The sequence below is a fragment of the Syngnathus scovelli genome, chromosome 20 (genome assembly GCF_024217435.2).
Source record: "Syngnathus scovelli strain Florida chromosome 20, RoL_Ssco_1.2, whole genome shotgun sequence".
In the NCBI taxonomy this organism is placed as follows: domain Eukaryota; kingdom Metazoa; phylum Chordata; class Actinopteri; order Syngnathiformes; family Syngnathidae; genus Syngnathus; species Syngnathus scovelli.
In genome coordinates this window covers 793,298-864,997 of record NC_090866.1, presented here as the reverse complement: position 1 = coordinate 864,997, position 71,700 = coordinate 793,298, and the positions used below count along the sequence as shown (strand labels likewise).

Sequence of the window (71,700 nt, the reverse complement as noted above, 5' to 3'; positions counted from 1 at the left end):
TGTTGTTTGCAACTCTCGTAGTCAATTGTAGTGCCTATTGTAGTGCAAATAGGAGTGTTTGCGGGAAGAGTTAGAACACTTCCTAATGATTCCCTCTAACCAAAGACTACTTATGATAGGGGCTTTCCCATTTATTGCCTCCTGGTTTAAAAGATATTGTCTTACCCATGCCTTCTTTCTCCTCACACGCTCGCACCCACACAGGGTGTGCGCACACACACACACACACACATCTGCACGCACACATACACGAAACGGCATACAAAGTTCAGACGAACGACAACAGACTCACAATTTTACAGAGATTACGCACAAACACAGAACACTCAGACAAAGGGATTCTAATCCATCTCTCATGTAGCTTCTTTTGATAGAATCTCCTATCGGTAACTGTATAGCAGACGTTTTAGCATATAATCCCATACTGCTCCCTCGCTTCTACTTTTTCATGTCGGTGCAGTCGTAGGTGGCCCCTATTGCAGTCATTGTCTTGTTAACTGTCGCCTTGTGACTCCTATGCATGATTGTGTGAATGTCAAAAATTGAACGTACCTAACTTTCTGACCATCCAACCTCCACTGTGGTACAAAAAACCTTACTATTGTATTGAGTAGGTACATTGAGCAACCTAGCTTCCTCCTGACTGCCAAATGTCCTGTTCTAAAATTTATATAACTCGACCTCTACGTCTTAAGCTTGATGAGCCAAAATATAAGATCTTGCTCTTGTTTCCTACCGTTTTAGCCTATTTGTTTTATCCAAATCCGTTCAATCTCTTATTATAATGCTTTTCTCTGTAGCCATACATATTTTTCAAATTTTTATTTATTTATTTATCAAATCTCCTCAGTTCTGTAAAACTCAGTGCACAATGAACCTCCCTTCCACTTTGAACCAAGCTTCACCAAATTTGGTAACGCCGTAGCAAGGAGTGCGATTTGGTTGTCGGACACTCCAAGTCCATATCCTTTTGCCGCACTTCACCCTCTCAAGTTGGTGTTCTTTTGTTGTTGCTTCAGAGAGAGCCCATCCATCACTCTTGAATCAGTCCATTGTTCAAATGAGTAAATTTTTATCATCGTGAGTTCCTCCGCTTTTCACTGTCTTTTCTCGTCCCCGAGGATGTTGTCTGTCCTCCGGAGTGTACTTGTCCCCCGCCAAGCACAACAGCAGTCTTTTCTTGTCCTTAGCCAAAGGTCAAAGGTGGTTCAGAGCCAGGCACCATTTTGTAGTTGTTCACGGCTGCAGGCGAAGTCTCGGATTGGGTTTCAGGGACCCTGACACTGAGAATGACAGGCTGGGACATCAAACTTGTAAGACTATCTCCAAATGTAGCTGCTTCCATCAATTTGCTGGTAACGTTTGTTTACCAAACTTCAAATTCTTCTAATAACAGCGGTCTCGTTTTTATATCGTGAATCCTGCAACTCATCCTATTTTTGAGCTACATTTTATCTATAGTTCCAATTTAATCGGACAGTATGTTCTCTTCAGTATCATTATTGAAAATCAACTCATCGAGGTCTGCGTTCCACATCAAGCCCTGATCTGTATGTCTTGACCTCTCGCATGTTATTGTCATGCTTGCTCAAAAATGGGACTTAGAGTATGGTGCTGTGAATTATCAATCACCCCAATGAAATTGTATCCCACCTCGTAGTTCTTATCGTTCTGATGTTCCTGTTAGCCTGCAATTGTCCAAATCAAAAATGTTTTCTTTTAACTGTCTTTCTTTTGAACCTCTAAATCTCTCGTGTTGCGAACCTATCAACACCAGAACAAAAAAATTACCACAGTATAACACCAAATGTATTCGAAAATTCATTGTCATAAAGTCTTGTATTATTACTATCTTCCACTATCTGTCCTACTCACTCCCTCCTTTTGAGGCTTGGCAACGCCCATGCCTCACACCTTGACAAACTTTTTGGGAGAATGCGTTCTTTCCTACATACGATTCCATCATCATTTAATTTGACTTTCTATCCAAAACGCTTCTCAATTTCTCAGTTCACACATCTTCTACATGTGTTACTGGTTCTCCAGTTTTTTTTCTAGTTAATTATCAATCCAAAAGCTTCTGTTTCTTTCTAACATTCAACCGGCTCAAAATCACTCTTTCATCAAAGTCGCTCTACTAATTTTCCATAGTAGTCGCCAACGACTTCAACCATTCAACCTTTCATTCAGGCAATCATTAATCAATGCTCATCATATGCATCTCACACAGTCTCCAAAAAGGAGTCTTCCTATCACATTGGTCCCAATTCATCCAAGCTCACCACACAACATTCATATATCATTTTCAACTCAGGTTTCCTGGTAGAACAATCCACCAATTCTGTAATTGTAAGTAATCAGAATTTTTTCTTTGTTTTTAAATTTGAAGAACTCAAACTCTCAGATTTAGCTTGCATTTAGAATTATGTATAATCTTATAACACAACTAATCAATTATTCCTATTAAATGTAGCATTGCAAAATCTTAAATTCACAATTTAGCTTCTTCCAACTCCTGAAAGCATGTTCTGTCATTTTTTTTTCTTTTTCGAATTCCTCATGTGGGTTCGACACTTAACATGCACTAGTGTGGATTGGTTTCTGCTCGCAAACAGATTTCTCTCTTTTCCTCTCATTTTTATCTGTCAAAATTGTTTCTGTTCTGCGGTGTAAATTGAATAGACAACAGTCTAGCAAATTTCTTTATACTAAAAGTTTAGCCAATCTTCATCAATTTGGGACTTTAACTTTAACTTTAACACATACGCACACACATGCACAGCTCTCGCGTGCGGAAGGTAGGTCTCAGCAACAATGATTCATCACAGGCTGGCCATTTCCTGTGGTCGATCATGAGCTGGTCCCTCCCATGCACACGAGGACAGCACATTCTAATTTTATTCATTTATCTTCTAGAAGCAAGTTGCATTTCTTTACCACTTGATTTGCATATTTTAACTTTAGTGTAACACAAATTGATCTCTAGTCATTTGTAATTTGCCACCTTACTATTATTATTATTATTATTATTATTATTATTATTATTATTATTATTATTATTATTATTATTAAACTCCTCTTGCCCCTCGCTTGAGCCGCGGCTTGAGCTGCGGCCTTGCACCTGCTCACAGGGGCCTTATTGTCTTGGTCTGACAAACACTTATGACCTCATCAGTTTTCATCTTTCTAGCTTTTGTCTCTTGAATTCGTTCTCATCTCTTTGTGAAGATCTCACCCACACTCTAGCACTTCTACCACTTCAGCATGTATTGCATACAATTAAGAAATCTACTTGCCATGAACTTCTCATCTCAAAGAAGAGCAGAGCAAGAGATTTACCGTTCTTATTTCCCATCTTAATTTTAGTAGTTTAAGGTTTTACAATTTTTTTTCAATTTTTTTTTCTTTGAGGATCCTCAATGCAGGTTTAAATTGACCTTTCAACATATTACTAGCCTGTTTTATTGCCGTGGATCAACGCTAGAACTGCTTTTTAGTCAATTTATCCTACCAGTCACACACTCAATCACACAAACTCCAGCGCTTTTTTTTTAGGCCTCATAGCTCGGACAAACCAAAGCCGTACCTCATAGCTCGGACAAACCAAAGCCGTATCTCATAGCTGGGACAAACCAAAGCCGTATCTCATAGCTCGGACAAACCAAAGCCGTATCTCTCGTGCACCTTTTTTACGCGTTTAACAAACAACAACACAATCACACAACTTCAGGCCTTTAACTTACTTGCCCCCTTGGTTCGTTGCACTGCCGGGTCCCGTCAATCCACCTCTGTCAGACGAAGGCAGACCTAAGATGCTGGCCCAGCGAAGAATTCTCTTCCCAGGACTTTCTTCTCCAGGTCCTCCTAATGGACGCTGGCTTGTCGACAATGCAGCACGTCCTCCTTTGTCAGCCAGATAGCGGGTATGATGGATCCCGGGTTTCAGCACCAAAATGTTAGATATTTGCTCACTCCAACTTATTTTGCAAGAACCACACGGGAGACAAGTAAGTCCTTTTAGACACCTGCAGGTGGAGAGTCCATTCGTCGCTGTGCGTACAGCGATGTTCGAATAGAGCTCTGAACTCTCCTTCCTGCAAGAGGATATATATTAAGAGAAACAGAGTGTGGGTATGAGTGGGCTGAATAGAAAGCCCTTGTCCTCTAGTCTAAATGTCTCAGGGGATGTTTTACGATCTTGTGATAAGGAGGACAAGGTAAGGTATTTATTACTTGTTGCATTCCAACATAATCCTATGATAAGGATACTCTGTAAAACCCTAACAGGGACCCTGACACTGAGAATGACAGGCTGGGACATCAAACTTGTAAGACTATCTCCAAATGTAGCTGCTTCCATCAATTTGCTGGTAACGTTTGTTTACCAAACTTCAAATTCTTCTAATAACAGCGGTCTCGTTTTTATATTGTAAATCCTGCAACTCATCCTATTTTTGAGCTACATTTTATCAAGAGTTCCAATTTAATCGGACAGTATGTTGTCTTCAGTATCATTATTGAAAATCAACTCATCGAGGTCTGCGTTCCACATCAAGCCCTGATATATGTCTTTACCTCTTAAATGTTATTACCTGTGTCATGCTTGCTCAAAAATGTGACTTAGAATATGGTGCTGTAAGTTCTCAATCTCCCCAATGAAATTGGATCCCACCTCGTAGTTCTTATCGTTCTCATGTTCCTGTTAGCCTGCAATTGTCCAAATCAAAAATGTTTTCTTTTAACTGTCTTTCTTTTGAACCTCTAAATCTCTCGTGTTGCTAACCTATCTACACCAGAAAACCATTTAAAAAAGGGTCTTAAAGAAAGGACCAACAGATTACTCCCAATACGGATCTCCTCATTATTTACGAGAAAGCACTCCTTTCCTCACTTGGGTGGGCGCACACGGGGCTGCTGGACAATCTATGACCCCACAGTCAGCCTCCCCAACTCTACACGGTGCATATCTTGTCAGTTGTTAATGGAAACCAGATGTGTCTCGTGCCAATTAGTCTACGTTCATGGACCAAGGCCCAAACAATTCCTCACGAACCTGACCCAAAACATGACCTGGTCACACTTACGCTTACTAGTGAGATATACATTGCATGATACCAGAACAAAAAACTTACCACAGTATAACACCAAATGTATTCGAAAATTCATTGTCATAAAGTGTTGTAATATTACTATCTTCCACTATCTGTCCTACTCACTCCCTCCTTCTGATGCTTGGCAACGCCCATGCCTCACACCTTGACAAACTTTCTGGGAGAATGTGTTCTTTACTACATACGATTCCATCATCATTTAATTTGACTTTCTTTCCAAAACGCTTCTTAATTTCTCAGTTCACACATCTTCTACATGTGTTACTGGTTCTCCAGTTTTTTCTCTAGTTAATTATCAATCCAAAAGCTACGTTTTCTTTTTAGCATTCAACCTGCTCAAAATCACTCTGTCATCAAAGTCGCTCTACTAATTTCCCATAGTAATCGCCAACGACTTCAACCATTCAACTTTTCATTCAGGCAATCATTCATCAATGCTCATCATATGCATCTCACACAGTCTCCAAAAAGGACTTATACTATCACATTGGTCCCAATTCATCCAAGCTCACCACACAACATTCATATATCATTTTCAACTCAAGTTTCCTGGTAGAACAAGCCACCAATTCAAAAAAACTTAACTAAAACAAACAACTGGCAAATTAATCTGAATTTTTTCTTTGTTTTTAAATTTGAAGAACTCAATCTCTCAGATTTAGCTTGCATTTAGAATTTTGTATAATCTTATAACACAACCAATCAATTATTCCTATTAAATGAAGCATTGCAAAATCTTAAATTCACAATTTAGCTTCTTCTAATTCCTGAAAGCATGTTCTGTCGTTTTTTTTTGTTGTTTTTTTTCCTTTGAGGATCCTCAATGCAGGTTTAAATTGACCTTTCAACAAATTACTAGCCTGTTTTATTGCCGTGGATCAATGCTAGAACTGCCATTTAGTCAGTTTATCCTACCAGTCACACACTCAATCACACAAACTCCAGCGCTTTTTTAGGCCTATCCAGGGATGGGTGTAAAACCCTCCCAAACAGCTTTGGAAAAACGGACAAAAGAAAAAATCTACGCCCTTCTTCAATTAAGAAAAAGAAGCTGTTTTTCTTAGTCCGTTTCTTCCACTGGGACTTGAACCCAAGCTGTTCTTTGGCTTGGAAAAACATACAAAGAAAAATCTACACCCTTCTTTGATTAACAAAAAAGAAGCTCTGTGTTTCTTAGCACGTTCCTTCCACTGGGACTCTAACCCAAGCCAGATCCCTCAGCTCGGAAGAACAGACAAAGAAGAATCTACGCACCTCTTCGATGAACAAAAAAGAAGCTCTGCTTTTCTTAGCCTGTTCATTCCACTGGGACTTGAACCCAAGATGGCTCTCGTGCACCTCTACATTTTACGCGTTTCACAACAACACAATCACACAACTTCAGGCCTTTAACTTACTTATCCCCTGGTTCGTTGCACTGCCGGGTCCCGTCAATCCACCTCTGTCAGACGAAGGCAGACCTAAGATGCTGGCCCAGCGAAGAATTCTCTTCCCAGGACTTTCTTCTCCAGGTCCTCCTAATGGACGCTGGCTTGTCGACAATGCAGCACGTCCTTCTTCATCAGACAGATAGCGGGTATGAGGGATCCCGGGTTTCGGCACCAAAATGTTAAAGATTCGCTCACTGCAGGTGGAGAGTCCATTCGTCGCTGTGCGTACAGCGATGTTCGAATGGAGGTCTGAACTCTCCACCCTGCAAGGGCATATTTATTAAGAGAAACAGAGTGGGGGTATGAGTAGGCTGAATAGAAAGCCCTTGTCCTCTAGTCAAAACATATCAGGGGATGTTTTACGACCTTGTGGAGGATGGGACAAGGTAGGTTATTTATTACCGGTTGCATTCCAACATAATCATACGATAAGGATAATCTGAAAAACCCTAACAAATACTATAGCTAAAACGGCCTGTTGCGTTTTGTTCAAGATGTCCATCGTTAAGCAAGGAAAACAAAAATGTGCAGTAACAGTTTTTGTAACAGATGTTAGGTTGTTTAATGGCAGTCAGTGCACAAGGCACTTCAGCAGATGAAACAACGTCACACTCCAGATCAGAAGGCTTTATACTGACCAAAAGCAGGAACTTGGAAGGGAATGGGAGGGAAGGATAAGGTGTGTTCTGTTATCACCTGAATGTCCTGTTATTTACTGAATGTTTTGTGACTATGTGTCATGGAACTTAACTGAGCTCTGTGTGCCGTGCCTGTGCTCACTGCCTATGTGTAAGTGAAAGTCACAAAGCTCTGTGTGCTGTGTCTGTGCTCTGATTGAGCAACTATGTTTGGGTAAATTATTTACACATTGATTGATATGATGAAGTATATATGTTTTGTCAAACGCACCTCTTTCTATAAGGTGCCCCCGGCTACCCGGTAACGGGTTTGTCTTAGCCGGGTTCGGAGAAAGTAATGCGTGGTCAAAGCGGAAACATCTGCTGAAGGACAGCAGGTGTACGAGCGGGGGAAAATTGTCCAAACCCTATACAGCGTGGGAAAACTGACCAAATTCTATAGGGCGTGGGAAACTAGGCGGTCTTACCCTATAGAGAGGATATAGGTACCAGACAAGTCTATAAAAAGTCCTGCAGAGGCAGCTACGAGGCTTTTCCCCCCAAAGAGCGCTCATACGTGAAGAAGCCACAAGGAGTTTCAAGATTTTTTCCAGAGTCCCGGGATCTTTGTGTGAGACGCAGGATCGCTGGTCTGAAATTAACTTGGATTTACTCCAAAGAATTGAACTGGACAACTTTACAGGAGAAACTAGGTGAGAGAAAACGACTTTTATGTATTTTAGCGAGAGTGGGGAATAGTCATCGGGCCACCGGCTCCCTCGAGGCCAGCCTGTTTCTCTAATTTGGATTTTAGAAGTAAGATCGGATTGATCACTCGACTTTGCTTCCACCAAAAATAGCACGCAGCTGGTGTCTACCTTTTCCCTCTTTCATGAACTGTGTTTTGCAATCGAATTGTTCTGGGATTGAATTATTTTATTAACACGGGTATCAGTGAGTGAAATTGTTCGGTTTCTGGAGTAATTGAGATTTGTAATTCTATTTCATGTTTCTTCAATAAATGTGTTTTGTATATTATTTACTTCGTTGTGCGCTGATTTGTACTGAATGTGCAATCGATGGTTTGGGGTTGATTTGACGATTTGATTAATGTACGAGGGTTTATTATGGTATAACATAGGACCGTAATAAATAAAAGTAACATCAGACAATTTTAGAGAATTGAATAACTTTCGTAGTTATTTGAGACACGAGTGAATTTCAATCCGTTTGAAAGTTTGCTTCGTCTGAATAAATTAACGGAAGTGTTTAAATCGGATTATTGGGTTGGTGTAGAACTGAAAGTAATTTAATTATTTGAAGGGCGCAGGCCCGTTTCCCCTTTTGACGGGCCGCGTAAAAAGTAACTCCGAACATATTAGAGAATTAAATAACTTTCGTAGATATTTAAGGGAAGAGTGAATTTCGTTAAAAGTGAATTCGTTTGAAAATTTACTTCCTCTAAATAAAATAACGACGATGGTTAAAATGGATTATTAGAGTTGGTGAAGGATAAAAGTATTTTGATTGCCCGTCGGGCGCGGCCCAGTTCCTAAATTTGTCGGGCCGCGTCAAAAGTTAAACAGGACACGATCGAAAAATAGACTTGCCTTCCAAATTAATTACGGGGCAAATCTAAATACAGTAAGACATTTTTATTCGTTTTAAGAAAGTTGTTACTCTATTTAAAGCAATCAAGTGGGGTGAAGCACTCCGACAGTTAAGTGCAAAATCTACATATAAGGAGTTAGAATTAATAATATAAAGTGCATTAATTTTCTTCTTAAATGCTATTATTGTCACACTTTTATTAATTCAATTCTCTTTCGAATAAAAAAGTTGGTCGGCTCGCTGCATGAGCGACCAAGTGGAACGGACCCATATCAACATTTACTTCGGCAAAACTAGTGCTTGGGTGCGCTATACAAACGAATCCCTGAGGTCTTAACAAAGACATCTAAAAATATCCGTAACATAATAAGAACTTCAAACATTAGCGGGGAGCCATCAATATGATGCGGTCACTTCGAAGTCTTGCCTCGAATTGAGTTACTCGGCTCGAGCTTCGGGTGACTTGAGAGGGATTGGCGTCGTACAGAAATTAGATTGATTCCGGTGGAGTTAATTTAACTCGGGTGGTTAGATTACGGACGAATCTCCGAACCCGGCTAAGACAAACCCGTGACCGGGTAGCCGGGGGCACCTTATGGAAAGAGGTGCATTTGACACATCTTATCAGCGTGATTGGGGTGCAATGACTTCATAAGTGCCACCTTAATTTATTTGGCTTCATACTGTCCGCTTCATACATTGTAAGGTACAGTAAACACACCGGTGTCTTTCCTCGTCTCCCATCGTAGTCACACTGAAGCCGAGCGCTACGTACGCTTCGTCATAGTATTGCCTTGCCTTAGCTTTCGTGTGACTCTCAATTCTCGTATCTCCGTCTCTTTCTGCCGTTTTTTTCAACCCTCTTAAATATTTTTCCATGGTGTCCCACTGCACTTTTTATCACCTGCTTTGTGCTGTGAGTGCTTATGTTCCAAGCACTCTACGTGCGCTCTACACTGTCGAGCAGTGGTCACCAACATGGTGCCCACGGGCACCAGGTCGCCCGTGAGGACCGCATGAGTCGCCCGCAGGACTGCTCTAAAATGATCTCAAATAGCAACACTTGTCAGTGAACTGCATCTATTTATTTTACAATCAAACCTCGGTTTTCGAACGTCCCGGTTCTCGAACAAATCGGAATTCGAAAAAAAAAAAATTGAGATTCTTTTGCTTCGGTTGTCGAAAAAAATTCGGAGGTCGAACCTCGCGAGATGAGCCGGGAGGACCCGAGAAAACTCGACCGTGTGGCCCGGATGCCGACTGACTTCGTTGTTATTGTATTTTCGTTACTTTGAGTAATATATAACCCCTAATCATGCCTCCAAAGAAAGCAAGTGGGAGCGGTAAAGCCATCCTAAAACACAAAGACGCTCTTAAAGCAACGCGACAGCGAGCGCCTGGCGCGCTGCGGTTGCGCGATTGGACCAAATTAAGCTCCCTGCGCACTGAGGTCCACTTAAATTTTGGAAAGTCCATCAGAACTTCAAAAATATTTTCTAAATTTCAGCGACGGCTCTGTCACATTATTGCAACAAGCGCGGTGCAGTTGCGCGGTGGGCGACGCTCTACGGTTGCGCCTTCGGCGGTGCGTTGCAGTTGCGCGATCAGACAAATATGCGCAAATGAAAAAATGCTTTAAACAAAGGCGTGGGTTTTTGTCTTGAAACGAAATTTATTTTTTTCCATTATTTTTGATGGGAAAAATAGATTCGGAATTTGACCGATTCGCTATTCGAACCGCCTTCTGGAACGGATTGTTGTCAAAAACCAAGGTTTGACTGTATTTTTGCTATTCTTGTTAAAATCACACTTACATGTGAACTGGAAATGACAATAATAACACATGGTGAAAGCCAAATTGAACAAATTGGCTATTTCAGAAGTGTGCTTCAAACTGGTAGCCCTTTGCCATAATCAGTACCCAGGAAGTAGCTCTCGGTTTAAGAAAGGCTGGTGACCCCTGCGCTAGGCCAACGAGCCACGTAGTAAATTAGCTGACTCCGTTACATTCCGATTGGTAGCGAATATGACATGGACCTGAGGACTGCATTTTAGTGATTAATGAATTCAGATTGATATAGCCAGTTTGGGCGTGTCCTTTCAGGATCATAATTTTGTGTCTACCGCTGCCTCGTGGAAGACAGGCCTAAAAAAAGATGGGAACACTTGCGGGAGTTTCACCAAGATGAATTTGGACGAACTTTATGAAATAATGTTGATGTTAAAACATAGGTGGACGTGTCTGGAAGTCTGTGTTCAACAGAAGGCTGTTTGGCAACAGTGAACAACGGACAAATTCAGCAAGGTAATTTACTTACGCCATGACCCAGATTCGTTCCGGTGATGCTACGGCCACAACGCTATACGATCATGACCAATATGCAATCGCATACAATACGTTTAGGGTCTTTTCTTTAGGATCTTCAGCCAAGACACCCAGGCAGACCATGAAAGAATGTTGATGTTAAAATGTTGGTGGAACTATTCAACTGTGCAGATCCGATGATCCCAAAGATTTGGGGTGAGACAACATTGAAAAAACGTTTTTCTTTGTTTACAGTGTCACTTATTTTGTGGCTTACCTTTTCTTCATTACACAGCCAAAGTATCGTATCATTTTACCTTGCGGCATATACTACACCGTACATACCATATCATGTCGCCTATTCAACTCATGCATGAGATGCGATGGCTGAGATATTTAGGCGATGGGTTGCTACTCCATTGTGCTCTCCACTCATCATTTCATATCACATCCTCGTCGGATTTTCACAAGCTTCACATCCATTGTATCTTGGCACAACGTACGTAACATGACTTGTCAACACAAGATGAGGTGGCTGAGAGGTTAAGGTGATGGATTGCTAATCCATTGTGCTCTGCACGCATGGGTTCAAATCCCATTCTCATCGAAGGTTTGCTTTAAATTGTTTTGGAGTGGTACAACTGTTTTCCAACATCCCGGTTCTCGAACAAATCGTTATTTGAACAAAAAATTCCGGAATTTTTTGCTTCGGATGTGGGACAAAATTCGGTTGTCGAACCTCGCGAGATGAACCGAGAGGACCCGCATGCCAAGATTCAAGATTCAAGAGTTTTTTATTCGCCATGTTTGAGCGTGCCAAACAAGGAATTTGACTTCGGTAAATCACAGCCTCTGTTCAACATTTGGATGACTAACAACAACACTCAGGACATGTGAAGAACGAAAGATATTCTCAAACACCAACTGATCTTAAACTCCCAAGAGGGCAAGGAAAAACTCAAAACTCCAGCTAGGGGAAATGAGAAACCTTGAGAAGAGACCACCGATGGGAGGGTCCCTCATCTAGGATGACCAGGCTGCAATGGATGCAGAGAGGACACATAGTACAAACAGTGTAGACAAAAAAAGTGTGGCAAGCGGGATGTTATTGCACAGTAATGACTCTGAGACTCTAAGAGTGGTGTGAGTTCATCAGAGCGACAGCCTGGGGGAAGAAGCTGTCTCTGTGTCTGCTGGTTTTAGTGTACAGAGCTCTATAACGGCGTCCGGAGGGGAGTAGTTCAAACAGGCTGCAACCTGGGTGCGAAGGGTCTGTTGAGATGTTACTTGCACGTTTCCTGGTCCTGGACAGGTACAAGTCTTGGATAGATGGGAGGTTGATTCCAATTATCTTTTCTGCAGAATTGACTCAGTTTGTTATTAACGTATTTGCTGGTGTATAAGTCGACTCGGTGAATAAGTCGACCCCCTAAAATTCGACGGAAATTTACGATTTTATGATATATCCTTTGTATAAGTCGAGCTCAATTGTTGCATTATATTAAACTTCAAAATTCAATCAGAAATATGCGAAATTTATTGACGAAATGTGTTCAAATTTGCGAGTTTGTAGCGAGCGATCTATACGCCATTTTAAATTTACTTCATGACCCTGTGATTTTACGCGCCGAGAGAGACTAACAACAATGAACACTCTTAGAAACTGGTTTATTTTTAGTTAAGAAACAACAAATTATAATTATAAAGTGATTGCCGGTACATCGAGTTCAAAATTCGTCTTCATCGTCGCTATTTCCGAAAAGCTCGTTCCATTCGTTTTCGTTTAGTTTGTCGTCATAAAGGGCATCTTCTTGGTCTTCTCTATCCTCAGTTTCCTCCTCCTCCTCCCAGATAAGGTCGTCTTCTGTCCCATCGAGAGCGTTTGGCGAATATTTTCTAAGTGCCAACGGCTCTTGCGCCATAAAGAGTTCGCCTCGGCTGGTTCCCCATGTCGGCCAGAACAAGTGAAAATTCGGCCTCTTCCCCTGGAAGTCTGGCCAAGTTTGGCAAATATTTTCAAAGTGCGAACGACTCAACCGCCTTAAAGTGTCCGCCTCGGCTGGTTCCCCGTGTCGGCCACCACAAGTGAAAATTTGGCCTCTTCCCCTGCAAGTCCGGCCAAGTTTGGCGAATATTTTCAAAGTGCGAACGACTCAACCGCCGTAAAGTGTCCGTCTCGGCTGGTCCCCCGTGTCGGCCACCACAAGTGAAAATTCGGCCTCTTCCCCTGGAAGTCCGGCCAAGTTTGGCGAATATTTTCTAAGTGCCAACGACTCAACCGCCGTAAAGTGTCCGCCTCGGCTGGTTCCCCATGTCGGCCACCACAAGTGAAAATTCGGCCTCTTCCCCTGGAAGTCTGGCCAAGTTTGGCAAATATTTTCAAAGTGCGAACGACTCAACCGCCGTAAAGTGTCCGCCTCGGCTGGTTCCCTGTGTCGGCCACCACAAGTGAAAATTCGGCCTCTTCCCCTGCAAGTCCGGCCAAGTTTGGCGAATATTTTCTAAGTGCCAACGACTCAACCGCCGTAATGTGTCCGCCTCGGCTGGTTCCTCCGGTCGGCCAGAACAAGTGAAAATTCGGTCTCTTCCCCTGGAAGTCTGGCCAAGTTTGCCGAATATTTTCAAAGTGCCAATGACATTCATTTAGACATGGCGATTGAATGTTTACGTACCGGTAGTTATTGTCGTTGCTTGACGCGCGATGACTCGCACATTCGCTCAATACCCAGTACTTCCCCCTAGCAGTCATCGTCGCTGCCTGGCTTTCGATGTCCATTATTGAGGTGAGAATATTTGAAATTGTTGCTGAGGATGCGTGTTAATGCAACAAACGCTTTATAATGATTCAGTTTCTCGCTGTTTGATGAGCCTGACGGACGCACACCCACGCACAATGAGATGCATGAGAAACGGCCTTGGTTACCATCACATTTGAAGTGATGAATACGAAGTTAAATTTTATGACTCGGTGTATAAGTCGAGGTCGATTTTTTTCAGTCGATTTTGGATCGAAAAAGGTCGACTAATACACCGGCAAATACGGTACATTCTCGTTACTCTGAGGATTGCATCAACTCTAATCATGCCTCCAAAGGAAGCAAGTGGGAGCAGTAAAAACATCCCAAAACACAAAGACGCTCCTAAAGCAATGCGACAGTGAGCGCCCGGTGAGTTGCAGTTGCGCGATCCGACCAAATTAAGCTCCCTGCGCACTGAGGTCCACTTAAATTTTGGAAAGTACATCAGGACTTTCAAACTATATTCTAAATTTTAGTGACAGCTCTGTCACAATAATGCGACCATCAGTTGTGCAGTCGGCGACACGCTGCAGTTACGTGATCGGACAAAAATGTGCGAATGAAAAAATGCTTAAAAAGGGCGTTTTTTTTTTTTTCTTGGAATGGATTTTTGTTTTTTTCATTATTTGTAATGAGAGAACATGATTCGGAATTCGAACGATTCACTTCTCGAACAGCCTTCTGGAACGGATTGTGCTCGAAAACCAAGGCTCCCCTGTATCTGTAATCTGGTTTGTATTTGACTCAATATAGTAATATTTATATTCTTTGGCGGCTCGTTGGTGAATTGGTTAGCATATCCGCTTCACAGTTAAGAAAGTGCGGGTTCGATTCCACCAACGGCTGTTGCGTGTTGATGATGTCCGTTGTTGGGTCAGGAAAACTAAGATGTGGGGTAACGGTTGGTTCTTTATTGGCAAATCTTGGGTTGTTTAATGGCGGTCAGTACACATGGAACTTCAGCAGATGTAACTCACCCCCATCTCCAGGTCAGAAGGTTTTATACTGTCCGGAAAAGGCGGGAAAGCGTCACCTGATCATTTGGTATCGATGTGTATTGGAGAGTCACTGCTGTGTGTGTGTGTGTGTGTGTGTGTGTGTGTGTGTGTGTGTGTGTGTGTGTGTGTGTGTGTGTGTGTGTGTGTTTGTGTGTGTATTTGTGTGCGTGTATGCGTGTACGTGTGTGTACGTGTGTGTATGTGTATGCGTATGTGTGTGTCGTTGTAAGGCGGACGTAGTTGAGAGCGTGGGCGTGGATTGTATATATAAAACACGCGCCCTATGATGCGGTGCGCCCTATGTGTGTTAAACCCAGTCATGGCACACATAACTGAGACTGCGCCTTTCATTACGGTGCACGTTTTAATCGTGAAAATGCGGTAACTCGTCAGCGTTGGTTTACTGCAATTTGACGACAAACCGCAAAACTATTGGGCATGGAAAGTATCATTTATTGGCGCAACTAAAGACTTAAATTTATCAGAAACAGAGGAGTTCGACCTACTAACAAGGTGGCTAGGTCCAAGATCTGCAGAACAGACAAAAAGGGTTCATGCACTACCCGCTGGAGGCGTAAAGATGATTTGGGAACGGTTTGAAGAGTGTCACCGTTTCTCAGAAGCAATTGAGGACACACTGCTAAACAAAATAGAGGAGTTTCCAAGGCTAACAAACAAAGATACGAGCCAGCTAAGAGACATCTTGTAGGAGCTATTGTGGGAGCTAAGTCAGATGATTGATTGATTGATTGATTGATTGATTGATTGATTGATTCTTTCGTTCATTGGTTGATTCATTGATTGATTCATTGATTGATTCATTGATTGATTGATTCATTCATTGATTCATTGAAACTTTATAGATCCCGGGGGTGGGGATATTCAGGCCCCAGCAATATTCATACCACAGAGCGGGTATATAAAAGACACAAAGATGACATGAGCGCAACTCAATAGGCTCCTATAAGGCTGCCACACAACGGCGCCACAAAGAAAGCCAGTAAGTGCGAAAGTTAAAAGCCATCAAAGCAAAGCAACAAGACAAAGGAAAAAAAATAACAGCGGCTGTTAGGTTCAGATTCAGCAAAAGGATCAGCAGACAAAACCAGTGAGACAGAATGTTGAGTCTTTTCTCGCGAGGAGTGCATCCAGACTTACAGCAATCCAAAATACACTAAAGGTCTTGTTTACACTCCTCTCTTTTTATTTAGGAATGCCCTACCTACAATGTGAGACTAGCCCCTGATAGGTGGGGGGGAAAGCGTGGGCTTTGTCTCATGAGAGAAGAAACGAGATTCTATGTGAAACTAGAAGTCGCAGACAGGATCCCATGAGAAACGAAAAGTGTGCAAGGACAAAATACAATGGGAAACAAAGTAGTCATGTGAAAAGAGTGCATAGACAAAATGACATGTGCAGACATCAACAACTTTCTTGGAGAAGGTCAGGAAGCTCCAGACAGCATCGTTTGACTTGTTGTGGACTGGGTGATGTCTGCAAGAAGAAACAGCAAGCATTCTGCGCAATAACTTTATTAATAAGTACTCATTAGGGAACGCATGATAACATATATATACAATTTATCTAACAATTCCCCCCTGTCTTATCATAAGTACCCGGAGAACAACCCATCACCCATATGGCCACTTCAAAACGATTTTCAGCCAAGGGATCACATTTCGCAAGAACTAACTTACACTCAGGAGGAAACTGAGTCATAATCGGCAAAGCTAGGGTCAAGAAACAAACCGGACAGGTTTACCACAATAGAGTCGCCGACCGGGTCGTCACTAGAGAAGGAACCCGCGTCGATCGAAAGGTCATCCCTTTGGAGCAATGGGAAAGTCTCAGCTGGTGGAGAGATAGCAGTTGTAATTAGTCTGTTAATTAGGGATCGGAGACAAGGGATGCAACAACATCCACACAAGGTCAAAATGGCAGAGAAAACGGCTATGGAGATGTCATGTAACATGGGGGTAGAGATGGTGCAAATGGTAGAATATGCATTGTTCACAGGAATAAATTGGCAGAGCTGAAATTCCAAATTTGTCCAAAAGATGGCGCCAGACCAAAACGTGAGACCAAAAGAGGGGCCAGAATAAGCTGAACCGGTTAAAATAGATATAAAAAAGGAACACGGTGTCAGAGTGTGAGTCACGCATGGAAGCACAAATGTGATTTTTATTTATTTTTTTATTTCCTTGCTTGGCTAAAAATTTATTCTGTAACCGCTTTAAGCAATATTATTTGTCAATTCGATCAAGAGACCCGTCACTATGAGAATAGGGGCGTGACATAAATTGTTTGGAGAAGCACAAATGTGATTTTTATTTTTTTATTTCTTTGCTTGGCTAAAAATGTATTCTGTAACCGTAAATTCTGTAAATGTATTAAGCAATATTATTTGTCAATTCGATCAAGAAACCCGTCACTATGAGAATAGTGGCGTGACTTAAATTGTTTAGAAAAGTAGGTCAAGGGTTTGGATTTTTATTTCAGAGTTAATTGAAGCGTAACTTTAAAAAGTTATTTTCATGTAACAGAAAGAGAAGAAAAGGGGAAGTGAAAGGTTTTACCACTAGCTGTGCATTTGGTGGAAAGTACTGCGTGGTCAGGGCGGAAACAGCTGCTGAAGGCCACAGATAACCAAGCGTGGGGAAACTGGCCAGTTCCCTCTATGGGCGTGGGAAAACTGGCCAGTTCCCTCTATAGGCGTGAGAAAGCTTGCCAGTCCCTTCTATATGCGTGGGAAAACTGGGCAGTCTTACCCTATAGGGAAAGTACAGGAGAAAAGAAAGGGGATGGGGGGGACGGAGAGGTCTATAAAAGGTCCTGCAGGAGCAGCTTCAGGGCTTTTTCCCCCAAAAGAGCGCTCATACGTGAAGAGGCCCGGAGGAGTTTCAAGATTTTTTTTCCAAAGTCCCAAAGATCTTTGTGTGAGACGCAGGATCGCTGGACTGAAATTAACTTGGATTTACTCCCAAAAATTGGACTGGACAACTTTAAACGAGGAATTAGGTGAGGATGACCGTTTTTATGTATTTTAGCGAGAGGGGGGAATAGTCATCGGGCCGCCGGCTTCCTCGTGGCCAGCCTGTTTCTCTAATTTGGATTTTAGAAGCAAGATCGAACTGATCACTCGACTTTGCTTCCACCAAAAATAGCACGCAGCTGTTATTTACCTCTTCCCTTTTTTATGAACTGTGTTTTGCAATCGAATTGTTCTGGGATTGAATGATTTTATTAACACGGGTATCAGTGAGTGAAATTGTTCAGTTTCTGGAGTAATTGAGATTTGTAATTCTATTCCATGTTTCTACAATAAATGTGTTTTGTATATTACTTACTTCGTTGTGCGCGGATTTGTACTGAATATGCAACCGAAGGCTCAGGCCCGCTTCCCCTTTTAGACGGGCCGCGTAAAAAGGAACTCCGAACAAGTTAGAGACTTAAATAAGTTCCGTAGTTATCTGAGCCACAAGTGAATTTCGATCCGTTCGAAAGTTGTTTCGTCTGAATAAATTAAAGGAAGTGTTTAAATCAGATTATTGGTTTTGTGTAGAACGGAAAGTTATTTAACTATTTGAAAGGCTCAGGCCCGCTTCCCCTTTTAGACGGGCCGCGTAAAAAGTAACTCCGAGCAAGTTAGAGGATTAAATAACTTTTGGAAGAGTGGATTTCGTTAAAAGTAAATTCGGTTGAAAATTCATTTTTTTTTTTAAATAACATAACGACGACGGTTAAAATAAATCATTGGAGTTGGAGGAGGATAAAAGTATTTCGATTGTCCGTCGGGCGCGGCCCAGTTCCTAAATTTGTCGGACCGCGTCAAAAAGTTAAACGGGACACGATCAAAAAATAGACTTGCCTTCTAAAGTAATTATTGGGCAAATCTAAATAGAGCACGACATTTTTATCCGGTTTAAGAAAGTTGTTATTCTTTTTAAAGCAATTAAGAGGGGTGAAGAACTCCGACGGTTAAGTGCTAGATCTACGTGTACGAAGTTAGAATTAATCATATAAAGTGCATTAATTTTCTTCTTAAATGCTATTATTGTCACACTTTTATTAATTCGATTCTCTTTCGAATAAAAAAGTTGGTCGGCTCGCTGCATGAGCGACCAAGTGGAACGGACCCGTATCAACATTTACTTCGGCAAAACTAGTGCTTGGGTGCACTATACAAACGAATCCCTGAGGTCTTAACAAAGACATCTAAAAAATATCCGTAACGAATAAGAACTTCAAACATTAGCGGGGAGCCATCAATACGATGCGGTCACTTCGAAGTCCTGCCTCGAATTGAGTTACTCGGCACGAGCTTCGGGTGACTTGAGAGGGATTGGCGTCGTACAGAAATTAGATTGATTCCGGTGGAGTTAATTTAACTCGGGTGGTTAGATTACGGACGACTCTCCGAACCCGGCTAAAACAAACCCGTTACCGGGAAGCCGGGGGCACCTTAATCCGAGAGGTGCGTTTGACATTTTGGCGCCCAACGAGTAGGAGGGGGGTTGTCATTAAAAGTTTAGAAAAAAAATAAAAATAAGACAATAGAAGAACATTTATTTTTTTGTTTTGCTCACAGCTCCAAAACGAACCTGTGTGGAGTTTTTCATTTTTTTCTTCCCAGAAACTGTCTTAATTCCGCTCACTGATACAAATAAATGTCAGAACGGCCTTGAGTGACATAAGTACAGTCTCTTTAAGGAATAGAGTTTCCTAGAAAAGAACCTTGATAGCACGGGAGGATTAGAACTGTATTGTGTCATGGTAAACGGTGACCGTCACCCCTCAGCACATTACTTTAAGCATGAGTAAGGAGGAGATCCTTCACAGCTTGTACTTGTATGGGGTGCTGAAAGTAATGTTTGTAGTATACGCAGAGTATGCGGCAGAACTTGCAAAAGAAAGCGGGGCCGGTACATGGGCACGGATATTGGGTATAAATAAAGAAGATGAACCAGTCGACGAGGAGCCTGCAAATGTTTTAGATTTCATGCCAAAACCAAGGCCAAAGAGAAGGCAACCAATTAGGAGACCGACTGAAGAGAGGCCTTTTTATTTTGAAAGATAAAAAGAGAAGACTTGTCTCCCCTCTTCCTTTTCCTTTTTCTTTCTCAATTTAACTTTATAATAAACCTTCATTTCTCCCTTGCAAGATTTCGTTGTTCCTGGACACATTGTGTGGATTACAATTTTTTTTTTTTGTTGTTCCCGGACACCTGTGTGGATTACAATTTTTTTGTTCCCGAACACCTGTGTGGATTACAATTTTTTTGTTCCCGGACACTTGTGTGGATTACAAATTTTTTGTTCCCGGACACCTGTGTGGATTACAAATCTTTTGTTCCCGGACACCTGTGTGGATTACAATTTTTTTTCCCGGACACCTGTGTGGATTACAAATTCTCTTGTTCCCGGACACCTGTGTGGATTACAATTTTTTTGTTCCCGGACACTTGTGTGGATTACAAATTTTTTGTTCCCGGACACCTGTGTGGATTACAAATTTTTTTTTTTTGTTGTTCCCGGACACCTGTGTGGATTACAAATTTTTTGTTCCCGGACACTTGTGTGGATTACAAATTTTTTTCCCGGACACCTGTGTGGATTACAAATTCTCTTGTTCCCGGACACCTGTGTGGATTACAATTTTTTTGTTCCCGGATGTTAGAGATTTGCTCACTCCAATTTATTTTGCAAGAACCAAACAGGAGACAAGCAAGTTCTTTTAGACACCTGCAGGTGGAGAGTCCATTCGTCGCTGTCTGAACAGCGATTATCGAATGAAGTCTGAAAAGTCTCCTTCCTGCAAGGGCATATTTATTAGGAGGAATAGAGTGGGGGTGAGAGTGGACAGGTTTGGTGAACCCCCGGCCTCTGGTAAGATCAGAGCAGGGGGTGTTTTACGATGTTGTGGGAAACAGAACAACTTTGATTGCTTCCTCTGCAGCTGGTCACTCAAGCAGAGGAAGCAACCACTTTACTTTACTACGTTGTGAGAGCAAGACAAGATTGGTTAATCATTATAATCTACATTCCAACATAATCCTACGATAAAGATAACCTGGAAAACCCTAACACCGGACACCTGTGTGGATTACAAATTTTTTGTTCCCGGACACCTGTGTGGATTACAAATTTTTTGTTCCCGAACACCTGTGTGGATTACAAATTTTTTGTTCCCGGACACTTGTGTGGATTACAATTTTTTTGTTCCCGGACACCTGTGTGGATTACAATTTTTTTTTTTTTTTGTTCCCGGACACCTGTGTGGATTACAAATTTTTTGTTCCCGGACACCTGTGTGGATTACAATTTTTTTTCCCGGACACCTGTGTGGATTACAAATTCTCTTGTTCCCGGACACCTGTGTGGATTACAAATTTTTTGTTCCCGGACACCTATGTGGATTACAAATTTTTTGTTCCCGGACACCTGTGTGGATTACAAATTTTTTGTTCCCGGACACCTGTGTGGATTACACATTCTCTTGTTCCCGGACACCAGTGTGGATTACAAAGATTTTTGTTCCCGGACGCATCAGAGGATTACAGATTTTTGACCGCTGAACTCACAAAAGGATTTTTCTTCTTTCTGCCCTTTTCTCTTTTTTTTTTTTTTTCCTGCTGTTGAAGACTACAATAAAGGCTGACCAGGAGTAGTAACTGTACTTACTCTCCAGGCAGAAGAAAAACAGCCAAGATAATTCTTCTAAGGCTTGTATGGTACATGATTCTTAACTGTTGGAGACCTTCTGTGACTTACAGGTTCCCAAGAATTGAAAGGCTGAGTGGCTTCGGGCTGATGATTAGTCGTCATTTCCTGTTCGCTACAATAACGTTTGAATTAGAATTTGCAATTGAATGTACCCTTGTTAGAATTTCCTGTCAGTAGAAAACCTGGTGGGGAAAAAAGAAAAAGAAAAAGAAGTGCATCCCGCCGTTGAGAGCATCAATAAGCGAGGCAAAAGTTCTCATATTGGTGTTCTGAGTAGAGGCGACGCAAAGGGTGCCGCTGAGTAACTAAGAGCTGAATCGACCCTGTTCCGAGTGCACACGGAAAGGCTTCGAAAGGAGACAGCTCGACCCTACAACTAGAGAAACTGCTATTCATTGAAAAGATGGCTAGCGGTGGAAGGAGATCGGATCCCGAACCTGGAAATCCTATGAAAGGAACCGGAAAGGAGGGGTCTAATCCAGACTCTCCAAGACGACATGAAGAACCAGCATGTGTAATATTGTATGGAGGAGGCTTAGAGAAGTGGCCTCAGAAATGGACTGAGTACATAGTGGGATCAAACCCGTCGATAGAGGCGGGATGCCTCTCGACGCGGATGAAAGAAGCCATCGAAAGGGATGGAAGATTTTTTGCCGAGCAACCAAGAGAAGATGGACTATCAATAATAGTGTCAGCCCACCCTGAAAGGGGCTACACTCGAAGAGAAGCACCTGACTGGTGTGAATGGGGGGCAAAAATGGTGGAGGAATGTAATATGAGAAAATTAATAAGCACAAGTACAGATTTGGACTCAATAGTGAAAATGCTGACCAACGAAGCTGGCATCGAGAGCGAGCTTGCAACCCCATTACCTGGAGAAGTGAAGGCAGTGCCTCGCTATTACGAGTGCCTGCAGCACCTGGCGAAGATGAGAAGTATTTTGGAGAAAAAGACTGATCAACCGGTATTCTCCAGTGAAGAATAAGAGGAAGTGCCTAACGGAGAAGAAGGACTGGGCACTAGCAAGGACACAGAGGAGGTGTGGGAGGCCAAGGACACCAGGCGCGGAGGCGCCCTTGCACCGAAGCTTAATCTCCTCTTTAGAAAAGACCCCCTACCGTCTTTGCCGGAAGAATCAACCAAGAAAGTGATTGTGGGTAATGGAGTGTGGATGTGCCAGTTTGTCGGAGATATTTGGTCACTGACAGGAGACGCCCTCATTGTTTTCACCAACGACAAATTCCGTGCATGGAACCAGACCTTTGATTCACGACTGAGATTGATGGCCGGTGAAAAATATATTGAGGACCTACAGGATGCAAGACGACAAATGGAGCATGACCCGGAGGATCTTACTTTCATCTTCACAAGTGGGGGAAGATCAAAATACCACATGATAATACATGCCGTCGTGCAAAAGTGGAGGGCAGACCTGGACCAGCAGGACTATCTGAAGATGATGACAAGAATTCTGGAGAAAGCGGTGGATGCTGCCATCGAAAGAGGAGCCAGAAGAATAGTTACGGAAGTGAATGGCGTCAGATCTGGACGGATGTCATGGAAAATTGCAGAAACAGCAATTGCAGGGGCTTATAAGCTGCAGATAGCCACCCCGGTCACAGCAGTGGAAGGGCTGGAGTTTGTGTTGGCAATATCAGCCTCTCAAAGAAGAGAGAGGGAATTAGTAGCTCTGGAAGCCACATATGACCAAGCGCTACTGGTGGCTCGGAAAGAGCAGAATATGGAACAGCAAACACAACAGAAGTTGACAGTCCTGCCCCATCCATCGGTCAAAGCAATTCGAACAGAAGAGGAAAAAGTGGCAGCCTCAAGTTCTACTCCAGTATTGCAAGTGAGGACCGTACGGTCAAGGACACCATCCCCAACAACAGGGGATGAGGACGAGACCGTGGCCAACGAAATCAACCCAGAGATAACCAAACCAGGGGGGCCGGATCCGGCACCAACCGAGGTCCCGGCTCCAGGGAAACCACCTCAGGAAAGAGGGAGAAGAATTGAAAGGGAGAGGAGAGTGGTTTTAAAATCAAACCGAGAAGTGGCTGGTACCTCTTACCGAGCACGCCTGACGTCTACTCCCAAAATTAGACCCTCCACAGTTCAGGGCCCACGTCAACAAATAGAATCAAGGAACACCGAAGTTGGGGCCACTGAACATGCTCATACATCCAACGAGGAAGAGGGTGATAATGATGAAGAGGGAGAAGACAGGGAGGCGGCCACCTCAAGTGATGACGTGGTTTCCGAAGAGGAAAATCAGGCTTCGGTGATGTCGGCAGTGGTCCCTCCTGATCTTAATGACCCCCCACCGAGAGTTGTGCTAGGAGCAACCCGGAAAGGAGCCAAGAAGCAACAGCCAGTGCTAAGCATCTTCCGGGCTTCGGAAAGGCTGGCAAGGGAAGTTCAATTAGGATGGGTGGAAACCAAGGATGGAAGGAAAACTTACATCCCAGAAGTCAGACAGAAATAATACCCTTTCCCGCCAGCCTGGTGGGAAAAAATAGAAAGAAATATAGATATCCCGGTGAAACTAACTTACAGGGAGGCAATGAATGTGTTAAACACACCAGCCTACCACACCCTGGTAAGTTACACAGATTTGACAAAAAAATTTAGGGAAGGCTTTGTGACCGTAATGTATGACGTATTGTTGCGGAGGATGAAGCAGGGTGTGTATGATGCCGCTCAAGCAGAACTGAGAGCGTGTGAAGATTTGGACACACACACTGTTAATCCCGCAATGTCCACACAAACCAACATAATTGGAAACTTCACCCAACAAGCTCAGCCGAGCACCACGCAACTGGGAGCGACTTATCTGGAAAATACAGGGATGCCCGGAAATGACCTGGAAAGAGAGACACGAGCCTTTAAAACTTTAAAAGGAATTGATGGAGCTCCGTATTTAGTAGATACCGGAGCCGAGGTGTCGATGACCCGCAAAGCCTTGAAAGTGATAGGACACCTAACTGTTATGATGGCAGATGGATCAGTGACCAGCATGCCGATTGGAGTCTGGAAAAGAATTGTTTGGGTGAAAGGGCCCCGCAATTTACTGACATTGAGAGACGCCGAAGATCTGACAAAACCAGCACATCAGCGTCAGCCAGTAAAAGCAAGATTGGAAAACATCAAAGCAAAAACAGTCCGAGTGGGTCCAACTAAAACCATGCCACTGAATGAATGGTACAAACCTGTGGATGTGGATTCCGTCCGGATCCAATTGGTCCAAAACAGCGACCTGTCTCCAGATGGGAAGCAGAAACTGACCGCTATATTGGAGAAGGCAACTGTGGCGCATTTCAAGAACGACTGTGGTGACCTTGGATCAAAATACATCCACACAATTGAAGGAGGAGTGCATCCACCGGTGAGACAATATCCCTTGAATCCCGAGGCAGTGGCTGAAATGGAAACAATCGTGAAGGAACTTCTACAGCTTGGCATCATTCGGGAAGAATCAAATCCAGTGACCAACAGCCCAATTCAGGCAGTGAAAAAACCAGAGGCGTCTGGGGGAGGATGGAGGCCAGTTATAAACTTTAAAGCTCTTAACCGCCGGACGGTGGCTAATCGAGCGAGCCTCATGAATCCCCAGGCATCCCTAAAGACTCTAAGAGTGAAGAAATACAAATCATGCATTGATTTAGCAAACGGGTTCTTTTCACTACGACTGGCCAAAACATCACAAGGAAAAACAGCATTCACGCACAAAGGGAAATCATACGTGTGGCAAAGATTGCCACAAGGATACAAAAACTCCCCAAATGTGTTTCAATCAGCGGTTTTACAAGTTCTGAGTGGTTTGGATGTTACGGTGTACATCGATGATGTGTTTGTTTCAAATGACGAAGAGGAGGAACATTTGGACTTGCTGCAGAAAGTGGTGGAACGAGTCTCCGCTGCCAGTCTCAAGCTGAATCTCAAGAAATGCCAACTAGCCCGATTCTAAGTGGATTACTTGGGATTCCAAGTGACTGAGAACTTAGGAATCTCAGAAGGATTTCGACAGAAAATCGAACAGATCTCGCCCCCGAGATCAGAAACAGAGTTGCAGCGAATACTTGGACTGTGCAATTATGTGCGGGATCATGTTCCTCACTATCAGAAGCATGCAAGGCCACTGTACGGCCGCTTGAAGAAAACTCCGGAGGGCCAAAAACCAACCAAGTGGCAGTGGTCAGACAGTGACAATCAGAACTTGAATAATTTGAAACAGGCCGTCCGAGAAGCCGTGCGGCTTGAGCCACGAAGTTTGACAGTAAGACTGGTCGCAAAGGTGCAGTGCGAAGAAAATGATGCAATGGTGTCGGTCAGCAACGAAGGTGCCGGTTTGGTGGCCTTGTGGACCTACACCCTGTCCAGCGTCGAGAAAAAATTCCCCCAGGAGGAGAAAGAACTTGCAGTGTTGGCAAGGTACTGGAGTAATTTAAAAGACCTGGCCCAAGGACAAGGTATCAAAGTCCAGACGGGAAGTAACGTGCATCGTTTTCTAAGAAAGACTACAATCGAGAGCACTAAAGCGACCAACATTCGATGGGGCAGATGGGAAGACATCCTACTGGACCCCGACTTGGAAATTGGACCAACTACAACCTCCACAAAGAAGCCGATACTCAAAAAGAGTATGGATGAAGAGAAGCCCTACGAATGGACTCTATACACCGATGGGTCAAAAAAGGAAGGAGAGCAGAATGCCCACTGGGGTTTTATTCTGAAGCAAAATGGAGTGGAGCGTTGCCGCCGCAAAGGAAAGACACCCGGCAGCGCGCAAGCAGGAGAGGCCACGGCAGTGCTGGAAGGACTGTTAGAAGCGGAAAAAAGTCACGCTGGACGCGTAAGACTTATAACTGACAGTCATTATTGCGCGCAAGCTCTCAAATTCGACCTAGCCATTTGGGAAGAGAATGGCTTTGAGGGCGCGAAAGGAAAACTAGTGGCCCACTATGAAGTGTGGAAAAAGATAGCCGAGTTACGGCTAAATTTGAGTCTGGATGTGGTTCACCAGAAATCTCATGTGAAGGAAGGAGCTCATTGGAGAGGTAAAAACGAAGTTGATCGATACGTCCAGGAAAGAAGAATAATAGTTGTAGGAGCAGAAAAATGGGACAAGACCCCACGCGGAAAAGTGGTCCCAGATGAGAGCGTGAGGCAAGTCGTGTCGGCAGTGCATGAAGCACTAGGCCACGCGGGTCCACTGCCTACGCGAAAAAAGTTAGAGATGCTGGAACTCTGGGTCCCTGACCGGACGATTCGTGCGGTCCTGCGGGATTGTAATCCGTGCAACAAATACAACGCAGGGCGAAGAGGACGATGCACGGATGGATTGACGATTAGGAGTACTGTGCCGTGGGGCTCGGTTTGTATGGACGTGGCTGGCCCCATGGGAATAAGTGGCGCAAAGGGTGAGAAATACCTGGTTGTGCTGGTAGACTCGATGTCAGGACACGTCGGGCTGAAAGCAGTGAGAAAAGCCAATGCAAACAGTGTGATCAAGACACTGGAAGATGGGTGCATGTGGCTAGGAATCCCAAAAGAGTTGAGAACAGACAATGGAACACATTTCAAAAACGCCCAGGTGGACGAATGGTGTCGTAGGTGGGGAATAGTCAGAGTCTATTCGCCTCCTTATACACCACAAGCAAATGGGGTGGCAGAAAGAACTATTGGTCTGGTCAAAACCTGGTTGGGAAAAAATGCTAACGGAAAAGAGTGGAGTACTAAACTGCTTGATTTGGTTGCGGACCTGAACGGGAGGAGCAGAAGCAGCCGGCCCTCCCCGTCCGAAGAGCTGAACCAACGACTCTTTGTGTCACAAGAAGTGGGCAGAACCCAAGACGGCTCGTCCCAGAATAAGGAGAAGTGTCGGTTCAGCGTTGGACAGAAGGTGTGGATCAAGTCGAGGGACCTGAACAGCAACACGGCAGTGAAGGCCAAGTACGACTGCTCGGACATCGTTAGTGAAGTTTTGGATAGAAACACAGTACGACTAAAGAAGAAAGGTATCCAAGGAGTTGAACAGCTGAAGCCGTTATCGGCTGACCCGAATCAAGCCAAGAAGTAATTCAAATAACATATGGCAACGGACCACGGAACAATCCCGGCCTTCGTGCGCATGGCCGCACACAAAGGTGCGGTCATCGTAAGAAGAACACTAAATGGGATCCAGACCGGAAGGGCCCTAAATCTGGTGAGATTGGCCAAGCGGGGTTGCACACCCAGTGGACCAGAACATTTTCACTGGACATGGGTCGACGAAGCTTGTGTCATTTGTTTGACACCCAACCTGTTGCCTACTATGTGGTCGGGAGTAGGCTTCATGATGCCATCTGTACTGACCACCGAAGTAAGAGAGCTGGAATTTGCCCAGAGAAATGAGGACAAGCTTCCAGTCAAAGTATTGGATGCCATGGTGTGCCACCAGTGTCGAATTACCATTTTGACACGAATGGTGTTCTTTTCACAATGGGAGATCGGACCAACCATGGATGTACGGGCTGGACAAATTAGCTCGTGCACGTGTGTTCGGGACGGGAGTGAGCGCTCCTCATCGCTTTCTCTCGGCTGACTTTTACACGCACCCAAACGCAGGATATGGATTACACCGACCTATGGAGATGCCCAGCGAGGCCCCTGTGGGGCTTGTCCGGCCTGCGCGTCGGGGAGGAGGACGGTGTGTTGGACATTGGACCCTGGATGGGTCTTACGTCCGGTGCAGAGAGCCATGCGAGGGTTGCATGGGGCGTCGGGATCCAGACGGCAGCCGTGCGTATGGAGGGCCTGGCTACAATGACGATCCTCCCCTCGACTCACCCATCAGCCCCGTACGGCTGATAAGCCCGCTGGATGTGGATGCAGCTCCTTCTGAGTCTGAGGACGACGATGAGGCTCGAGACGGAGGACGCAGGAGCGAGGCTGAAAATGAGGATGCAGATGTCAAGAGTGTGGCCACAGGGGGTTCAACACCACCGGAGCTGAGAGCCCTCGCCGTGGAGAACCACGCTGACGACGACAACGCTGCTGGTCGGTTGTCGCGCCTGATCAACGCCCTCGCAGAGATCGCCCGACAGGGAGACATGGCAGCGGCCTGCCCTACTTCAACGACCGCTGAGGTTGTGAATATCTCAGACGAAGACGACGACATGGCTGTGTCGCTCTTGGGGATCAGGGATAATTTATACCTGTTTTCAATCCAAAGAGGGGGTGTCATGTAACATGGGGGTAGAGATGGTGCAAATGGTAGAATATGGATTGTTCACAGGAATAAATTGGCAGAGCTGAAATTCCAAATTTGTCCAAAAGATGGCGCCAGACCAAAACGTGAGCCCAAAAGAGGGGCCAGAATAAGCTGAACCGGTTAAAATAGATATAAAAAAGGAACACGGTGTCAGAGTGTGAGTCACGCATGGAAGCACAAATGTGATTTTTATTTTTTTTTTATTTCCTTGCTTGGCTAAAAATTTATTCTGTAACCGCTTTAAGCAATATTATTTGTCAATTCGATCAAGAGACCCGTCACTATGAGAATAGGGGCGTGACATAAATTGTTTGGAGAAGCACAAATGTGATTCTTATTTTTTTATTTCTTTGCTTGGCTAAAAATGTATTCTGTAACCGCTTTAAGCAATATTATTTGTCAATTTGATCAAGAGACCCGTCACTGAGAATAGTGGCTTCTCAGTGGCGTGACATAAATTGTTTGGAGAAGCACAAATGAAATGTTTATTATGTGATTTTTTTTTTATGAACTGTGTTTTGCAATCGAATTGTTCTGGGATTGAATGATTTTATTAACACGGGTATCAGTGAGTGAAATTGTTCAGTTTCTGGAGTAATTGAGATTTGTAATTCTATTCCATGTTACTACAATAAATGTGTTTTGTATATTACTTACTTCGTTGTGCGCGGATTTGTACTGAATATGCAACCGAAGGCTCAGGCCCGCTTCCCCTTTTAGACGGGCCGCGTAAAAAGGAACTCCGAACAAGTTAGAGACTTAAATAACTTCCGTAGTTATCTGAGCCACGAGTGAATTTCGATCCGTTCGAAAGTTGTTTCGACTGAATAAATTAAAGGAAGTGTTTAAATCAGATTGAATGATTTTATTAACACGGGTATCAGTGGGTGAAATTGTTCGGTTTCTGGAGTGATTAAGATTTGTAATTCTATTTCATGTTTCTTCAATAAATGTGTTGTGTATATTCATCTACTTTGTTGTGCGCTGATTTGTACTGAATGTACAATCGATGGTTCGGGGTTGATTTGACAATTTGATTAATGTGCGGGGGGTTATTATGGTATAACATAGGACCGTAATAAATAAAAGTAACATCAGACAATTTTAGAGAATTGAATAACTTTCGTAGTTATTTGAGACACGAGTGAATTTCAATCCGTTTGAAAGTTTGCTTCGTCTGAATAAATTAACGGAAGTGTTTGCATCGGATTATTGGTTTGGTGTAGAACTGAAAGTAATTTAATTATTTGAAGGGCGCAGGCCCGTTTCCCCTTTTGACGGGCCGCGTAAAAAGTAACTCCGAACATGTTAGAGAATTAAATAACTTTCGTAGATATTTAAGGGAAGAGTGAATTTCGTCAAAAGTGAATTCGTTTGAAAATTTACTTCCTCTAAATAAAATAACGACGATGGTTAAAATAGATCATTTGAGTTGGTGAAGGATAAAAGTATTTCGATTGTCCGTCGGGCGCGGCCCAGTTCTTAATTTTGTCGGGCCGCGTCAAAAGTTAAACAGGACACGATCGAAAAATAGACTTGCCTTCCAAATTAATTACTGGGCAAATCTAAATAGAGTAAGACATTTTTATTCGTTTTAAGAAAGTTGTTATTCTTTTTAAAGCAATCAAGTGGGGTGAAGCACTCCGACAGTTAAGTGCTAGATCTACATATAAGAAGTTAGAATTAATAACGTAAAGTGCATTAATTTTCTCCTTAAATGCTATTATTGTCACACTTTTATTAATTCGATTCTCTTTCGAATAAACAAGTTGGTCGGCTCGCTGCTTGAGCGACCAAGTAGAACGGACCCATATCAACATTTACTTCGGCAAAACTAGTGCTAGGGTGCGCTATACAAACGAATCCCTGAGGTCTTAACAAAGACATCTAAAAATATCCGTAACATAATAAGAACTTCAAACATTAGCGGGGAGCCATCAATACGATGCGGTCACTTCGAAGTCTTGCCTCGAATTGAGTTACTCGGCTAAGACAAACACGTTACCGGGAAGCCGGGGGCACCTTATTGAAAGAGGTGCGTTTGACACTACCATCAGCTTTTCTCTGGTCTGAAAGGAGGAGGAGGGAGGCTCCTCCTCCTCCTTTCAGACCAGAGAACACCCGAGGCTGGGTGAGAACGGGGAGGCTGCGACCCGGCCGGGGGTTGCGGGAAGGGGCGCCACCTTGATCTCCTTCTCGGCGTCGTAGTCCCCTCCGCTGGTCTGGGCTAGCAGAGCGTAGGCTCGTTGCAGCGCTTGATATTCTTGCGTCAGCTGGCGGTAGCGAAGCTCCGCCTCCTCATGCACACACCAATGCAACACAGCACTAGTACCAGAATCAGTCAGACCGGCGACAAAGCACCCGCGACGCAAAGACGAGTCCGATTCCAGGCTGAAGAGGAATGTTTGGCGCCAATACGCTGGCAGAAATGGCGGGCTACCTCTTCGGGTTCCGTGTCGGGGGTTCTGTCGGTGTGAAAAGACAAGGACGATCCGTCCGAGTCCACCAACACGTCTTCGTCGTAGCCGTAAAATGTTTCGATGACCTGCGGGCGTGGAAGCAAACATCTCTCTGAACAAACTGAAGCGACACCTCACGATGAATCGACGAGAGGAACGATAGCGAGAAAAAGGCCATTTCATCTTGCGCAACACCAAGCAGCCGCAAACAAACAGACTCACCTTGCAGGACCTCACGCTTTGTTCCTCCTCAGAGATTCTCGACGTCGGTATCGTAGCAGCAAATCTCTCTCCTGTCGACACAAATAATCCGCCTTTGAGATTCTTTGGATGCAAAGGGAACGAACGGCTCCGGCGCAGAAACAAACGCGACTCACGATGACATTTCTGACATGAGCTCCTGTCTCCAGAGCCTGAAAAACCCGTCACCGGCGATGATTGGAGGGACGCTCGTCTTTTCCAAAAGTGACAACTACAGGGTGTGTCAGGGTTTTCCAGATTATCTTTATCGTATGATTATGTTGCTTTGACTTTGACTGCAACCTGTAATAAATAATATTATTTATCCCTTATTTATCCCTATCGCTTATCCCTTCCTACACAAAGTCGTAAAACATCCCTTGCTATGTTTTGACTAGAGGTCAAGGGCTTTCTCTATTCAATCCACTCTTACACCCACCCTGTTTCTCTTAATAAAAATGCTCGTGCGGGAGCCGAGAGTCAGACTTCATTCGTACAACGGATGGACTCTCCACCTGCAGGTGTCCAAAGAACTTACTTGTCTCCCGTGTGGTTCTTGCAAAATAAGTTGGAGCGAGCGCAACTCTAACAGGGTGCATTCTGCCACTAGCTGCCTACGGACAATGACGTCGCGCTCGCGGCTCATGGTTGACGGGCTGAGCAGCCGGGCGAGTCCGTCGTTTTCAGCGCACAGCGAGTGGCAAAGGCGCTGACAAAACGGGAGCTTTGAGCTGCTGAAAACGGCAAAACAAGTCTAAAGCGTGTTCAAACGCGTGCGCACAATGCTCCTGCTTGAAAGGTCGGAATTTAAGGGGCCAATTTTTTGGATGGCGGCCGCCGGCCAAGCTTTGGACGGAAAAGGTTTCCTGGCGACAGCGAGCGAGCGCGGCGCTGCCGTACGTGCACCGAGTCGCCTGCCTGAAGACCTTGGACAAGTCGTCGATGATGTGCCGCTGCTCCACAACTTGAAGGAACTCCATTTCACCGTCCTGCTGGCCGCAACCGCGCTCCAGGTCATTGAGCGAACTAGGCCTTCTCTGTGGAACACAAATTCAGTGGACTCTGTTGGCACGCCGCCGTTGTCCGCGTCGACTTACCAAGCTTGCCATCTCCTCGTTCTCCTGGGTGACAAAGCGCACTTTGTTTTCAAGGCGACACAGCACCAGCGAGAGTTCTTCATTCTTCCTGCTCAGGCGTTTGTTTTTGTACAGGAGTGGCAGAAACTGGCTTTCTGTTTCTCTCAGTCGCTTAAGCTGCAAGCATGAAGTGCGGGATGCGAAAGACGCACAACACGCGGGCCAGAACGTATCCATTCCTTTTGCATCGGTTTGAACGGAATCGTGGCTTTGGCTCCCAATAAAAGACATCAACCAGGCAACCGACTCGCCGCGCCGCTCAACTAATAAGCAAGCGCAATGGGTGCCTCGCTGGATGGCGCGCATCAAACGTAGCGCAAACCTTCAAGCGTGCCATCAATAAATTACCAGTTCATTGCGCTCTTCAGAAAGCAGGGCGTTTCGATCCTCCAGTTTCCTGATGACTGCGCTGAGCTCAGCGATTTTCAGATGAAACCTTCGCGTGTCCCGATCCTCCTGAGACTGAAAACGCCCCGCAACACACACACACAACCACTCGTTCAAAGTTCAAAACTGTTTTTGTGCTACCTTCCTCCAGCAACGAACTAAGTCATGCGTACTGCAAGTGTGTGATGAGGTGGCTTACGCTATGAAGAGGATTGCTAGTAGCGCCGTTGACCCCACTTCCAGGGTAGTTTAGGCCCGCCCTTTGGGAATCCCTCAGGGCAGCGATCTGCTGCTCGGCAGCCTGAGTCTGCAGCTGAAGGCGGTGGACGTGGCCGGCCCCAGGGATTTATCCAAAACACTAACCGCTCTGTCTTTCAGCTTGATCTCATCCATCCGGATGTACAAACGGGGAGCGTTCAGGCAGGCGGGCAAACTCATTTGCCAGAATTGTGACAAAAACAAAGAGAGCAACCGGCCAATTTTTATCTTGAATCGACTAGAACACCATTGCTGTGACAAAAGCGAAGCGAGCAACCGGACGTTTTCTTCTTGTGAAATAGAATAGAATAGAATGCCTTAGGTGTCATTGCACTGCAGGTATACAACGAAATTGGGAACATAGCCACGCACCGCGCATCTGATCAGTCCTACCAGTCGGCGGATCTCCCTCTCGCAGTCTCTCTTGGTTCGGCTCAGCTCCTCCCGATGCTGGTGATGAGCCGATCGGAGCTCGGCCGCTCGGGACTGCCAGGCCTGCTGGGCCGCTGCCAGGGCTTCTTCCACGCTCCTGGTGGAGGCGACACCGCTCGGTCTCCCGACACCGCCGCGTCTCCTCCACTTCCGCCAGCAAAGCGCCCCCGCTCCTCACCTGAGCAGACATTGCGCCACATCGGGCCGTTGAGACCGCAACGGAGCGCCGCGACGCTTACTGGGGACAAGCTACACAATACGGTAGCGGCCGCATCGGAGCCCGACGTGGCGTGCGGATAGTCAGACACGGATTGAGCGGATCACCTTGTCCATGGAGCCGTCCCTCAGGCTGAGGACCAAGGCATTCACTCGCTGGATCTCTCCATCTTTGATTTTGATCACTCTCATCAGCTCCATTTCATGCTGCCGCAGTAATGTCTCCCTGGTAACGGCTAACTCTTTCTGCTTCTCCTCATGGAGTTTGCTTTTGAGTTCCGTCATGGCGGCGGTGGCACGGTGGTGCTCCGCCCGCAGGTCCTGACTTCTCTCTCTCTCCAGACAGCTGACCTGACATGACTTAGACTTAGACAAACTTTATTGTCATCTTGTCTGCACATGGTGCATACAAAACGAAATTTCGTTGCACACGGCTTACAACAAAGTAGTGATATTGCAGTTGAATAGAAGTAACATATCCTATGAAAATATATATATACATATACTGTATATATATATTACAAATAAGTATAAAGTGCAGCAGTGCTAATTATGCAATAGTGCAAGTAGGCAAAACAGTATTCAAGAGTGTGCAGAGGAATGCTAAACCATGTATTAAACTTCTATTTAAAGGGTTTACACAAGTTCAGTAAAGTTGGTAGTGCGAGATAGTGCAAGATAGAGGTCCGTAGTGTCATAAAGTACAGTTCTGTGAATGTGTGATGCAGAGTTCAGTTTAGAGCTCAACAGTTCTAATGTTCAACAGTCTGATGACAGCAGGGAAAAAGCTGTTGCAGAACCTGGTGGACCTGCAGCGGATTGTGCGAAACCTCTTCCCAGAGGGCAGCAGGGAGAACAGTCCATGGTGGGGGTGTGATGGGTCATTGATGATGTTACGGGCACGGGACATGCAGCGCTGAGATGAAATGTCCTGAATGGAGGGAAGAGGAGCCCCTATGATCCTCTCTGCTGTCCTCACCACTCTCCTCACGTTCTTCCAATCGGAGGCGGTGCAGCCTCCACACCACACAGAGAGTCAGCTTGTCAGAATGCTCTCTATGGTGCTCCTGTAGAACGTCCTCATGATGGGTGGGGGCAGGTGGGCTCTCCTCATCCTCCGCAGGAAGTACAAGCGCTTCTGTGCCCTCCTGATCAGTGCCGTAGTGTTCATAGTCCAGGTGAGGTCTTCTGTGATGTGGACCCCCAGGAATTTGGTGCTGCTGACCACCTCCACAGCTGAGCTGTTGATGATCAGTGGAGCGTGGTGAGGCTGTTTTTTCCTGAAGTCGACGATGATCTCCTTCATCTTCTCCACATTCAGGATCAGGCTGTTGTCTCTGCACCAGCCCACCAGCTGCTCCACCTCCTCTCTGTAGTCCAGGTCGTTGTTGTCTCTGATGAGCCCCACCACCGTTGTGTCGTCTGCGAACTTCACGATGTGATTGGTGGTGAACCTGGGGACGCAGTCGTGTGTCATCAGGGTGAACAGCAGGGGGCTCAGGACGCAGCCCTGAGGGGAGCCTGTGCTGAGGGTGATGACATCAGAGGTGTTCTGTCCGACCCGGACTGACTGAGGTCTGTTGGTGAGGAAGTCTAGCAGCCAGTTGCGAAGGGGGGTGTTGAAGCCCAGGTGTTCCAATTTTCCTACTAGATGCTGTGGGATGATGGTGTTAAACGCTGAGCTGAAGTCCAGGAACAGCATCCGAACATGGGTGTTCTTCTCCTCCAGGTGAGCCAGGCTCAGGTGAAGAACGGAGGAGATGGCGTCCTGAGTGGAGCGGTTTTGCCGGTCGGCAAACTGGAACGGGTCAAATAATGGGGGGAGTCTGGAAACGATGTGATCTTTAAGCAGCCTTTCGAAGCACTTCATCATGACCGGAGTCAGTGCAACAGGCCGGTAATCATTAAATGAGGTGATTTGAGGTTTCTTCGGCACCGGAATGATGGAGGCAGTCTTAAAGCACGCTGGCACTGTGGCTTGGCCCAGCGAGGTGTTAAAAATGTCTGTGATGACCCCAGCCAGCTGACTTGCACATTCCCTGAACACACGCCCAGGAATGTTGTCGGGGCCAGGGGCCTTACGGGGGTTGACTCTCCTCAGGGTCTTCAACACATCGGCGGAGTCAAGGCAGAGTACCTCCTCTTCCTGATGGGGGACAGTTTTAACTGCTGGAGTGCCGTTTAGTGCCTCGAACCTCCCAAAGAAGTTATTTAGACCATTTAGAAAGTCAGAATCAACTTCACCCACCGGGGGGGGAGGGTGAGTTGTCGTCTGTAATCGCCCGTATGCCTTGCCACATACTCCTGGTGTTGTTGGTGTCGTGGAAACGATCCTGAATTTTTCGACTGTGGTCTCGCTTCGCTACCCTGATGGCACGGTTCAAGTTGGCTCTCGCTGTCCTCAGTGTCTCCTTGTCGCCAGACTTGAAGGCAGAGTTCCGCGCTCGTAGCGTTTGACGTACCTCCTCAGTCATCCAGGGTCGTTGGTTGCCCCGGGTGATGATATTCTTAGTGGTGCTGACGTCCTCGGTGCATTTGTTGACGTAGGCTGACACAGTCATGGCACACGCATGTCAAATCTACATCGGGGAAACTGGGAGGGAGGGAGGGAGGGAGGGAGGGCAGGAGGGAGGCAAGCAGGGAGGCAGGCAGGCAGGGAGGCAGGCAGGGAGGCAGGCAGGGAAGCAGGCAGGGAGGAAGGCAGTGTCTGTCTGTTGAGGTTTTCACCTTGTTCTTCTCCTGCTGAAGTTCTAACTGGACGTCCATCAGTTTGGCTCTCAGCTCGTCATTGGCGGCCTGAAAGGCGTCCGTTCGCTCCGCCTTGACTCGCCCTGCCGGAGCTCGTTTGGACATCTCTTACTCGAGTCTCGCCCGGTCGTCAGTCAGAGATCACGACATTTGTACCTGGAGAGCACAAACGCAGCGCTGTTTTCCACTGGCTTCGGACTCAACTTCAATCGGTACCGTAACGTACAACGTCATAAACATAGATCTAGCTTGACTTATTCATTGAATAAATGCATTTGGTTCTTCAAAACTGCATCACGCAACATAGCGTGACCGAGACGGCCGTTATCCACCTGCGTGAAGTTATTTGGTGAAATGAATGAGATGTTTAAGACACCATCGTTCTGTCTCTATGTAGATGAAGGGAAATAATCGATTGCTGAAGGTCCAAAGGTGTTGTGATAAACAAATAAACATATTAGTGACATATTTGTGATAAACATATTAGGCAGGATAATCACATATGTTAACTTGACTGCCCACACTGTATTTATTTATGGTTATTTGTTAAATCGAGTACTGTTAGACATGAAACAGGAAGTGTTTAACATAAATGGACGACGAAAGGGGTACTCACCATTGTAGCTCCTGCTGGTCAATGATACGAGCCTCTTCTTGCAGTGGAAAACATACAGCCAACAAACACCGTGGAACCTAAAGGAAGGAAATTAAACATTAACATTTAGCCTCAACCAACATTCACAGATACAACGCAACGCAAACTACACAAACATAAATCTTTTTAAACACAATGAGTTGTACTTACCGTGTACGCTCTAGACGGTCCACTTGCAAGCAGAAAATAAAGATATTTCTGTTGATAATCGTCGTGTTTGTATCCGTTGTCTCGCTCAAGGCCATTGCGCCCACAGATTTGAATTTTGGCCAGAGTTCAGCCTATTGACGTCATTTCTGCGGTGTAATACCCGCATATCTGAAACGGCAAAGTTAAGAGTAGAGTTAAATAAAGTTTTTAATCAACGCAATAATTTACAAACGTTGACCAGTCGAAATAATCGTCGAAATTTGGCGTCTGTGGCTGGAAGCAGACGCCGAGTTCGACGTTCCTCCCAAATGCCACACTGCCTCGCTTTTCAGGCCAACAAAAAAACATATTTTTCAAAACAATGAGTTGTAATTACCTTGTACGCTCTAGACGGTCAAGTTGCAAGCTGAAAACAAAAATATTTGTCTTGTTAGTCGTCGTGTTACTAACCGCTGTGTCTTGTTTGCCAGCATTGCCGCTTTCCTACTTCCTGTTGCAAGCCACGCCCACGGATTATAATTTTGCCATGAGTTCCGCCTATTGACGTCATGTCCGCGTCGCATGACTGCGACGTAATATTATCTAAAACTGTTTGTGCGGCATGTTGTTGTTCTGTGCGGTATTGTGTTATTCTGTGCGGCGTCGTGTTGTTCTGTGCGGCGTAGTGTTGTTCAGTGCGGCGTCGTGTTGTTCAGTGCGGCATGTTGTTGTTCAGTGCGGCATGTTGTTGTTCAGTGCGGCATGGTGTTGTTCAGTGCGGCATGGTGTTGTTCAGTGCGGCATGGTGTTGTTCAGTGCGGCATGGTGTTGTTCAGTGCGGCATGGTGTTGTTCAGTGCGGCATGGTGTTGTTCAGTGTGGGATGGTGTTGTTCAGTGCGGCATGGTGTTGTTCAGTGCGGCATGGTGTTGTTCAGTGCGGCATGGTGTTGTTCAGCGCGGCATAATATTGTTCAGTGCGGCGTAATGTTGTTCAGTGGGGCATGGTGTTGTTCAGTGCGGCATGGTGTTGTTCAGTGTGACATGATGTTGTTCAGTGCGGCATAATGTTGTTCAGTGCGGCATAATGTTGTTCAGTGCGGCATAATGTTGTTCAGTGCGGCATAATGTTGTTCAGTGCGGGATGGTGTTGTTCAGTGCGGCATGGTGTTGTTCAGTGCGGCATGGTGTTGTTCAGTGCGGCATGGTGTTGTTCAGTGCGGCATGGTGTTGTTCAGTGCGGCATGGTGTTGTTCAGTGCGGCATGGTGTTGTTCAGTGCGGCATGGTGTTGTTCAGTGCGGCATGGTGTTCAGTGCGGCATGGTGTTCAGTGCGGCATAATGTTGTTCAGTGCGGCATAATGTTTTTCAGTGCGGCATGGTGTTGTTCAGTGTGGCATAATGTTGTTCAGTGCGGTATATTGTTGTTCAGTGCGGTATATTGTTGTTCAGTGGGGCATAATGTGTTTCAGTGCGGCATGGTGTTGTTCAGTGCGGGATGGTGTTGTTCAGTGCGGCATGGTGTTGTTCAGTGCGGCATGGTGTTGTTCAGTGCGGCATGGTGTTGTTCAGTGCGGCATGGTGTTGTTCAGTGCGGCATGGTGTTGTTCAGTGCGGCGTCGTGTTGTTCAGTGCGGCGTCGTGTTGTTCAGTGCAGCATGGTGTTGTTCAGTGCGGAATGGTGTTGTTCAGTGCGGCATGGTGTTGTTCAGTGCGGCATGGTGTTGTTAAGTGCGGCATGGTGTTGTTCAGTGCGGCGTAATGTTGTTCAGTGGGGCATGGTGTTGTTCAGTGCGGCATGGTGTTGTTCAGTGCGGCATGGTGTTGTTCAGTGCGGCATGGTGTTGTTCAGTGCGGCATGGTGCTATTCAGTGCGGCATGGTGTTGTTCAGTGCGGCATGGTGTTGTTCAGTGCGGCATGGTGTTGTTCAGTGCGGCATGGTGTTGTTCAGTGCGGCATGGTGTTGTTCAGTGCGGCATGGTGTTGTTCAGTGCGGCATGGTGTTTTTCAGTGCGGCATAATGTTGTTCAGTGCGGCATAATGTTGTTCAGTGCGGCATAATGTTGTTCAGTGCGGCATAATGTTGTTCAGTGCGGCATAATGTTGTTCAGTGCGGCATAATGTTGTTCAGTGCGGGATGGTGTTGTTCAGTGCGGCATGGTGTTGTTCAGTGCGGCATGGTGTTGTTCAGTGCGGCATGGTGTTGTTCAGTGCGGCATGGTGTTGTTCAGTGCGGCATGGTGTTGTTCAGTGCGGCATGGTGTTGTTCAGTGCGGGATGGTGTTGTTCAGTGCGGGATGGTGTTGTTCAGTGCGGCATGGTGTTCAGTGCGGCATAATGTTGTTCAGTGCGGCATAATGTTGTTCAGTGCGGCATGGTGTTGTTCAGTGCGGCATAATGTTGTTCAGTGCGGCATAATGTTGTTCAGTGCGGTATAATGTTGTTCAGTGCTGCATGGTGTTGTTCAGTGCTGCATGGTGTTGTTCAGTGCGGGATGGTGTTGTTCAGTGCGGCATGGTGTTGTTCAGTGCGGCATGGTGTTGTTCAGTGCGGCATGGTGTTGTTCAGTGCGGCATGGTGTTGTTCAGTGCGGCATGGTGTTGTTCAGTGCGGCATGGTGTTGTTCAGTGCGGCATGGTGTTGTTCAGTGCGGCATGGTGTTGTTCAGTGCGGCATGGTGTTGTTCAGTGCGGCATGGTGTAGTTCAGTGCGGCATGGTGTTGTTCAGTGCGGGATGGTGTTGTTCAGTGCGGCATGGTGTTGTTCAGTGCGGCATGGTGTTGTTCAGTACGACATGATGTTGTTCAGTGCGGCATAATGTTGTTCAGTGCGGCATAATGTTGTTCAGTGCGGCATGGTGTTGTTTAGTGCGGGATGGTGTTGTTCAGTGCGGCATGGTGTTGTTCAGTGCGGCATGGTGTTGTTCAGTGCGGCATGGTGTTGTTCAGTGCGGCATGGTGTTGTTCAGTGCGGCATGGTGTTGTTCAGTGCGGCATGGTGTTGTTCAGTGCGGGATGGTGTTGTTCAGTGCGGCATGGTGTTCAGTGCGGCATAATGTTGTTCAGTGCGGCATAATGTTGTTCAGTGCGGCATGGTGTTGTTCAGTGCGGCATAATGTTGTTCAGTGCGGCATAATGTTGTTCAGTGCGGTATATTGTTGTTCAGTGGGGCATAATGTTGTTCAGTGCGGCATGGTGTAGTTCAGTGCGGCATGGTGTAGTTCAGTGCGGCATGGTGTTGTTCAGTGCGGAATGGTGTTGTTCAGTGCGGGATGGTGTTGTTCAGTGCGGGATGGTGTTGTTCAGTGCGGGATGGTGTTGTTCAGTGCGGGATGGTGTTGTTCAGTTTGGCATGGTGTTGTTCAGTGCGGCATGGTGTTGTTCAGTGCGGCATGGTGTTGTTCAGTGCGGGATGGTGTTGTTCAGTGCGGGATGGTGTTGTTCAGTGCGGGATGGTGTTGTTCAGTGCGGGATGGTGTTGTTCAGTGCGGGATGGTGTTGTTCAGTGCGGCATGGTGTTGTTCGGCATGGTGTTGTTCAGTGCGGCATGGTTTTGTTCAGTGCGGCATGGTGTTGTTCAGTGCGGCATGGTGTTGTTCAGTGCGGGATGGTGTTCAGTGCGGGATGGTGTTGTTCAGTGCGGGATGGTGTTGTTCAGTGCGGCATGGTGTTGTTCAGTGCGGCATGGTGTTGTTCAGTGCGGCATAATGTTGTTTAGTGCGGCATAGTGTTGTTCAGTGCGGCATGGTGTTGTCCAGTGCGGCATGGTGTTGTTCAATGCGGCATGGTGTTGTTCAGTGCGGCATGGTGTTGTTCAGTGCGGCATGGTGTTGTTCAGTGCGGCATGGTGTTGTTCAGTGCGGCATGGTGTTGTTCAGTGCGGCGTCGTGTTGTTCAGTGCAGCATGGTGTTGTTCAGTGCGGAATGGTGTTGTTCAGTGCGGCATGGTGTTGTTCAGTGCGGCATGGTGTTAAGTGCGGCATGGTGTTGTTCAGTGCGGCATGGTGTTGTTCAGTGCGGCATGGTGTTGTTCAGTGCGGCATGGTGTTGTTCAGTGCGGCATGGTGTTGTTCAGTGCGGCATGGTGTTGTTCAGTGCGGCATGGTGTTGTTCAGTGCGGCATGGTGTTGTTCAGTGCGGCATGGTGTTGTTCAGTGCGGCATGGTGTTGTTCAGTGCGGCATGGTGTTTTTCAGTGCGGCATAATGTTGTTCAGTGCGGCATAATGTTGTTCAGTGCGGCATAATGTTGTTCAGTGCGGCATAATGTTGTTCAGTGCGGCATAATGTTGTTCAGTGCGGGATGGTGTTGTTCAGTGCGGCATGGTGTTGTTCAGTGCGGCATGGTGTTGTTCAGTGCGGCATGGTGTTGTTCAGTGCGGCATGGTGTTGTTCAGTGCGGCATGGTGTTGTTCAGTGCGGGATGGTGTTGTTCAGTGCGGGATGGTGTTGTTCAGTGCGGGATGGTGTTGTTCAGTGCGGCATGGTGTTCAGTGCGGCATAATGTTGTTCAGTGCGGCATGGTGTTGTTCAGTGCGGCATGGTGTTGTTCAGTGCGGCATAATGTTGTTCAGTGCGGCATAATGTTGTTCAGTGCGGCACCTAGCACCTAGAAGGTAAATAAATAGGAAGGAAGGACTCACCGGTGACGTCGTCGCCCACGTCCAAGCGTTGTACTTTGTATTTTCATCCTTCTGACAGTGGAAAACATATAGCCAACAAACACCGTGGAACCTAAACGAATGAAAGAAAACTATCATTTGGCCACAACCAACATTCACAGATACAACACAATGTGACGTGCGGTGTTGAGGTTAAAGGTTGAGTGAAGGGCCCTCGTTTTAAACTACTTTTTTGAAAAGGAGTGGGAACAAGTAAGACGTATTTAATTTATTTATTGGGAAGTAGTAAGACTTATTAAATGTATTTAATCTACTTTTCTTCCCAGGCAAAATTTGACGTGCTGCAATTCCAAATTTCCAAAGTGAATGAAGGAATGAAATCCTTTAAATTATGATTTTGTATAAATACTAGGCATAAACACAAAATCTACGGCACAAAATGGGCAGACTTTACTTGTTTGAAAAGGACTGGTTACAAGACAGACTTTTTTAATTTATTTAATGGGAAGAAGACTTATTTAGTTTAATTGATCTATTTTTGTTCCCTGGCAAAATTCGATTTGCTGCAATTCCAAATTTCCAAAGTGAATGAAGGAATGAAGTCGTTTAAATTATGATTTTGTATAAATACTAGGCATAGACACAAAATCTACGGCACAAAACGGGCAGACTTTACTTGTTTGAAGAGGACTGGTTGCAAGACAGACTTTTCTGATTTATTTAATGGGAAGAAGACTTATTTAGTTTATTTAATCTCTTTTTGTTGCCTGGCAAAATTGGATTTGCTGAAATTGTATTTTGCCAAATCTTGACTTGAGACCTGATAGGAAGTATTAAACGCTCAGTTAAATCGATACAAGTTGGTAATAAGAGCGAGTAATGTTGGTTGAAGCGATGAATGAAGGTTAAAAGCAATTTAAATTATGACTTTGTATAAATACTAGATATTAACAGAACATCTACTGCGCAAAATGGGCAGAGTTTACTTGTTTGAGAAGGAGTGGCTTATTTAAGTCTAAGATTTATTTAATCTGTTTGTTCCCAGGCAAAATTGGATGTGATGCAATTCCAAATTTCACCACATGATGGTGCCAAATTTTGACTTCATAGGACATATTCAACACTTAACTATTATGTTCAAGGTAATCAGATTTGTTTATTATTCTAATGGCCTTTTCAAAACTATTCTGGATTACTACTTTGGATCTATTCTACATTACTTGGCAACAACATACTCTGTAACAGATTAGGCAGTATAATCACATATGTTAACTTGAGAGTGCCCACACTCAATCTACTTATCGTGATGTGTTAAATCAATTACTGTTAGACATTATTATTCTGATAATCTACCAAATCTTTGAATTGAAGAATTTGTGATTTAATTAATAGCTTGTTGTTATGTTCAGGGTAATCAGACTTGTATATAATTCTAATGGCCTTCTTTTGAAAACTATTCTGAATTACAACTTTGGATCTTATATTACTTTGCAACAATATACTCGGTGACAGATTAGGCAGTATAATCACATATGTTAACTTCAGTGCCCACACTGTATTTATTTATGGTTATTTGTTAAATCAAGTACTGTTAGACATGAAATAGGAAGTGTTTAACATAAATGTTATGGCTACTCACCGTTGTAGCTCGCTCCTGGTCAATGATACGAGCCTCTTCTTGCAGTGGAAAACTTGCAGCCAACAAACACCGTGGAACCTAAAGGAATGAAATTAAACATTAACATTTCGCCTGGACCAATATTCACACGTACAACGCAACGCGGCTACACTTCTGCTAGCGCCTCAGCTACACGTTGCTATTACAAACGTAAATCTCTTTAAACACAATGAGTGTTACTTACCGTGTACGCTGTAGACGGTCCAGTTGCAAGCAGAAAATAAAGATATTTCTGTTGATATTCGTCGTTGCTCAGTGGCTCACGGCCATCGCGCCAACAGATTTGAATTTTGGTGGAAGTTCAGCCAATTACGTCATATCCGCGGCACATGACTGCGACGTAATACCCGCTTATCTGAAACGGCAGTTAAAAGTAGAGTTACATCAAGTTTTCTTTTTTAATCAACGCAATCATTTACAACCGTTGACCAGAAAGAATCGTCGAAATTCGACGTTCCCCCCAAACGCCACACTCACTCGCTTTTCAGGGCAACAAAAGTACTTCTTTTTAAAAACGATGAGTTGTACTTACCGTGTACGCTCTGGACGGTCCAGTTGCAAGCAGAAAATAAAAATATTTCTCTCGTTAGTCGTATGTTACCATCCGCTGTGTCTTTGTCAACATCGCCATTTTCCTACTTCCTGTTGCGAGCCACGCCCACGGATTTAAATTCTGGCGGAAGAGCCCGCCCATTGGCGTAGTTTTCGCGTATAGCAAATCCGATTGGTTGGGAAGGGGGCGCGGTTATGCAGCCGAGGGGTCCTGTGATCGGTGGGATGTAAAGTAGGCGTCGACGTCACGTCCGCGTCACGTGACCACGACGTGGCAGACGTCATATAGCAACCGCTGTTTTGTTTAGTAGACTTACAGTTGTTATGCATTGACATAATGGCGCACACTCCAAATAGATTTAAATAAATTAAATAATTCTTCTGCCCACTCCCTTTTAAACAAGTTAACTCTCCCCGCGGATTTGAATTCCTGGACTATGAACACTACGGCACTGGTCAAGAGGGCACAGAAGCGCTTGTACTTCCTGCGGAGGATGAGGAGAGCCCACCTGCCCCCACCCATCATGAGGACGTTCTACAGGAGCACCATAGAGAGCATTCTGACAAGCTGACTCTCTGTGTGGTGTGGAGGCTGCACCGCCTCCGATTGGAAGAACGTGAGGAGAGTGGTGAGGACAGCAGAGAGGTTCATAGGGGCTCCTCTTCCCTCCATTCAGGACATTTCATCTCAGCGCTGCATGTCCCGTCCCCGTAACATCATCAATGACCCATCACACCCCCACCATGGACTGTTCTCCCTGCTGCCCTCTGGGAAGAGGTTTCGCACAATCCGCTGCAGGTCCACCAGGTTCTGCAACAGCTTTTTCCCTGCTGTCATCAGACTGTTGAACACTAGAACTGTTGAGCTCTAAACTGAACTCTGCATCACACATTCACAGAACTGTACTTTATGACACTACGGACCTCTATCTTGCACTATCTCGCACTACCAACTTTACTGAACTTGTGTAAACCCTTTAAATAGAAGTTTAATACATGGTTTAGCATTCCTCTGCACACTCTTGAATACTGTTTTGCCTACTTGCACTATTGCATAATTAGCACTGCAAGTTTGTCTAAGTCATGTCAGGTCAGCTGTCTGGAGAGAGAGAGAAGTCAGGACCTGCGGGCGGAGCACCACCGTGCCACCGCCGCCATGACGGAACTCAAAAGCAAACTCCATGAGGAGAAGCAGAAAGAGTTAGCCGTTACCAGGGAGACATTACTGCGGCAGCATGAAATGGAGCTGATGAGAGTGATCAAAATCAAAGATGGAGAGATCCAGCGACTGAATGCCTTGGTCCTCAGCCTGAGGGACGGCTCCATGGACAAGGTGATCCGCTCAATCCGTGTCTGACTATCCGCACGCCACGTCGGGCTCCGATGCGGCCGCTACCGTATTGTGTAGCTTGTCCCCAGTAAGCGTCGCGGCGCTCCGTTGCGGTCTCAACGGCCCGATGTGGCGCAATGTCTGCTCAGGTGAGGAGCGGGGGCGCTTTGCTGGCGGAAGTGGAGGAGACGCGGCGGTGTCGGGAGACCGAGCGGTGTCGCCTCCACCAGGAGCGCGGAAGAAGCCCTGGCAGCGGCCCAGCAGGCCTGGCAGTCCCGAGCGGCCGAGCTCCGATCGGCTCATCACCAACATCGGGAGGAGCTGAGCCGAACCAAGAGGGACTGCGAGAGGGAGATCCGCCGACTGGTAGGACTGATCAGATGCGCGGTGCGTGGCTATGTTCCCAATTTCGTTGTATACCTGCAGTGCAATGACACCTAAGGCATTCTATTCTATTCTATTTCACAAGAAGAAAACGTCCGGTTGCTCGCTTCGCTTTTGTCACAGCAATGGTGTTCTAGTCGATTCAAGATAAAAATTGGCCGGTTGCTCTCTTTGTTTTTGTCACAATTCTGGCAAATGAGTTTGCCCGCCTGCCTGAGCGCTCCCCGTTTGTACATCCAGATGGATGAGATCAAGCTGAAAGACAGAGCGGTTAGTGTTTTGGATAAAGCCCTGGGGCCGGCCACGTCCACCGCCTTCAGCTGCAGACTCAGGCTGCCGAGCAGCAGATCGCTGCCCTGAGGGATTCCCAAAGGGCGGGCCTAAACTACCCTGGAAGTGGGGTCAACGGCGCTACTAGCAATCCTCTTCATAGCGTAAGCCACCTCATCACACACTTGCAGTACGCATGACTTAGTTCGTTGCTGGAGGAAGGTAGCACAAAAACAGTTTTGAACTTTGAACGAGTGGTTGTGTGTGTGTGTTGCGGGGCGTTTTCAGTCTCAGGAGGATCGGGACACGCGAAGGTTTCATCTGAAAATCGCTGAGCTCAGCGCAGTCATCAGGAAACTGGAGGATCGAAACGCCCTGCTTTCTGAAGAGCGCAATGAACTGGTAATTTATTGACGGCACGCTTGAAGGTTTGCGCTACGTTTGATGCGCACCATCCAGCGAGGCACCCATTGCGCTTGCTTATTAGTTGAGCGGCGCGGCGAGTCGGTTGCCTGGTAGATGTCTTTTATTGGGAGCCAAAGCCACGATTCCGTTCAAACCGATGCAAAAGGAATGGATACGTTCTGGCCCGCGTGTTGTGCGTCTTTCGCATCCCGCACTTCATGCTTGCAGCTTAAGCGACTGAGAGAAACAGAAAGCCAGTTTCTGCCACTCCTGTACAAAAACAAACACCTGAGCAGGAAGAATGAAGAACTCTCGCTGGTGCTGTGTCGCCTTGAAAACAAAGTGCGCTTTGTCACCCAGGAGAACGAGGAGATGGCAAGCTTGGTAAGTCGACGCGGACAACGGCGGCGTGCCAACAGAGTCCACTGCATTTGTGTTCCACAGAGAAGGCCTAGTTCGCTCAATGACCTGGAGCGCGGTTGCGGCCAGCAGGACGGTGAAATGGAGTTCCTTCAAGTTGTGGAGCAGCGGCACATCATCGACGACTTGTCCAAGGTCTTCAGGCAGGCGACTCGGTGCACGTACGGCATCGCCGCGCTCGCTCGCTGTCGCCAGGAAACCTTTTCCGTCCAAAGCTTGGCCGGCGGCCGCCATCCAAAAAATTGGCCCCTTAAATTCCGACCTTTCAAGCAGGAGCATTGTGCGCACGCGTTTGAACACGCTTTAGACTTGTTTTGCCGTTTTCAGCAGCTCAAAGCTCCCGTTTTGTCAGCGCCTTTGCCACTCGCTGTGCGCTGAAAACGACGGACTCGCTCGGCTGCTCAGCCCGTCAACCATGAGCCGCGAGCGCGACGTCATTGTCCGTAGGCAGCTAGTGGCAAAATGCACCCTGTTAGAGTTGCGCTCGCTCCAACTTATTTTGCAAGAACCACACGGGAGACAAGTAAGTTCTTTTGGACACCTGCAGGTGGAGAGTCCATCCGTTGTACGAATGAAGTCTGACTCTCGGCTCCTGCACGAGCATTTTTATTAAGAGAAACAGGGTGGGTGTAAGAGTGGATTGAATAGAGAAAGCCCTTGACCTCTAGTCAAAACATAGCAAGGGATGTTTTACGACTTTGTGTAGGAAGGGATAAGCGATAGGGATAAATAAGGGATAAATAATATTATTTATTACAGGTTGCAGTCAAAGTCAAAGCAACATAATCATACGATAAAGATAATCTGGAAAACCCTGACACACCCTGTAGTTGTCACTTTTGGAAAAGACGAGCGTCCCTCCAATCATCGCCGGTGACGGGTTTTTCAGGCTCTGGAGACAGGAGCTCATGTCAGAAATGTCATCGTGAGTCGCGTTTGTTTCTGCGCCGGAGCCGTTCGTTCCCTTTGCATCCAAAGAATCTCAAAGGCGGATTATTTGTGTCGACAGGAGAGAGATTTGCTGCTACGATACCGACGTCGAGAATCTCTGAGGAGGAACAAAGCTTGAGGTCCTGCAAGGTGAGTCTGTTTGTTTGCGGCTGCTTGGTGTTGCGCAAGATGAAATGGCCTTTTTCTCGCTATCGTTCCTCTCGTCGATTCATCGTGAGGTGTCGCTTCAGTTTGTTCAGAGAGATGTTTGCTTCCGCGCCCGCAGGTCATCGAAACATTTTACGGCTACGACGAAGACGTGTTGGTGGACTCGGACGGATCGTCCTTGTCTTTTCACACCGACAGAACCCCCGACACGGAACCCGAAGAGGTAGCCCGCCATTTCTGCCAGCGTATTGGCGCCAAACATTCCTCTTCAGCCTGGAATCGGACTCGTCTTTGCGTCGCGGGTGCTTTGTCGCCGGTCTGACTGATTCTGGTACTAGTGCTGTGTTGCATTGGTGTGTGCATGAGGAGGCGGAGCTTCGCTACCGCCAGCTGACGCAAGAATATCAAGCGCTGCAACGAGCCTACGCTCTGCTAGCCCAGACCAGCGGAGGGGACTACGACGCCGAGAAGGAGATCAAGGTGGCGCCCCTTCCCGCAACCCCCGGCCGGGTCGCAGCCTCCCCGTTCTCACCCAGCCTCGGGTGTTCTCTGGTCTGAAAGGAGGAGGAGGAGCCTCCCTCCTCCTCCTTTCAGACCAGAGAAAAGCTGATGATAGTGTCAAACGCACCTCTTTCAATAAGGTGCCCCCGGCTTCCCGGTAACGGGTTTGTCTTAGCCGGGTTCGGAGATTCGTCCGTAATCTAACCACCCGAGTTAAATTAACTCCACCGGAATCAATCTAATTTCTGTACGACGCCAATCCCTCTCAAGTCACCCTAAGCTCGAGCCGAGTAACTCAATTCGAGGCAAGACTTCGAAGTGACCGCATCGTATTGATGGCTCCCCGCTAATCAAAGTCAAAGTCAAAGTCAAAGTCAAAGTCAGCTTTATTGTCAATTTCTCCACATGCCAAAGACACACAAAGAAACCGAAATTTCGTTCCCCCCTATCCCACGGTGACAAGACATGGCTCACAACAGACAAACAAGTAAACAAGTATAACAAAAGCGTGCTGAATAAATAATGAATAAATAACACAACAATAAATAAATAAAGAAATAAAGAAATAGGAGGAGCAGAAAAAAAAGGAGCAAGTGCGTGTACAGCAGACATTCCCGAAAATAGCGCAACAGTGCCGCACGCTACGCAGAAGGGGGTAGCGAGTTCAGGGCCCTAACAGCCTGGAGAAAGAAGCTGTTGGCGAGTCTGGTGGTGCGGGAGCGCAGGCTCCTGTACCTCTTCCCAGAGGGCAGAAGGTCAAACAAAGAGTGAGCCGGGTGACTCACATCTCTGGCAATCGAGGTTGCCTTGCGGGCGACATGGGAGGTGTAAATGTCCTTCAGGGAGGGTAGCGAAGCACCAATAATCTTACCAGCCGTATTCACTATGCGCTGCAGGGCCTTCAAGTTCTGTTCAGTGCAGTTACCACCCCAGACAGCGATGCAACTGGTGAGGACGCTCTCAATGGTGCCACGGTAAAATGTAGACAGGACTGCCTGAGGAGCACATGCACGCCTGAGCTTCCGCAGGAAGTACAAGCGGCGCTGAGCTTTCTTTGCCAGTGACGAGGTGTTTTCGGACCAGGAGAGGTCCTCACTGATGTGCACCCCCAGGAACTTGGTGCAGCTCACCCTCTCCACCACAGCACCATCGATGATCAGCGGCAGGTGTGTTGTGTGACCCTTCCGGAAGTCAACAATCATTTCCTTGGTCTTATTGACGTTCAGCAGGAGGTTGTTGTCCCTGCACCACGTGGTCAGAAGGTCAACTTCTGACCTGTACCGAGTCTCGTCGCCCTTCGTGATGAGACCCACCAGAGTCGTGTCGTCAGCAAACTTCACTATGCGGTTGTCGCTGTAGGTCGCAGTGCAGTCATGCGTCAGCAGGGTGAAGAGCAATGGACTGAGCACGCAGCCCTGGGGGGCTCCCGTGCTCAGCGTGATGCTGGCGGAGATTTTGTCGCCAACACGCACCACCTGAGGCCTCTGACAGAGGAAGTCCAGTATCCAGTTGCAGAGGGAGGTACTGAGGCCCAGCTCGTCGAGTTTGCAGATGAGTCGCTGCGGCACAATGGTGTTGAAGGCAGAGCTGAAGTCGACAAACAGCAACCTCACATATGAGTCCTTTCTCTCCAGGTGGGTGAGGGCCGAGTGGAGGGCAGAGCAGATGGCATCCTCAGAGGACCGCTTGGCACGGTACGCACACTGGAAAGGGTCAATGGTGGGGGGGAGAACGGACTTGATGTGCTCCATGACCAGCCGCTCAAAGCACTTCATGATGATGGGCGTCAGTGCTACAGGGCGGTAGTCATTGAAGCAGGATGGTGCAGGTTTCTTTGGCACAGGAACGATAGTGGCAGCCTTGAAACACGAGGGGACGATGGCCTGCTGCAGGGAAACGTTAAAGATGTCCGTGAAGACACCCGACAGCTCCCCAGCACAGTCCTTCAGCGCTCGACCCGGGATGTTGTCAGGGCCCGCCGCCTTACGGGTGTCAATAGCGGCAAGCGCCCTCCTCACACCGTCGGCAGAGAGGCGCAGGGGCTGCTCGTGTGGGGGGGGAGTGGACTTCAGTGGGCAAGTGCTGTTCTGGGCGTCGAAGCGAGCAAAGAAGCGGTTCAGATCGTTCAGCAGACGGACGTCGCCCTCACAGCTCCTCGGCGCGGGCTTGTAGTCCGTGATGGTCTGAATGCCCCGCCAAAGGCTACGTGCGTCCTTGCTGTCCTTGAAGTGGGTGGAGACCTTGCACGAGAACGCCTTCTTCGCTTCTTTGATGCCTCGGGACAGGTCGGCCCTCGCTGTCCTCAAGCCAGCCTCATCCCCCGCTCTGAAAGCCTTGTCCCTGGCCCTCAACAGTCTGAGGACAGCCCCCGTCAGCCACGGCTTCCAGTTCGCGCGAGTGACGACGGATTTCGAGCAAGTCACATCATCGATGCACTTTGTGATGTAAGAGGTAACAGAGTCAGTATACTCCTCTATGTCCGTCCAATCGTTGTAGGTGGCTGCCTGCTTAAATAAGTCCCAGTCAGTGGTGTCGAAGCAGTCACGAAGTGCATCGGAGGCACCCTCAGGCCACACTCGAACCTGCCTCCGAACCGTTTGAAGTTCTTATTATGTTACGGATATTTTTAGATGTCTTTGTTAAGACCTCAGGGATTCGTTTGTATAGCGCGCCCTAGCACTAGTTTTGCCGAAGTAAATGTTGATATGGGTCCGTTCTACTTGGTCGCTCAAGCAGCGAGCCGACCAACTTGTTTATTCGAAAGAGAATCGAATTAATAAAAGTGTGACAATAATAGCATTTAAGGAGAAAATTAATGCACTTTACGTTATTAATTCTAACTTCTTATATGTAGATCTAGCACTTAACTGTCGGCGTGCTTCACCCCACTTGATTGCTTTAAAAAGAATAACAACTTTCTTAAAACGAATAAAAATGTCTTACTCTATTTAGATTTGCCCAGTAATTAATTTGGAAGGCAAGTCTATTTTTCGATCGCGTCCTGTTTAACTTTTGACGCGGCCCGACAAAATTAAGAACTGGGCCGCGCCCGACGGACAATCGAAATACTTTTATCCTTCACCAACTCAAATGATCTATTTTAACCATCGTCGTTATTTTATTTAGAGGAAGTAAATTTTCAAACGAATTCACTTTTGACGAAATTCACTCTTCCCTTAAATATCTACGAAAGTTATTTAATTCTCTAACATGTTCGGAGTTACTTTTTACGCGGCCCGTCAAAAGGGGAAACGGGCCTGCGCCCTTCAAATAATTAAATTACTTTCAGTTCTACACCAAACCGATAATCCGATTCAAACACTTCCGTTAATTTATTCAGACGAAGCAAACTTTCAAACGGATTGAAATTCACTCGTGTCTCAAATAACTACGAAAGTTATTCAATTCTCTAAAATTGTCTGATGTTACTTTTATTTATTACGGTCCTATGTTATACCATAATAACCCCCCGCACATTAATCAAATTGTCAAATCAACCCCGAACCATCGATTGTACATTCAGTACAAATCAGCGCACAACAAAGTAGATGAATATACACAACACATTTATTGAAGAAACATGAAATAGAATTACAAATCTTAATCACTCCAGAAACCGAACAATTTCACCCACTGATACCCGTGTTAATAAAATCATTCAATCCCAGAACAATTCGATTGCAAAACACAGTTCATGAAAGAGGGAATCAATTTTTAGCCAAGCAAAGAAATCAAGAAGTAAAAATCACATTTGTGCTTCTCCAAACAATTTATGTCACGCCACTATTCTCATAGTGACGGGTCCCTTGATCGAATTGACTAACAATATTGCTTTAAGCTGTTACAGAATACATTTTTAGCCAAGCAAAGAAATCAAAAAGTAAAAATCACATTTGTGCGTCCATGCGTGACTCACAATCCGACACCGTGTTCCTGTTTTATTTCTATTTTAACTTGCTTAGCTTATTTTGGCCCCTTTTTTGGTCTCATGTTTTGGTCTGGCGCCATCTTTTGGACAAATTTGGAATTTCAGCTCTGCCAATTTATTCCTGTGAATAATCCATATTTTACCATTTGCACCATCTCTTCCCCCCATGTTACATGACAGTAGAAATGGGTCACTATCAAAGCAGAGTAGCAGATCTGGAGTCAGCGCTGAAGCAACAAGGACAGGTAAGCTTATCAATGAGCACACCTTTTTCTCAGACAAAATAGCTACATTCTTCAGTCACTCATTCGTCTGGCATTACTGGACCAACCCCCCCCCCCCCCCCCTGAACGTGGCTGGGAAAATGCGGAGAAAAGCAAATGTCATTTTCCAGTCAACCAAAGAATTTGTGGATGAAAATGACACAACATTTCAAAGCTGTCCACGCGTTTGTCTCTTCTAGAATGTCAAGTGGGTGGAGGAGAAGCAGCTGCTGCGTCAGAGCAATCAGCAGTTGGCCGAAAAGGTGACGGAAAGAAAGGCGCTGGGCGGAGTCGCTTGGCGTCACACCCGTCCGGAAGCCCCGCAGATGAGGTCTGACTGTCTTTTCAGGTCAGGCGGATGGAGGCGGAAGAAGCGCGTCTGAAAGAGCACATCCAGGATATCCGAGACCAAAACGAACTGCTTGAGTTCCGCATCCTGGAGCTGGAGGTGGGAAGACTCGCACAAGCGTGTTGAGGCCAGAGATGTGACGGACGGACGGACGGACGGACGGACGGACGGATGGATGCATGCCTCTGCCTTTCAGGAGAGGGAGTGGCGCTCCCCCGTCTTGAAGTTTCTGCAAGTCCGTTTCCCAGACGGCCTCAGCCCTTTGCAGATCTACTGCGAGGCCGACGGCGTGAGCGTACGTAAGGCGTCCCTCGCAACCCTAACCTTAACCTGAGGTCCCAGAACACCTTACATTGCTCCTTGCGCCTTTCCCCAGGACATCGTCATCAGTGATCTGATGAAGAAGCTGGACATCCTGGGCGATAACGCCGTAAGTGTATGTCGAACTCCTTATGTTCGCACTCCACGAGACTCGGCGGCTCAAATGTGACTTTTGGAAGGCTTTGCGCTGAAAGAACCTTGTTGACGCTGTGCCTTTGGGCTCTTGCAGAATCTCACCAACGAGGAGCAGGTGGTCGTGATTCACGCCAGGACCCTTCCCACCCTAGCCGAGAAGGTAACGCGCACGTCCACGCACGCTCTCGCATTCTGCTTATGTGACAGCAGCCTTTCCTCAGTGGTTAGAATACATCAAAGTGACCAAGTCAGCACTTCAACAGAAGATGTTGGACATTGAAAGTGAGAAGGTAGACAGACACGCGACATCAGCCAAGGGGAACTCGGGGCAATGTGCCCCAACAATTCTGACCTTGAGCTGTGCTAGGATATGTTCTGCAACCAGAAGGGCTACCTGGATGAAGAGTTGGACTTCAGGAAGCGTTCCATGGACCAGGCTCATAAGGTAAGCCGCCCTCAAATCTCCCGCCGGACTACTGATGGACGAGGATTGCGGCCCAGAGGATCATGGAGCTGGAGGCCATGTTGTACGAGGCGCTACCGCAGAGGGACTGCCCCGCCACGGACGGCGAAAAAGCCAGCCACGCTGGCGTGAATGACGTGCTGACGGCGGATCAGAGACAAGAGCTTAGGAGCGCCGTGGACCAATGGAAGCGAGCCCTGATGTGGGAGTTGAGGGAGCGCGACGCTTGCATCCTCCAAGAGAGAATGGATCTGCTGCACAGCGCGCAACAGGTAAGGGCCCAAAGCCAGCCCGGCACTTACTTGCACGCTTACTGGCTTTTGAAGGCTACTTTCCATTTGTCCGTCCTAGAGGAACAAAGAGCTGAAAGAATTCATCGAAGCTCAGAAGAGACAAATCAAACAATTGGAGGAGAAGTTTCTGTTTCTCTTTCTAGTCTTCTCCTTGGCCTTCATTCTGTGGCCCTAACACCAGCTGGTGAGTGAGCTCCAGCGGCACCGCACTCGACACCTCCGATACACTGCCAGCCGGTCTCAGACGTTGGCAGACGCTCCGATGCCGACGTATACCCCCCGCCACGGTGACAGAGGCACCGCGTCACACCGGCGCTCATCCAATCAGAAGGCAGGAAAGGCAAATTCACATGCAGGGCACTCTTGAACCAGAAGAGAGCGCCACAAAAAACGGTTGTTGCCCCAAACGCGCACTAAAAAGGGTCAGAATAACAAGAGTCCCACCGGCCAGCCGGGGCCACCCGTCCATCCATTTCTTCAGGGGGGGAAAAAATTGGAGTCACCGGTGAGTACATTTTGCATTTAGCTCTGCTTTTCTGCTTCTGTCTTCAAGTGTGTGGCATCCTGCGACCAAAGATTCAGCCAACCCCAAAGCGGTTGACCTCAACGTCCCACCACCATTCCTACCAGAGCAGGTGACGTGATGCTTTGGACATCCTTCCGTCTCAGATGCCCAAAAGTACTCTTTGCCACATCTGCGGCAATACGGTGTCTTTTCAAAGGTGCAAATAAATCCAGCGTGGGCGGAACACGCACGTCTTCGGTTTTTCCCGCTTTGTTTGTGTGACAGCTGTTGTGAAAATTTTACACAAATAAAGTTGTATAGTACAGGTTTGGCCAAGCCGCAACTCCCGAACCGCATGCGGCTCTTTTATGTTCATATCAACACTTGTGTGTGTGTGTGTGTGTAGGTGTGTGTGTGTGTGTGGGGGGGGGGGGGGGGGGGTTGTGCGTGTTGGCTTCACTTGAGTTCAATTTAGTATTTTCGTCAAAAGCGCATGTGGTGAAATTCCGCAAAGTAGGATGGGCAAACACATTCCAGTAAACTATTAGTGTCAATTGGGCTCTCGAAATGGCAGGGAAAAGATGCACAGTGTCAAACGCACCTCTTGCAATCAGGTGCCCCCCGGCTTCCCAGTAACGGGTTTGTTTTAGCCGGGTTCGGAGATTCGTCCGTAATCTAACCACCCGAGTTAAATTAACTCCTCCGGAATCAATCTAATTTCTGTACGACGCCAATCCCTCTCAAGTCACCCGAAGCGCGTGCCGAGTAACTCAATTCGAGGCAGGACTTCGAAGTGACCGCATCGTATTGATGGCTCCCCGCTAATGTTTGAAGTTCTTATTCGTTACGGATATTTTTTAGATGTCTTTGTTAAGACCTCAGGGATTCGTTTGTATAGCGCACCCAAGCACTAGTTTTGCCGAAGTAAATGTTGATATGGGTCCGTTCCACTTGGTCGCTCATGCAGCGAGCCGACCAACTTTTTTATTCGAAAGAGAATCGAATTAATAAAAGTGTGACAATAATAGCATTTAAGAAGAAAATTAATGCCCTTTATATTATTAATTCTAACTTCGTATACGTAGATCTAGCACTTGACCGTCGGAGTTCTTCACCCCACTTAATTGCTTCGAAGAGAATAGCGACTTTCTTAAACCGAATAAAAATGTCGTGCTGTCTTTAGATTTGCCCAATAATTAATTTGGAAGGCAAGTCTATTTTTTGATCGTGTCCTATTTAACTTTTGACGCGGCCCGACAACTAAAGGGGAACTGGGCCGCGCCCGACGGACAATCGAAATATTTTTATCCTCCACCAACTTCACTGATTTATTTTAATCATCGTCGTTATGTTATTTAAGGGAAGTAAATTCTCAACCGAATTCACTTTCAACGAACTCAACTCTTCCGTTAAATATTTACGAAAATATTTAATTCTCTAACTTGCTCAGAGTTACTTTTTACGCGGCCCGTCGAAAAGGGGAACTGAGCCGCGCCCGACGGACAATCGAAATATTTTTATTCTCCTCCAACTCCACTGATTTATTTCAACCGTCGTCGTTAATTTATTTAGAAGAAGTAAATTTCCAACAATTCACTTCTAACGAAATCCACTCCTCCCTTAAATATTTACGAAGGTTATTTAATTCTCCAACTGGCTCAGAGTTACTTTTTACGCGGCCCGTCGAAAAGGGGAACTGAGCCGCGCCCGACGGACAATCGAAATATTTTTATTCTCCTCCAACTCCACTGATTTATTTCAACCGTCGTCGTTAATTTATTTAGAAGAAGTAAATTTCCAACAATTCACTTCTAACGAAATCCACTCCTCCTTTGAATATTTACGAAAGTTATTTAATTCTCCAACTGGCTCAGAGTTACTTTTTACGCGGCCCGTCGAAAAGGGGAACTGAGCCGCGCCCGACGGACAATCGAAATATTTTTATTCTCCTCCAACTCCACTGATTTATTTCAACCGTCGTCGTTAATTTATTTAGAAGAAGTAAATTTCCAACAATTCACTTCTAACGAAATCCACTCCTCCTTTGAATATTTACGAAAGTTATTTAATTCTCCAACTGGCTCAGAGTTACTTTTTACGCGGCCCGTCGAAAAGGGGAAGCGGGCCTGAGCCTTTCAAATAGTTAAATAACTTTTCGTTCTACACAAAATAATAATCCGATTTAGACACTTCCGCCGTCAAAAAAGGGGAAGCGAGCCTGAGCCTTTCAAATAGTCAAATAACTTTCCGTTCTACACAAAATAATAATCCGATTTAAACACTTCCGTTGATTTATTTTATTTAAATCGGCCCCAAACCATCGGTTGCATATTCAGTACAAATCCGCGTACAACGAAGTAAGTAATATACAAAACACATTTATTGAAGAAACATGGAATAGAATTACAAATCTCAATTACCCCAGAAACTGAACAATTTCACTCACTGATACCCGTGTTAATAAAATCATTCAATCCCAGAACAATTCGATTGCAAAACACAGTTCATAAAAAAGGGAAGCGGTAATTACCAGCTGCGTGCTATTTTTGGTGAAAGCAAAGTCGAGTGATCAGTTCGATCTTGCTTCTAAAATCCAAATTAAAGAAACAGGCTAGCCACGAGGAATCCGGCGGCCCGATGGCTATTCCCCCCTCTCGCTAAAATACATAAAAAATATAAATCCCTCTCACCTATTTCTCCTATAAAGTTGTCCAGTCCAATTTTTGGGAGTAAATCCAAGTTAATTTCAGTCCAGCGATCCTGCGTCTCACACAAAGATCTTCGGGACTTTGGAAAAAATCTTGAAACTCCTCCGGGCCTCTTCACGTATAAGCGCTCTTTTGGGGGAAAAAAGCCCTGAAGCTACTCCAGCAGGACCTTTTATAGACCTCTCCGTCTCCCCCCCTCCCCTTTCTTTCCTCCTGTACTTTCCCTATAGGGTAAGACTGCCCAGTTCTCCCACGCCTATAGAAGGGACTGGCCAGCATTCCCACGCCTATGGAGGGACTGGCCAGCATTCCCACGCTTTGTTTTCTGTGGCCTTTAGCAGCTGTTTCCGCCCTGACCACGCAGTACTTTCCACCAAATGCACAGCTAGTGGTAAAACCTTTCACTTCCCCTTTTCACCTTTGACCTACTTTCTGTTACATGAATTGATCGAATTGACAAATAATATTGCTTTAAAGCGGTTACAGAGTACATTTTTAGCCAAGCAAAAAAATCAAAAAATTAAAATCACATAATAAACATTTCATTTGTGCTTCTCCAAACAATTTATGTCACGCCACTATTCTCAGTGACGGGTCCCTTGATCGAATTGACAAATAATATTGCTTAAAGCGGTTACAGAGTACATTTTTAGCCAAGCAAAAAAATCAAAAAATTAAAATCACATAATAAACATTTCATTTGTGCTTCTCCAAACAATTTATGTCACGCCACTATTCTCAGTGACGGGTCCCTTGATCGAATTGACAAATAATATTGCTTAAAGCGGTTACAGAATACATTTTTAGCCAAGCAAAGAAATCAAAAAATAAAAAACACATAATAAAACTTTCATTTGTGCCTCCATGCGTGACTTACACTCTGACACCGTGTTCCTCTTTTCTATTTTAACTGGTCTAGCTTATTCTGGCCCCTCTTTTGGTCTCATGTTTTGGTCTGGCGCCATCTTTTGGACAAATTTGGAATTTCAGCTCTGTCAATTTATCCCTGTGAACAATCCATATTCTACCCTTTGGACCATCTCTACCCCCATGTTACATGACAACAGCAAAACGAAAATATGTAGATGAACACAGGACGTTTTTATCAGAGTGGGAAAGTTTCTATTTTTTGTTGAACGTGATGGCAAACCATTCTGCCTGATACGTCAGACCTCAGCGCATTTCAAAGATTCAAATCTTCAGCGCCATGCACTTCAGCTCACTCCATGCTAACATCGATCAGGCGTCGAACCCGCAACATCATGCTTAAGAGGTGGACATGCTAACCAGTGCGCCATTATGTCAACGCATAACAACTGTAAGAACTTCCGCCGGAATTCAAATCCGCGGGGAGAGTTAACTTGTTTAAAAGGGAGTGGGCAGAAGAATTATTTAATTTATTTAAATCTATTTGGAGTGTGCGCCATTATGTCAATGCATAACAACTGTAAGTCTACTAAACAAAACAGCGGTTGCTATATGACGTCTGCCACGTCGTGGTCACGTGACGCGGACGTGACGTCGACGCCTACTTTACATCCCACCGATCACAGGACCCCTCGGCTGCATAACCGCGCCCCCTTCCCAACCAATCGGATTTGCTATACGCGAAAACTACGCCAATGGGCGGAACTTCCGCCAAAATTTAAATCCGTGGGCGTGGCTCGCAACAGGAAGTAGGAAAATGGCGATGTTGACAAAGACACAGCGGATGGTAACATACGACTAACAAGAGAAATATTTTTATTTTCTGCTTGCAACTGGACCGTCCAGAGCGTACACGGTAAGTACAACTAATCGTTTTTAAAGTACTTTTGTTGCCCTGAAAAGCGAGTGAGTGTGGCGTTTGGGGGGAACGTCGAATTTCGACGATTCTTTCTGGTCAACGGTTGTAAATGATTGCGTTGATTAAAAAAGAAAACTTGATGTAACTCTACTTTTAACTGCCGTTTCAGATAAGCGGGTATTACGTCGCAGTCATGTGCCGCGGATATGACGTAATTGGCTGAACTTCCACCAAAATTCAAATCTGTTGGCGCGATGGCCGTGAGCCACTGAGCAACGACGAATATCAACAGAAATATCTTTATTTTCTGCTTGCAACTGGACCGCCTACAGCGTACACGGTAAGTAACACTCATTGTGTTTAAAGAGATTTACGTTTGTAATAGCAACGTGTAGCTGAGGCGCTAGCAGAAGTGTAGCCGCGTTGCGTTGTACGTGTGAATATTGGTCCAGGCGAAATGTTAATGTTTAATTTCATTCCTTTAGGTTCCACGGTGTTTGTTGGCTGCAAGTTTTCCACTGCAAGAAAAGGCTCGTATCATTGACCAGGAGCGAGCTACAACGGTGAGTAGCCATAACATTTATGTTAAACACTTCCTATTTCATGTCTAACAGTACTTGATTTAACAAATAACCATAAATAAATACAGTGTGGGCACTGAAGTTAACATATGTGATTATACTGCCTAATCTGTCACCGAGTATATTGTTGCAAAGTAATATAAGATCCAAAGTTGTAATTCAGAATAGTTTTCAAAAGAAGGCCATTAGAATTATATACAAGTCTGATTACCCTGAACATAACAACAAGCTATTAATTAAATCACAAATTCTTCAATTCAAAGATTTGGTAGATTATCAGAATAATAATGCCTAACAGTAATTGATTTAACACATCACGATAAGTAGATTGAGTGTGGGCACTCTCAAGTTAACATATGTGATTATACTGCCTAATCTGTTACAGAGTATGTTGTTGCCAAGTAATGTAGAATAGATCCAAAGTAGTAATCCAGAATAGTTTTGAAAAGGCCATTAGAATAATAAACAAATCTGATTACCTTGAACATAATAGTTAAGTGTTGAATATGTCCTATGAAGTCAAAATTTGGCACCATCATGTGGTGAAATTTGGAATTGCATCACATCCAATTTTGCCTGGGAACAAACAGATTAAATAAATCTTAGACTTAAATAAGCCACTCCTTCTCAAACAAGTAAACTCTGCCCATTTTGCGCAGTAGATGTTCTGTTAATATCTAGTATTTATACAAAGTCATAATTTAAATTGCTTTTAACCTTCATTCATCGCTTCAACCAACATTACTCGCTCTTATTACCAACTTGTATCGATTTAACTGAGCGTTTAATACTTCCTATCAAGTCTCAAGTCAAGATTTGGCAAAATACAATTTCAGCAAATCCAATTTTGCCAGGCAACAAAAAGAGATTAAATAAACTAAATAAGTCTTCTTCCCATTAAATAAATCAGAAAAGTCTGTCTTGCAACCAGTCCTCTTCAAACAAGTAAAGTCTGCCCGTTTTGTGCCGTAGATTTTGTGTCTATGCCTAGTATTTATACAAAATCATAATTTAAACGACTTCATTCCTTCATTCACTTTGGAAATTTGGAATTGCAGCAAATCGAATTTTGCCAGGGAACAAAAATAGATCAATTAAACTAAATAAGTCTTCTTCCCATTAAATAAATTAAAAAAGTCTGTCTTGTAACCAGTCCTTTTCAAACAAGTAAAGTCTGCCCATTTTGTGCCGTAGATTTTGTGTTTATGCCTAGTATTTATACAAAATCATAATTTAAAGGATTTCATTCCTTCATTCACTTTGGAAATTTGGAATTGCAGCACATCAAATTTTGCCTGGGAAGAAAAGTAGATTAAATAAATTTAATAAGTCTTACTACTTCCCAATAAATAAATTAAATACGTCTTACTTGTTCCCACTCCTTTTCAAAAAAGTAGTTTAAAACGAGGGCCCTTCACTCAACCTTTAACCTCAACACCGCACATCACATTGTGTTGTATCTGTGAATGTTGGTTGTGGCCAAATGATAGTTTTCTTTCATTCGTTTAGGTTCCACGGTGTTTGTTGGCTATATGTTTTCCACTGTCAGAAGGATGAAAATACAAAGTACAACGCTTGGACGTGGGCGACGACGTCACCGGTGAGTCCTTCCTTCCTATTTATTTACCTTCTATGTGCTAGAGGCTAAGTGTTAGAAGCTAAGTGTTAGAGGCAACACAATACGAACAACACAACACAATACGAACAACTCAACACAATATGAACAACTCAACACAATATGAACAACACAACAAAATACGAACAACACAACACAATACCAACAACACAATACAAACAACACAACACATTACGAACAACACAACACAATACGAACAACACAACGATACCGGACTGAACAACACGATGCCGCACTGAACAACACGATACCGCACTGAACAACACGATACCGCACTGAACAACACCATGCCGCACTGAACAACACCATGCCGCACCGAACAACACCATGCCGCACCGAACAACACCATGCCGCACTGAACAACACCATGCCGCACTGAACAACACCATGCCGCACTGAACAACACCATGCCGCACTGAACAACACCATGCCGCACTGAACAACACCATGCCGCACTGAACAACACCATCCCGCACTGAACAACACCATGCAGCACTGAACAACACCATGCAGCACTGAACAACATTATACCGCACTGAACAACATTATGCCGCACTGAACAACATTATGCCGCACTGAACAACACCATGCCGCACTGAACAACATTATGCCGCACTGAACAACATTATGCCGCACTGAACACCATGCCGCACTGAACAACACCATCCCGCACTGAACAACACCATCCCGCACTGAACAACACCATGCCGCACTGAAAAACACCATGCCGCACTGAACAACACCATGCCGCACTGAACAACACCATGCCGCACTGAACAACACCATGCCGCACTGAACAACACCATGCCGCACTGAACAACACCATGCCGCACTGAACAACACCATCCCGCACCGAACAACATTATGCCGCACTGAACAACATTATGCCGCATTGAACAACATTATGCCGCACTGAACAACATTATGCCGCACTGAAAAACATTATGCCGCACTGAAAAACACCATGCCACACTGAACAACACCATGCCGCACTGAACAACACCATGCCGCACTGAACAACACCATGCCGCACTGAACAACACCATGCCGCACTGAACAGCACCATGCCGCACTGAACAACACCATGCCGCACTGAACAACACCATGCCCCACTGAACAACATTACGCCGCACTGAACAATATTATGCCGCACTGAACAACACCATGCCGCACTGAACAACACCATGCCGCACTGAACAACACCATGCCGCACTGAACAACACCATGCCGCACTTAACAACACCATGCCGCACTGAACAACACCATGCCGCACTGAACAACAACATGCCGCACTGAACAACAACATGCCGCACTGAACAACAACATGCCGCACTGAACAACACGACGCCGCACTGAACAACACTACGCCGCACAGAACAACACGACGCCGCACAGAATAACACAATACCGCACAGAACAACACCATGCCGCACAAACAGTTTTAGATAATATTACGTCGCAGTCATGCGACGCGGACATGACGTCAATAGGCGGAACTCATGGCAAAATTATAATCCGTGGGCGTGGCTTGCAACAGGAAGTAGGAAAGCGGCAATGCTGGCAAACAAGACACAGCGGTTAGTAACACGACGACTAACAAGACAAATATTTTTGTTTTCAGCTTGCAACTTGACCGTCTAGAGCGTACAAGGTAATTACAACTCATTGTTTTGAAAACTATGTTTTTTTGTTGGCCTGAAAAGCGAGGCAGTGTGGCATTTGGGAGGAACGTCGAACTCGGCGTCTGCTTCCAGCCACAGACGCCAAATTTCGACGATTATTTCGACTGGTCAACGTTTGTAAATTATTGCGTTGATTAAAAACTTTATTTAACTCTACTCTTAACTTTGCCGTTTCAGATATGCGGGTATTACACCGCGGAAATGACGTCAATAGGCTGAACTCTGGCCAAAATTCAAATCTGTGGGCGCAATGGCCTTGAGCGAGACAACGGATACAAACACGACGATTATCAACAGAAATATCTTTATTTTCTGCTTGCAAGTGGACCGTCTAGAGCGTACACGGTAAGTACAACTCATTGTGTTTAAAAAGATTTACGTTTGTGTAGTTTGCGTTGCGTTGTATCTGTGAATGTTGGTTGAGGCTAAATGTTAATGTTTAATTTCCTTCCTTTAGGTTCCACGGTGTTTGTTGGCTGTATGTTTTCCACTGCAAGAAGAGGCTCGTATCATTGACCAGCAGGAGCTACAATGGTGAGTACCCCTTTCGTCGTCCATTTATGTTAAACACTTCCTGTTTCATGTCTAACAGTACTCGATTTAACAAATAACCATAAATAAATACAGTGTGGGCAGTCAAGTTAACATATGTGATTATCCTGCCTAATATGTTTATCACAAATATGTCACTAATATGTTTATTTGTTTATCACAACACCTTTGGACCTTCAGCAATCGATTATTTCCCTTCATCTACATAGAGACAGAACGATGGTGTCTTAAACATCTCATTCATTTCACCAAATAACTTCACGCAGGTGGATAACGGCCGTCTCGGTCACGCTATGTTGCGTGATGCAGTTTTGAAGAACCAAATGCATTTATTCAATGAATAAGTCAAGCTAGATCTATGTTTATGATGTTGTACGTTACGGTACCGATTGAAGTTGAGTCCGAAGCCAGTGGAAAACAGCGCTGCGTTTGTGCTCTCCAGGTACAAATGTTGTGATCTCTGACTGACGACCGGGCGAGACTCGAGTAAGAGATGTCCAAACGAGCTCCGGCAGGGCGGGTCAAGGCGGAGCGAACGGACGCCTTTCAGGCCGCCAATGACGAGCTGAGAGCCAAACTGATGGACGTCCAGTTAGAACTTCAGCAGGAGAAGAACAAGGTGAAAACCTCAACAGACAGACACTGCCTTCCTCCCTGCCTGCTTCCCTGCCTGCCTCCCTGCCTGCCTCCCTGCCTGCCTGCCTCCCTGCTTGCCTCCCTCCCGCCCTCCCTCCCTCCCTCCCTCCCAGTTTCCCCGATGTAGATTTGACATGCGTGTGCCATGACTGTGTCAGCCTACGTCAACAAATGCACCGAGGACGTCAGCACCACTAAGAATATCATCACCCGGGGCAACCAACGACCCTGGATGACTGAGGAGGTACGTCAAACGCTACGAGCGCGGAACTCTGCCTTCACGTCTGGCGACAAGGAGACACTGAGGACAGCGAGAGCCAACTTGAACCGTGCCATCAGGGTAGCGAAGCGAGACCACAGTCGAAAAATTCAGGATCGTTTCCACGACGCCAACAACACCAGGAGTATGTGGCAAGGCATACGGGCGATTACAGACTACAACTCACCCTCCCCCCCCGGTGGGTGAAGTTGATGCTGACTTTCTAAATGGTCTAAATAACTTCTTTGGGAGGTTCGAGGCACTAAACGGCACTCCAGCAGTTAAAACTGTCCCCCATCAGGAAGAGGAGGTACTCTGCCTTGACTCCGCCGATGTGTTGAAGACCCTGAGGAGAGTCAACCCCCGTAAGGCCCCTGGCCCCGACAACATTCCTGGGCGTGTGTTCAGGGAATGTGCAAGTCAGCTGGCTGGGGTCATCACAGACATTTTTAACACCTCGCTGGGCCAAGCCACAGTGCCAGCGTGCTTTAAGACTGCCTCCATCATTCCGGTGCCGAAGAAACCTCAAATCACCTCATTTAATGATTACCGGCCTGTTGCACTGACTCCGGTCATGATGAAGTGCTTCGAAAGGCTGCTTAAAGATCACATCGTTTCCAGACTCCCCCCATTATTTGACCCGTTCCAGTTTGCCGACCGGCAAAACCGCTCCACTCAGGACGCCATCTCCTCCGTTCTTCACCTGAGCCTGGCTCACCTGGAGGAGAAGAACACCCATGTTCGGATGCTGTTCCTGGACTTCAGCTCAGCGTTTAACACCATCATCCCACAGCATCTAGTAGGAAAATTGGAGCACCTGGGCTTCAACACCCCCCTTCGCAACTGGCTGCTAGACTTCCTCACCAACAGACCTCAGTCAGTCCGGGTCGGACAGAACACCTCTGATGTCATCACCCTCAGCACAGGCTCCCCTCAGGGCTGCGTCCTGAGCCCCCTGCTGTTCACCCTGATGACACACGACTGCGTCCCCAGGTTCACCACCAATCACATCGTGAAGTTCGCAGACGACACAACGGTGGTGGGGCTCATCAGAGACAACAACGACCTGGACTACAGAGAGGAGGTGGAGCAGCTGGTGGGCTGGTGCAGAGACAACAGCCTGATCCTGAATGTGGAGAAGATGAAGGAGATCATCGTCGACTTCAGGAAAAACCAGCCTCACCACGCTCCACTGATCATCAACAGCTCAGCTGTGGAGGTGGTCAGCAGCACCAAATTCCTGGGGGTCCACATCACAGAAGACCTCACCTGGACTATGAACACTACGGCACTGATCAAGAGGGCACAGAAGCGCTTGTACTTCCTGCGGAGGATGAGGAGAGCCCACCTGCCCCCACCCATCATGAGGACGTTCTACAGGAGCACCATAGAGAGCATTCTGACAAGCTGACTCTCTGTGTGGTGTGGAGGCTGCACCGCCTCCGATTGGAAGAACGTGAGGAGAGTGGTGAGGACAGCAGAGAGGATCATAGGGGCTCCTCTTCCCTCCATTCAGGACATTTCATCTCAGCGCTGCATGTCCCGTGCCCGTAACATCATCAATGACCCATCACACCCCCACCATGGACTGTTCTCCCTGCTGCCCTCTGGGAAGAGGTTTCGCACAATCCGCTGCAGGTCCACCAGGTTCTGCAACAGCTTTTTCCCTGCTGTCATCAGACTGTTGAACATTAGAACTGTTGAGCTCTAAACTGAACTCTGCATCACACATTCACAGAACTGTACTTTATGACACTACGGACCTCTATCTTGCACTATCTCGCACTACCAACTTTACTGAACTTGTGTAAACCCTTTAAATAGAAGTTTAATACATGGTTTAGCATTCCTCTGCACACTCTTGAATACTGTTTTGCCTACTTGCACTATTGCATAATTAGCACTGCTGCACTTTATACTTATTTGTAATATATATATATATACAGTATATGTATATATATATTTTCATAGGATATGTTACTTCTATTCAACTGCAATATCACTACTTTGTTGTAAGCCGTGTGCAACGAAATTTCGTTTTGTATGCACCATGTGCAGACAAGATGACAATAAAGTTTGTCTAAGTCATGTCAGGTCAGAGTCAACAAGACTCGCACAAGCGTGTTGAGGCCAGAGATGTGACGGACGGACGGACGGACGGACGGACGGACGGATGCATGCCTCTGCCTTTCAGGAGAGGGAGTGGCGCTCCCCCGTCTTGAAGTTTCTGCAAGTCCGTTTCCCAGACGGCCTCAGCCCTTTGCAGATCTACTGCGAGGCCGACGGCGTGAGCGTACGTAAGGCGTCCCTCGCAACCCTAACCTTAACCTGAGGTCCCAGAACACCTTACATTGCTCCTTGCGCCTTTCCCCAGGACATCGTCATCAGTGATCTGATTAAGAAGCTGGACATCCTGGGCGATAACGCCGTAAGTGTATGTCGAACTCCTTATGTTCGCACTCCACGAGACTCGGCGGCTCAAATGTGACTTTTGGAAGGCTTTGCGCTGAAAGAACCTTGTTGACGCTGTGCCTTTGGGCTCTTGCAGAATCTCACCAACGAGGAGCAGGTGGTCGTGATTCACGCCAGGACCCTTCCCACCCTAGCCGAGAAGGTAACGCGCACGTCCACGCACGCTCTCGCATTCTGCTTATGTGACAGCAGCCTTTCCTCAGTGGTTAGAATACATCAAAGTGACCAAGTCAGCACTTCAACAGAAGATGTTGGACATTGAAAGTGAGAAGGTAGACAGACACGCGACATCAGCCAAGGGGAACTCGGGGCAATGTGCCCCAACAATTCTGACCTTGAGCTGTGCTAGGATATGTTCTGCAACCAGAAGGGCTACCTGGATGAAGAGTTGGACTTCAGGAAGTGTTCCATGGACCAGGCTCATAAGGTAAGCCGCCCTCAAATCTCCCGCCGGACTACTGATGGACGAGGATTGCGGCCCAGAGGATCATGGAGCTGGAGGCCATGTTGTACGAGGCGCTACCGCAGCGGGACTGCCCCGCCACGGACGGCGAAAAAGCCAGCCACGCTGGCGTGAATGACGTGCTGACGGCGGATCAGAGACAAGAGCTTAGGAGCGCCGTGGACCAATGGAAGCGAGCCCTGATGTGGGAGTTGAGGGAGCGCGACGCTTGCATCCTCCAAGAGAGAATGGATCTGCTGCACAGCGCGCAACAGGTAAGGGCCCAAAGCCAGCCCGGCACTTACTTGCACGCTTACTGGCTTTTGAAGGCTACTTTCCATTTGTCCGTCCTAGAGGAACAAAGAGCTGAAAGAATTCATCGAAGCTCAGAAGAGACAAATCAAACAATTGGAGGAGAAGTTTCTGTTTCTCTTTCTAGTCTTCTCCTTGGCCTTCATTCTGTGGCCCTAACACCAGCTGGTGAGTGAGCTCCGCACTCGACACCTCCGATACACTGCCAGCCGGTCTCAGACGTTGGCAGACGCTCCGATGCCGACGTATACCCCCCGCCACGGTGACAGAGGCACCGCGTCACACCGGCGCTCATCCAATCAGAAGGCAGGAAAGGCAAATTCACATGCAGGGCACTCTTGAACCAGAAGAGAGCGCCACAAAAAACGGTTGTTGCCCCAAACGCGCACTAAAAAGGGTCAGAATAACAAGAGTCCCACCGGCCAGCCGGGGCCACCCGTCCATCCATTTCTTCAGGGGGGGAAAAAATTGGAGTCACCGGTGAGTACATTTTGCATTTAGCTCTGCTTTTCTGCTTCTGTCTTCAAGTGTGTGGCATCCTGCGACCAAAGATTCAGCCAACCCCAAAGCGGTTGACCTCAACGTCCCACCACCATTCCTACCAGAGCAGGTGACGTGATGCTTTGGACATCCTTCCGTCTCAGATGCCCAAAAGTACTCTTTGCCACATCTGCGGCAATACGGTGTCTTTTCAAAGGTGCAAATAAATCCAGCGTGGGCGGAACACGCACGTCTTCGGTTTTTCCCGCTTTGTTTGTGTGACAGCTGTTGTGAAAATTTTACACAAATAAAGTTGTATAGTACAGGTTTGGCCAAGCCGCAACTCCCGAACCGCATGCGGCTCTTTTATGTTCATATCAACATTTGTGTGTGTGTGTGTAGGTGTGTGTGTGTGTGGGGGGGGGGGGGTTGTGCGTGTTGGCTTCACTTGAGTTCAATTTAGTATTTTCGTCAAAAGCGCATGTGGTGAAATTCCACAAAGTAGGATGGGCAAACACATTCCAGTAAACTATTAGTGTCAATTGGGCTCTCGAAATGGCAGGGAAAAGATGCACAGCAAAACGAAAATATGTAGATGAACACAGGACGTTTTTATCAGAGTGGGAAAGTTTCTATTTTTTGTTGAACGTGATGGCAAACCATTCTGCCTGATACGTCAGACCTCAGCGCATTTCAAAGATTCAAATCTTCAGCGCCATGCACTTCAGCTCACTCCATGCTAACATTGATCAGGCGTCGAACCCGCAACATCATGCTTAAGAGGTGGACATGCTAACCAGTGCGCCATTATGTCAACGCATAACAACTGTAAGAACTTCCGCCGGAATTCAAATCCGCGGGGAGAGTTAACTTGTTTAAAAGGGAGTGGGCAGAAGAATTATTTAATTTATTTAAATCTATTTGGAGTGTGCGCCATTATGTCAATGCATAACAACTGTAAGTCTACTAAACAAAACAGCGGTTGCTATATGACGTCTGCCACGTCGTGGTCACGTGACGCGGACGTGACGTCGACGCCTACTTTACATCCCACCGATCACAGGACCCCTCGGCTGCATAACCGCGCCCCCTTCCCAACCAATCGGATTTGCTATACGCGAAAACGACGCCAATGGGCGGGCTCTTCCGCCAGAATTTAAATTCGTGGGCGTGGCTCGCAACAGGAAGTAGGAAAATGGCGATGTTGACAAAGACACAGCGGATGGTAACATACGACTAACGAGAGAAATATTTTTATTTTCTGCTTGCAACTGGACCGTCCAGAGCGTACACGGTAAGTACAACTCATCGTTTTTAAAAAGAAGTACTTTTGTTGCCCTGAAAAGCGAGTGAGTGTGGCGTTTGGGGGGAACGTCGAATTTCGACGATTCTTTCTGGTCAACGGTTGTAAATGATTGCGTTGATTAAAAAAGAAAACTTGATGTAACTCTACTTTTAACTGCCGTTTCAGATAAGCGGGTATTACGTCGCAGTCATGTGCCGCGGATATGACGTAATTGGCTGAACTTCCACCAAAATTCAAATCTGTTGGCGCGATGGCCGTGAGCCACTGAGCAACGACGAATATCAACAAAAATATCTTTATTTTCTGCTTGCAACTGGACCGTCTACAGCGTACACGGTAAGTAACACTCATTGTGTTTAAAGAGATTTACGTTTGTAATAGCAACGTGTAGCTGAGGCGCTAGCAGAAGTGTAGCCGCGTTGCGTTGTACGTGTGAATATTGGTCCAGGCGAAATGTTAATGTTTAATTTCATTCCTTTAGGTTCCACGGTGTTTGTTGGCTGCAAGTTTTCCACTGCAAGAAGAGGCTCGTATCATTGACCAGGAGCGAGCTACAACGGTGAGTAGCCATAACATTTATGTTAAACACTTCCTATTTCATGTCTAACAGTACTTGATTTAACAAATAACCATAAATAAATACAGTGTGGGCACTGAAGTTAACATATGTGATTATACTGCCTAATCTGTTACAGAGTATGTTGTTGCCAAGTAATGTAGAATAGATCCAAAGTAGTAATCCAGAATAGTTTTGAAAAGGCCATTAGAATAATAAACAAATCTGATTACCTTGAACATAATAGTTAAGTGTTGAATATGTCCTATGAAGTCAAAATTTGGCACCATCATGTGGTATATTGTTGCAAAGTAATATAAGATCCAAAGTTGTAATTCAGAATAGTTTTCAAAAGAAGGCCATTAGAATTATATACAAGTCTGATTACCCTGAACATAACAACAAGCTATTAATTAAATCACAAATTCTTCAATTCAAAGATTTGGTAGATTATCAGAATAATAATGTCTAACAGTAATTGATTTAACACATCACGATAAGTAGATTGAGTGTGGGCACTCTCAAGTTAACATATGTGATTATACTGCCTAATCTGTTACAGAGTATGTTGTTGCCAAGTAATGTAGAATAGATCCAAAGTAGTAATCCAGAATAGTTTTGAAAAGGCCATTAGAATAATAAACAAATCTGATTACCTTGAACATAATAGTTAAGTGTTGAATATGTCCTATGAAGTCAAAATTTGGCACCATCATGTGGTGAAATTTGGAATTGCATCACATCCAATTTTGCCTGGGAACAAACAGATTAAATAAATCTTAGACTTAAATAAGCCACTCCTTCTCAAACAAGTAAACTCTGCCCATTTTGCGCAGTAGATGTTCTGTTAATATCTAGTATTTATACAAAGTCATAATTTAAATTGCTGTTAACCTTCATTCATCGCTTCAACCAACATTACTCGCTCTTATTACCAACTTGTATCGATTTAACTGAGCGTTTAATACTTCCTATCAGGTCTCAAGTCAAGATTTGGCAAAATACAATTTCAGCAAATCCAATTTTGCCAGGCAACAAAAAGAGATTAAATAAACTAAATAAGTCTTCTTCCCATTAAATAAATCAGAAAAGTCTGTCTTGCAACCAGTCCTCTTCAAACAAGTAAAGTCTGCCCGTTTTGTGCCGTAGATTTTGTGTCTATGCCTAGTATTTATACAAAATCATACTTTAAACGACTTCATTCCTTCATTCACTTTGGAAATTTGGAATTGCAGCAAATCGAATTTTGCCAGGGAACAAAAATAGATCAA

General features: G+C 45.9%; 2 protein-coding genes and 2 long non-coding RNA genes across 4 annotated transcripts; 3 read left to right on the top strand and 1 right to left on the bottom strand.

The window, feature by feature from the left end:
* Nucleotides 1-37,575: 37,575 nt before the first annotated feature.
* On the bottom strand, nt 37,576-44,442 carry LOC125989999 (uncharacterized). Its single transcript, XR_011085920.1, has 6 exons — nt 44,337-44,442; nt 43,989-44,159; nt 43,766-43,843; nt 42,148-42,238; nt 37,906-37,935; nt 37,576-37,697 (listed from the first exon to the last, which is right to left on the bottom strand). It is a non-coding gene; the product is annotated as an uncharacterized lncRNA (long non-coding RNA).
* Nucleotides 44,443-47,579: 3,137 nt separating this feature from the next.
* Nucleotides 47,580-48,721, top strand: LOC125990005 (uncharacterized). The gene is made up of 3 exons (XR_007488785.2): nt 47,580-48,090; nt 48,175-48,245; nt 48,382-48,721. It is a non-coding gene; the product is annotated as an uncharacterized lncRNA (long non-coding RNA).
* Nucleotides 48,722-51,944: 3,223 nt separating this feature from the next.
* Nucleotides 51,945-55,308, top strand: LOC137839568 (janus kinase and microtubule-interacting protein 3-like). The gene is made up of 7 exons (XM_068649293.1): nt 51,945-52,937; nt 53,156-53,218; nt 53,305-53,599; nt 53,681-53,734; nt 53,855-53,920; nt 53,982-54,495; nt 54,575-55,308. The coding sequence occupies exons 3-6, from the start codon at nt 53,480-53,482 to the stop codon at nt 54,207-54,209; spliced, it is 468 nt and encodes a 155-aa protein (XP_068505394.1). The 5' UTR covers nt 51,945-52,937; nt 53,156-53,218; nt 53,305-53,479; the 3' UTR covers nt 54,210-54,495; nt 54,575-55,308.
* A 12,261-nt stretch (nt 55,309-67,569) lies between these two features.
* On the top strand, nt 67,570-68,952 carry LOC137839573 (janus kinase and microtubule-interacting protein 3-like). Its single transcript, XM_068649353.1, has 2 exons — nt 67,570-68,050; nt 68,130-68,952. Exons 1-2 carry the CDS (start codon nt 67,823-67,825, stop codon nt 68,244-68,246), a joined length of 345 nt encoding a protein of 114 aa, XP_068505454.1. The 5' UTR covers nt 67,570-67,822; the 3' UTR covers nt 68,247-68,952.
* The last annotated feature ends 2,748 nt before the right edge of the window (nt 68,953-71,700 follow it).

Coding starts and splice junctions, on each gene's coding strand:
- LOC137839568 (XM_068649293.1), top strand. CDS start 53,480: ATGCATGCCTCTGCCTTTCAGGAGAGGGAGTGGCGCTCCCCCGTCTTG. Junction 53,600..53,680: donor GCGAGGCCGACGGCGTGAGC/GTACGTAAGGCG, acceptor GCCTTTCCCCAG/GACATCGTCATCAGTGATCT. Junction 53,735..53,854: donor ACATCCTGGGCGATAACGCC/GTAAGTGTATGT, acceptor GGGCTCTTGCAG/AATCTCACCAACGAGGAGCA.
- LOC137839573 (XM_068649353.1), top strand. CDS start 67,823: ATGGAGCTGGAGGCCATGTTGTACGAGGCGCTACCGCAGCGGGACTGC. Junction 68,051..68,129: donor TGCTGCACAGCGCGCAACAG/GTAAGGGCCCAA, acceptor TGTCCGTCCTAG/AGGAACAAAGAGCTGAAAGA.